The 72089-nt window shown below is 38.4% G+C and overlaps 1 protein-coding gene across 5 annotated transcripts; it reads right to left on the bottom strand.

The window, feature by feature from the left end:
• Window positions 1-11893: 11893 nt before the first annotated feature.
• On the bottom strand, window positions 11894-66103 carry ZDHHC13 (zinc finger DHHC-type palmitoyltransferase 13). Of its 5 annotated transcripts, none has more exons than XM_032240958.1 (17): window positions 65950-66103; window positions 44845-44990; window positions 41628-41750; window positions 40274-40351; window positions 38926-39070; window positions 37479-37543; window positions 35952-36114; window positions 35588-35713; window positions 32655-32788; window positions 29505-29605; window positions 24529-24653; window positions 23618-23680; window positions 22842-22935; window positions 21612-21695; window positions 17397-17554; window positions 15186-15283; window positions 11894-12488 (listed from the first exon to the last, which is right to left on the bottom strand). In XM_032240958.1, exons 1-17 carry the CDS (start codon window positions 65974-65976, stop codon window positions 12350-12352), a joined length of 1869 nt encoding a protein of 622 aa, XP_032096849.1. In that variant the 5' UTR covers window positions 65977-66103; the 3' UTR covers window positions 11894-12349. The 5 variants fall into 5 exon arrangements, with proteins under 5 accessions (XP_032096849.1, XP_032096850.1, XP_032096852.1 ...); XM_032240959.1 differs by having other exon boundaries at window positions 21612-21644; XM_032240961.1 differs by having other exon boundaries at window positions 44845-44985; window positions 65950-66102.
• Between the last annotated feature and the right edge of the window lie 5986 nt (window positions 66104-72089).

The raw sequence follows: 72089 nt of genomic DNA, 5'->3' as shown, positions 1-72089 counted from the left end.
TTTAGGATGTGTAATAGTCTGCTAGAGTTGCCATAACAAAGTACCACAGACTGAGTGACTTTATAGAAAGGTATTGTCTCACATTTCTGAAGGTGAGACAAGGTGAAGTCTGAAAGGCTGAAGTCAGATCAAGGTGTCAGCAGTGTTAGTTTCTTCTGAGACCTCTCTCCTTGGCTTGGAGATGGCTGTCTTCTCCCTGTGTTTTCACATGGTTTTTGCTCTGCGGTGTGTGTCCTAATCTCTACTTCTTAGAAGGACACCAGTCATATTGGATTAGGGACCACCTGAATGACCTCATTGTAACTTAATGACCTCTTTCAAGGCCCTATCTACAAATGCAGCAATCACATTCTGAGGTACTAGCGGTTTACGACTTCAACAAATAAATTTTACAGAGACACGATTCAGCCCATAACAGTGTATCACATAAAGACTTTCACAAATTGGCCTCGGCCTTACCCCTTCAATTTAGCTTTAGACTATCTCTTCCAGACAAGTTCCAGCTACAAAGACTTGGGGCTTTCCAAATATGCCCAGAACCCTTACCCCATCATGCCTTTGCCAATGTTGTTCCTTCTGCCTAGATTTCCTGGAAGATGGGAACCTCCCCCCATCTCTACTGCCTAATCCAACTTCTTAGTGTGGTGAACTCCTGTTAAGCAAGTCACAGGTCAAATGCCATCTCTTCTACAAATTGTTCCTGAACTACCCGAGCAGAAATAATCCACCTCTGTACCCCTATAGCCAGTATATAATTAACATAGCAGTTATCTCATTGTATTGAAATTCTGAATTCCCATTTGCCTCCTTGTTAGAATGTGATATGTCAAGCCATTCACAGTGCTTGACAAATAGTAGACACCTAATAAACATTTGTTAAGTGAATGAAATAGGAGAGAGTACAGGCCAGGTTAAATGCAAATTCTGCTAGAATCTAAAAGTTTATTACATATTAGAGTGAGTGAGTTTAGAAAAGAAAAAACAAAACAAAGGAAGAAGCTTACTGTGGTTCAGCAATCGTTGTATTTCCCCTCCGCTTCTTGGGTAAGCTATTTCACTACATTTCGCAGGCTCCCTTACTGTTGACTGAGACACACGACTGCGTTTGGCCAATGAAGTTCTGGCCTCCATGACCTTTCAGGAAAGTCTCCATTCTTTCCATATGTCTGGATGCAGAAGTCCAGTGGATACTGAGGCCCGAGGAAATGGTAGAGCCACTAGGTAGGAAGCAGCTTGAGTCACTGCAGGAAGAACACCTGCAGCTAAACAGACCATGACATGAGAAAGAAATATTGTGTGGAGTCACTGAGATTGGGAGGACATTTACTATTGCATGAGCTCTCATGACTACTACATACCTGAAACATACAACATCCAAATTATTCCACCCTCATGGCTCCAGCGTCCATCCTAAGTCACAGGGTCCGGGAAGACCAAGATTTTGCCTGATATTTTCGAAAGGAATTTGAATTTGTTGTCTCCAATGTGACTATAAAGACATTTGAAGAAAGGAATGAAGTTATGGCAAAATAGCATAACAGTCATGTTCCCCTGGCCCTGACAAACATGATTGGGTTTGTCTTGGCTTTAAAATAAAACAAAGACTAAACCTTGCTATTCTGCCACAAGCTATTGCCTTCTCTCTCCTTTCAGAGCCAAGTTGTAAGACTAGATTCCACTTAGTCCTTAGTCTTTTAGACTCTTTAGTCTTCCTTGCCCCTAATCTTCATCCTCATCCGCAACTAGTAACTGAGACCACTAATAACCTCTTTTTTTTCCTTTTTTTTTTTTTTTTTTTTTTTTGAGGCAGAGTTCTCGCTCTGTTGTCCAGGCTGGAGTGCAATGGCACTATCTCAGCTCACTGCAACCTCTGCCACCCAAGTTCAAGTGATTCTCTTGCCTCAGCCTCCTGAGTAGCTGGGATTACAGGTGTGTGCCACAGCGCCCAGCTAATTTTTATATTTTTAGTAGAGATGGGGTTTCACCATGTTGGCCAGGCTGGTTCCAAACTCCTGGCCTCAAGTGATTCACCAATCACTACCGTGCCTCGCCCCACTCATAACCTCTTAATCACAAACTCTTTTGTCTTTTGTCAGCTGTTCCCAACTTCTGCTCAATTAAGCTGCTCCTTAGCTCCTGCTGACTGCTTCCCCTCTGAAATGAATCCTTCCTGGATTCTATAACACTATTATTTTTTGAGACAGAGTTTCGCTCTTGTTGCCCAGGCTGGAGTGCCATGGTGCAATGTTGGCTCACCGCAGCCTCCACCTCCCAGGTTGAAGCGATTCTCCTGCCTCAGCCTCCCGAGTAGCTGGGATTACAGGCATGTACCACCACACCTGGCTAATTTTGGATTCTTAGTAGAGACGGGGTTTCTCCATGTTGGTTGGGCTGGTCTCGAACTCCTGACCTCAAGTGATCTGCCCACCTTGGGATTACAGGTGTGATCCACTGTGCCTGACTGACACTACTTTCTTGTCCTCCTACTCAATCTCCTTTTTGATACTTCCTCCTTCTCCAGCTCCCTAAATCCATATTCCATAAGCTCTTGCTCCTGCCCTTCTCTCTCATACTTTTTAGTCTGTTAGTTCAAATCAGTTGTCATCTTTGATCTCTTTTTAGCATTCATCTTTCCATTTGAGGAAGGTGACTCGCCATTTTCATCTATTTTCTACCTTTCCCCTGTGACAATCTCATCCAACTATGCAGATGATTCCCATTCATGCCCTGGCCTCTTTCCAGTTGCCTTCTAGACTTTCCCACTGGATAACCTGCAAGTACCTCAAACTCAGTAGATCTCAACCACCAAACTCAACACCTTGTCTCCCCACACTATGTTCCTTATTTCTCAGAATAGCATCTCCAACCTCTCATTCACTGGGTTCAACACTTCAAAGCCATCTTTAACTCCTCTTTTCCTCCCCACATCTAATCAGTGATCTGGGCCTACTGGGTCTCCTCTGTGCCACTGCCATTGTCTTGTTTCAGGCCTTCATTACTTCTTGCCTAGACCATCATTAACAGTTTATTTCTAACATTCTATATCTGTCAAGTCTCATCAGAAAAACAGAAACCACACTAGTTTTATTTATTTATTTATTTTGAGACGGAGTTTCGCTCTTGTTGCCTAGGATGGAGTACAATGGCACCATCTCAGCTCACAGCAACCTCTGCCTCCCAGTTCGAGTGATTCTCCTGCCTCAGCATCCCGAGTAACTGGGATTACAGTCATGCACCACCATATCTGGCTAATTTTGTATTGTTAGTAGAGACAGGGTTTCTACATGTTGGTCAGGCTGGTCTTGAACTCCTGACCTCAGGTGATCCACCCACCTCAGCCTCCCAAAGTGCTGGGATTATAGGCGTGAGCCACTGTGCCCGGCTACACACTAGTTATTTTAATAAACAGAATATAGTAGAGGGAATTAGCTAAACAGGTGCTATTATTTTTGAAAAAGTAAAAAGGGAACACACTGACTTAACACAGAGATAGTAATTGCTAGAAGTAGCTACCACTCCTGGGGCTAGGGAAACTAAGAGAAAATATAGGTTATCATAATTCAGATGCCCAGAGAAGTCTCCGAGGGCAGAAGTCAGACATCAAAGGAGAGAGCCCTGCCTGGTTATTGCTAGTGCTTCTAATGGGGCACAATGAAGTAGGTTTTGGGAAAACGGAAAGTCAGACACTGGCTCCAAATGTCATTGAGGGGCGAAGGGCCATCGTTGGAGTAACACTGAAAGGAATAGCCAGGAAGGAGAATGGTTAAATAAGTCCCTTTTCTGCTCCTCCTTGCAGTCTACTGGGAGGCTTTAATGGGAAATAATCTGGCAGGGAGACGATAGTTTGCAGAACTCTAGCCCTAGAACATACAACACAGAAGGGTGGATTTGGTGCATTCCTCTACCTCTAGCTTATCTTTCTCTGTACTCAGTTTTCTATTAGACTTCTAAATTACGAGCCAGTATTTATTGAACATTTACAATGTGCCAAGTACAATTCTAAGCACTTTTAAAAATTAACACATTTAATTCTCATGACATTTCGAAATGATTACTATTATTATCTATATAACACAAATAAGGAAACTGAGGCACTAGGGATTTAAGTCATTTGCCCAAAGGGATAAAAGTAACTTATGTAGTAATTAGTAGGTCAAAGATTCAAACCCAGGGTCCCTAGAATCTGGTCTCTTCACCACTACAATTGCATACCTGCCAAACAGTGATTCTCAAACTTAAAAAAAACTTTTCACAACGTGTAGAATGGAGAAGGTAAGGTTCCTTAAGTAATGATTCTCAAATGGTAGTGTGTATATGTAAGTATCATTAGGATTCCAGCACTCTCTCCCCAGAGACTGATTTGAAAGGTCTGAGATGGAGAACTTGAATTTCAAACTGTGAGCCCCAGACACCCACCCTGGCCGTGTGACTCTGATCTAAACAGTCTCTAGATCATTTGGGCCACAATACTAACTTGGCAGGAGTTGGTAAGAAAAGAAGGGAGAAAGAGAATACACCTTGAAAAAGCTCTTCTGTATCCGAATTGAGAATCACAATCTTCAAACACAATTCTGATCGCATCATGTCTTGCTTAAAACTCTGAAATTGAACAAATTGATTTTAATATTTTCAAAAAATATTTAATATTTTTTGAACGAATACTATGTGTCAAGTGATATTCTAGATGATTGGGACTGCAGAGCCCCATATAGTATCTCTGTGACCCTGCAGAAGATACAAACTTCTTTTTTTTTTTTTTTTTTTTCCCATTTATTTATTTTATTGCATTTTACATTTTGGGGTACATGTGAAGAACATGCAAAATTGTTGCATAGGAACACACGTGGCAGTGTGATTTGCTGCCTTCCTCCCCATCACCTACATCTGGCATTTCTCCCCTTGCTATCTCTCCCCAGCTTCCCACCCCCCACCCTCCCTCCCCTATTTCCCCCCAACTGACCCCAGTGTGTAGTGCTCCCCTCCCTGTGTCCATGTGTTCTCATTGTTCAACACCCGCCTATGAGTGAGAACATGCGGTGTTTGATCTTCTGCTCTTCTGTCAGTTTGCTGAGAATGATGGTTTCCAGGTTCATCCATGTCCCTACAAAGGACCCAAACTCATCGTTTTTGATGGCTGCATAATATTCCATGGTGTATATGTGCCACATTTTCCCTATCCAGTCTATCGTCGATGGGCATTTGGGTTGGTTCCAGGTCTTTGCTATTGTAAACAGTGCTGCAATGAACATTCGTGTACACGTGTCCTTATAGTAGAACGATTTGTAATCCTTTGGATATATACCCAGTAATGGGATTGCTGGGTCAAATGGAATTTCTATTTCTAGGTCCTTGAGGAATCGCCACACTGTCTCCCACAATGGTTGCACTAATTTACACTCCCACCAACAGTGCAAAAGTGTTCCTATTTCTCCACATCCTCTCCAGCATCTGTTGTCTCCAGATTTTTTAATGATCGCCATTCTAACCGGCGTGAGATGGTATCTCAGTGTAGTTTTGATTTGCATTTCTCTGATGACCAGTGATGATGAGCATTTTTTCATATGTTTGTTGGCCTCACGTATGTCTTCTTTTGAGAAGTGTCTGTTCATATCCTTTGCCCACTTTTGAATGGGCTTGTTAGTTTTTTTCTTGTAAATCTGCTTTAGTTCTTTGTAAATTACGGATATCAGCCCTTTGTCAGATGGGTAAACTGCAAAAATTTTTTCCCAATCTGTTGGTTGCCGATTCACTCTAATGACTGTTTCTTTTGCTGTGCAGAAGCTGTGGAGTTTGATTAGGTCCCATTTGTCTATTTTGGCTTTTGTTGTCAATGCGTTTGGCGTTTTGGTCATGAAGTCCTTGCCTACACCTACGTCCTGAATGGTTTTGCCTAAATTTTCTTCTAGGGTTTTTATGGTGTTAGGTCTTATGTTTAAGTCTTTAATCCATCTGGAGTTAATTTTAGTGTAAGGTGTCAGGAAGGGGTCCAGTTTCTGCTTTCTGCACATGGCTAGCCAGCTTTCCCAACACCATTTATTGAACAGGGAATCCTTTCCCCATTGCTTGTTTTTGTCTGGTTTGTCAAAGATCAGATGGTTGTAGATATGTTGTGTTGCCTCCGAGACCTCTGTTCTGTTCCATTGGTCTATATCTCTGTTTTGGTACCAGTACCATGCTGTTTTGATTACTGTAGCCTTGTAGTATAGTTTGAAGTCTGGTAGTGTGATGCCCCCCGCTTTGTTCTTTTTGCTTAGAATTGACTTGGCTATGCGGGCTCTCTTTTGGTTCCATATGAAGTTTAAGGTGGTTTTTTCCAGTTCTGCAAAGAAGGTCATTGGTAGCTTGATGGGGATAGCATTGAATCTGTAAATTACTTTGGGCAGTATGGCCATTTTCACGATATTGATTCTTCCTAACCATGAACATGGGATGTTTCTCCATCTGTTTGTGTCCTCTCTTATTTCGTTGAGCAGTGGCTTGTAGTTCTCCTTGAAGAGGTCCTTTACATTCCTTGTTAGTTGTATTCCTAGGTATTTTATTCTCTTTGTGGCAATTGTGAATGGAATTTTGTTCTTGATTTGGCTCTCTTTAAGTCTGTTACTGGTGTATAGGAATGCATGTGATTTTTGCACATTGATTTTGTATCCTGAGACTTTGCTGAACTTGCTTATCAGTTTCAGGAGGTTTGGGGCTGAGACGATGGGGTCTTCTAGATATACAATCATGTCGTCTGCAAATAGAGACAATTTGACTTCCTCCTTTCCTATTTGAATGCCCTTTATTTCTTTTTCTTGCCTGATTGCTCTGACTAGAACTTCTAATACTATATTGAATAGCAGTGGTGAGAGCGGGCATCCTTGTCTGGTGCCACATTTCAAGGGGAATGCTTCCAGTTTTTGCCCATTCAGTATGATATTGGCTGTTCGTTTGTCATAAATAGCTTTTATTATTTTGACATACGTTCCATTGATACCTAGCTTACTGAGTGTTTTTAGCATAAAGGGCTGTTGAATTTTGTCAAAGGCCTTCTCTGCATCAATTGAGATAATCATGTGGTTTTTGTCTTTGGTTCTGTTTATGTGGTGAATTACGTTTATAGACTTGCGTATGTTGAACCAGCCTTGCATCCCCGGGATGAAGCCTACTTGATCATGGTGGATAAGCTTTTTGATGTGCTGTTGCAATCGGCTTGTCAGTATTTTATTGAAGATTTTTGCATCTATGTTCATCATGGATATTGGCCTGAAGTTTTCTTTTCTTGTTGAGTCTCTGCCAGGTTTTGGAATCAGGATGATGTTGGTCTCATAAAATGATTTGGGAAGAATTCCCTCTTTTTGTATTGTTTGGAATAGTTTCAGAAGAAATGGTACCAGCTCCTCTTTGTATGTCTGGTAGAATTCAGCTGTGAACCCATCTGGACCTGGGCTTTTTTTGGGTGGTAAGCTCTTAATTGCTGCCTCAACTTCAGACCTTGTTATGGGTCTGTTCAGGGTTTCGGCCTCTTCCTGGTTTAGGCTTGGCAGGAGGCAAGTGTCCAGGAATTTATCCATTTCTTCCAGGTTTATTAGTTTGTGTGTATAGAGTTGTTTGTAATAATCTCTGATGATGGTTTGAATTTCTGTGGAATCTGTGGTGATATCCCCTTTATCGTTTTTATTGCATCAATTTGGTTATTCTCTCTTTTCTTTTTTATTAATCTGGCTAGTGGTCTGTCTATTTTGTTGATCTTTTCAAAAAACCAGCTCCTGGATTTATTGATTTTTTGAAGGGTTTTTTGTGTCTCTATCTCCTTCAGTTCTGCTCTGATCTTAGCTATTTCTTGTCTTCTGCTAGACTTTGAGTTTTTTTGATCTTGCTCCTCTAGCTCTTTCAGTTTTGACGATAGGGTGTCAATTTTTGATCTCTCCTTGCTTCTCATGTGGGCACTTATTGCTATATATTTTCCTCTAGAGACTGCTTTAAATGTGTCCCAGAGATTCTGGTATGTTGTGTCTTCATTCTCGTTGGTTTCGAAGAACATCTTTATTTCTGCCTTCATTTCATTGTTTATCCAGTCAACATTCAAGAGCAAGTTGTTCAGTTTCCATGAAGCTGTGCGGTTCTGAGTTAGTTTTTGAATTCTGAGTTCTAACTTGATTGCACTGTGGTCTGAGAGACTGTTTGTTACGATTTCCGTTCTTTTGCATTTGCTGAGGAGTGATTTACTCCCAATTATGTGGTCAATTTTAGAGTAGGTGTGATGTGGTGCTGAGAAGAATGTATATTCTGTGGATTTGGGGTGGGGAGTTCTGTAAATGTCTATTAGGTTTGCTTGGTCCGGGTCTGAGTTCAAGTCCTGGATATCCTTGTTAATTTTCTGTCTGGTTGATCTGTCTAATGTTGACAATGGGGTGTTAAAGTCTCCCACTATTATTGTGTGGGAGTCTAAGTCCCTTTGTAAGTCATTAAGAACTTGCCTTATGTATCTGGGTGCTCCTGTATTGGGTGCGTATATATTTAGGATCGTTAGCTCTTCTTGTTGCATTGATCCTTTTACCATTATGTAATGTCCCTCTTTGTCTCTTATGATCTTTGTTGCTTTAAAGTCTAATTTATCAGAGATGAGAATTGCAACTCCTGCTTTTTTTTGCTCTCCATTTGCTTGGTAAATCTTCCTCCATCCCTTTATTTTGAGCCTTTGTGTATCCTTGCATGTGAGATGGGTTTCCTGGATACAGCACACCGATGGGTTTTGTCTTTTTATCCAATTTGTCAGTCTGTGTCTTTTGATTGGGGCATTTAGTCCATTTACATTTAGGGTTAATATTGTTATGTGTGAATTTGATACTGCCATTTTGGTGCTAGCTGGCTGTTTTGCCCTTTAGTTGAGCTGGTACTTGTTGTTCCTTTATATGTGTAGAGCCTCTTTCAGGAGCTCTTGTAGAGCTGGCCTGGTGGTGACGAAATCTCTGAGTACTTGCATGTTCCCAAAGGATTTTATTTTTCCTTCACTTATGAAGCTTAGTTTGGCTGGATAGGAGATTCCGGGTTGAAAGTTCTTTTCTTTAAGGATGTTGAATATTGGCCCCCATTCTCTTCTGGCTTGTAGGGTTTCTGCTGAGAGATCTGCTGTGAGTCTGATGGGCTTCCCTTTGTGGGTAACCCGACCTTTCTCTCTGGCTGCCCTTAGTATTTTCTCCTTCATTTCGACCCTGGTGAATCTGACGATTATGTGCCTTGGGGTTGCTCTTCTTGACGAATATCTTTGTGGTGTTCTCTGTATTTCCTGGACTTGAATGTTTGCCTGCCTTGCTAGGTTGGGGAAGTTTTCCTGGATAATATCCTGCAGAGTATTTTCCAGCTTGGATTCATTCTCTTCGTCGCATTCGGGTACGCCTATCAAACGTAGATTAGGTCTTTTCACATAGTCCCACATTTCTTGGAGACTTTGTTCATTCCTTTTTACCCTTTTTTCTCCAGTCTTGCCTTCCCGTTTTATTTCATTGAGTTGATCTTCGACCTCTGATATCCTTTCTTCTGCTTGGTCAATTCGGCTGTTGATACTTGTGCATGCTTCACGAAGTTCTCGTGTTGCAGTTTTCAGCTCCATCAATTCACTTATATTCCTTTCTATTTTGTCCATTCTTGTTAGCATTTCGTCAAATCTTTTTTCAAGGTTCTTAGTTTCTTTGCATTTGGTTAGAACATGTTCTTTAAGTTCACAGAAGTTTCTTACTACCCACCTTCTGAATTCTGATTCTGTCATTTCATCACACTCATTCTCCATCCAACCTTGTTCCCTTGCTGGCGAGGAGTTGTGATCCCTTTTAGGAGGAGAGGTGTTCTGGTTTCGGGTGTTTTCATCCTTTTTGCGCCGGTTTCTTCCCATCCTTAAGGATTTATCCACCTGTCGACTTTGTAGTTGCTGGCTTTCAGATTGGGTCTCAAATCTTTCAGATTGACGTTGTTTGTTGATGATGAGCTTATTTCTGCTTCTTGGTTTTCCTTCTGACAGTCTGGCCCCTCTGCTGTAGGTCTGCTGAGGTTCACTCCAGGCCCTGCTTGCCTGGGGTTCACCTGCAGCAGCTGTTGAACAGCAAGGGTTGTTACCAGTTTTCTTCTTCTTCTATCTTTGTCCCAGAAGGATACCCGCCTAGTGTCAATCTGATCTCTCCTCTATGAGGTGTCTTTTTGGATATATAGGGGTCAGGGAGCTGCTTGAGGAGACGGTCTTTTCTTTATAGGAGCTCAAATGGTGAGCTGTGAGCTCTGTTGTTGTTCATTCAGAGCTGCTGGGCAGGTACTTTTAGGTCTGCTGCAGCAGAACTCATAAACTGCTTTTTGTTCCCAGGTGCTCTGTCCCAGGGATTTAGGGCTTTATTTATGAGTTTCCGTTATGCTGCTGCCTTCTTTTTTTTTTTTTTTTTTCTTTTTTTCCTTCAGACCTGCCCAGCCCAGCAAGGAGGCAGCCTAGTCACTGTCGGCCTATAGCAGCTTTGCTGAGCTGCTGTGGGCTGCGCCCCGCTGCCGAGTGAACTTCCCTGCAGTCCTGTTTATATGGGTGTAGTTAGAACTGCTTTGGCGATCGTGGCCCGCCTCTGTTGGGTCGGAGTCTCTGCTGTGGCGTGTTGCCTTGGCAACGGCGGGCTGCCTCAGCAATGGCGGGTTGCCTTGGCAACGGCGGGCTGCCTCGGTAATGGCGGACGCCCCTCCCCCACAGAGCTGGACTGTCCCGGGTTCAGCTGCGCTTGCTGTGAAACTCTCAATCCAGAGTTTCTGGTTGCTGTTCTTTTGTGGGGGTGGGGCCAGCCGAGCCTGATCGCCTGGCTCCCTGCCTCAGTGCCTTTTTTAAGTTTGTGTTCCAGTCGCCTGTTGAAGAGGCGCCGGGGTCTGTTTGTTTTCCCCTGCGGCCACTCACTGCGCTGGCTTAAACAGCGGCACTGAGGTTTGTGGCGCTTTTTTTTCTTTTTTTTTTTTGCCCTGGAATCTACTGTCCTGGTTCTCTGCTTAGTCCCCTTTTTGAACCAGCATATGGGCGACTTCCCGTGGCTCCAATCGCCAGCCAAAAGGGCACCCGGACCGGTGTATTTTGTACCGAGAACCGCGGCTCCGGGGCGCCGACAAAGCAGCCACGCGGGGCAGAGCAGCGGCGCTGGCCGGCACAGCCGCACTGGCCGAAACAGCCGCGCTGGCCGCAACAGCCGCGCTGGCCGCAACAGCCGCGCTGGCGAGCGTGGAGCACCTCTGCCCGGGAATTTCCTAGTCTGTGGGCAATAAAAATGCGGCGTCCACTCACCCTCTGCGCTTTCACTGGGAGCTGCAATCCTGAGCTGTTCCTAAACGGCCATCTTGGATCTCCCCCGATACAAACTTCTTTGCCTTTAGTTTCCTTATCTGCATCTCCTATCTCTGATAGAAGAAAGAACGGATCCTTGAAATGAAAGGCCAACATGATTAGAGTACAATGTGATCCAGTGATACTGGTAAACAAAACAGGATTATATGCTTCAAGGCCTTGTAGGTCACAATGACAATTTTACCTTTTACCCCAAGAGCAACAGGAACCCAAGGGAGGTTTTTCAGCAGGAAGGTGCAATGCCCAGAGGTATATAAATACTAACTAAGAGTTAAAGTTGAATTAACATTTCCTTCAAACAAGGGAAATTAGTAATTACAGTCATATCAGTCTAATATTTTGAGGGTATTAAGTAAAGCGGCAATTAATGTTCAAGACTTTCTATATGTTCTATTTTCTAAGATGGAAAAAACCAAATTAAATCTTGCTTGCTGGTATTAATCGTAATCTCAACTCATTCCTGGAATTCTGAACTAATTTCTTTGTGTCCTATGTACACCTTAATTTAAGACTCTAGCAGTATTAAGTGTCAGAAATCAAGTGTCAATTACAAAAAAAAAAAAAAAAAAATTTTTTTATTAAGTGTGAAAGCAAAACAGGTACATCTATTTAAATATTTTTTACATAATTATAGATACAACAAAGACAAATAACTTAGCAAAAATTACAAGTTTAAAGAATAGTACTATTTTGAAATAGCCAGCATAGTATCTGAAAATACTCCATTTCAATCATAATTAGTGAATATTATTTCCAAAAAAAGTAATTTGCATTTTCTTCTGAAAAATATGGTTTTTTTTAGATGTCTGCCAAGATTGATCAGAAAAGTCCATCTTTCTATATCTAAAAAAGTATAGTGCCTTATTGAGAACTTTTTTTTACCCAATGGCTTTAAAAAACACCAGTGTTTTCCTTTGGGCTTAGGTGAACTCTAAATCTTTACTTCATTTTCAAACTACAGGGCATCAACATATACAAAAACAAATCAGATTGAGAGTTTTGGTTTGCTTTTCTTCATACTGAGCGAAGAACCTTCTCCCTGGCTGGGTGAAAGACCATGGTGTACTGCGATGTCCAATCTACCACACAGGGCTTCACCAAGCCAAAGCAGCTGCACTGAAAGAAATCTGCCAGGTTCTGTGTGAATCCAAGGCTGCCAAGAAAAAAAAAGAGAACATGTCTTACTATAGTTCCTGTGTAGTTTGACCAACATTCATTCAAACCATAAACACTCACAGAGAATCTATAAGATACAATGTCCTTTGAAGATCTTGCACAAATCCAGGGGTAAATCAAGACAGTTCCTGGACTTCTGGGACCTTAAAACTGAAGCCTATTTCTGGACCTGAATCTGTATTTTGAGATTTCCTGGCTTCTGCTCAGCACCTTAATTGGGTTTTTCATCATCACTTCATTTTGGATTCCCCACTTAATGGACTGGCCACTGACATTAATAAGTTTCCTTCTTTCTATTCCTACTTCCCTAATTCAGACTTTGATTACCTCAAAGGCCATATGGGCCAAAACAACCGTAATCAACAAGATGGGATTTTCCCTAAACCATATAAGTAACTCTCGAAATGACTTCAGTGTCTCAATTCCTTTTAATTCATCTTACATAGTGGAGACTGTTGTCCTCCAAAAACCCTGACATAGTCATAGCCCCTCGCCTCCCAATCAAAACTCTTTAAAGATATGCCTCTGCCTAGAGGCTCAAATAAATATTCCTCGTCTTTGTATTCAAGGCCCTATACAATGTATCCCTCAAGTTCTAGCTCCCCTGTGCATCTTTATAAATCTCCAGCTCCAGGTAATCTGGCTCTGTTTTTCCCATGATCATAGCTGTGTGGGCCTGGAACGTACACTGCTCTACACTTAGCTCAGGAACCCCTTTATCCCTTTACGTTCTACCTGTTCTCAAGGCCCAGGCCAATGCCCATATTTCCACTGGAGCTTTCCAGACTTTAACAGTCTTAGGCATCATTTCTTCTCTATTAAATTTCGGAGGTACTACTATCTATTCGTTATGAGAAATGCTCATTTTTACACATATGCCCTATCTTTTAAGTGCCTTACCCAATCCCTTACACACATCAAAACACACCTATGCATGAGGATGACCGCATTGCTGTTTAAAAGACTGTGTTCTGCATGAGGATGATGGAGTTGCTGCCTATTAAGGACCAGCACTACTCAGAAGACAGCTTCCTGGGAAGAGGACTGACTTTGTGGAACTGATGGGGTGGGAGTGGGGACACATGCTAGAATTTATAGGACCTGGCTCAAAAACTAGTTAGAGTAGTGTCCCCTTACCGTTAGTTTCAGTTACCTGTGGTCAACGGCAGCCCAAAAATATTAAAATGAAAAATTCCAGAAAAAAACAATTAATAAGCTTTAAATTATATGCCGTTCTGAGGAACATGATGAAATCTGCCATCCAGCTCTGTCTGCCTGGGACATGACTCATTCTTTTGTCTGGTGTTTCCACCCTGTCTACACTACCTGCCTGCTGGGTTATCAGACTGAAATAACATGGTATATATAGAGTTCAGTACTAACTGCAGTTTCACGCATCCATTGAGGGTCTTAGAACATATCCCTCATGGAGAAAGGGTGACTACTGTAGTGAGTAAAAGTAACTTAGGAGAGGAAAACAAGCAAAATCTTTGGTTTGGGTGAGATTTTGGAAGGTGGACTCAAAGCAGCTCTGAGGTTTTACCTTCAGTTCCTCTAGGTGATATTGCCATTACTCAGCCAACACGTTCTAATGCTCTCTGTGCCCCTCTATTCAGACTCTTCTCTAGGGCTTGGAATGTCCTTCCTCCCTCCTAATGCCATTGTGCCCTGCCCCAAATCTCTCAAGGCTCAGCTTCAAATTCCAACTCTATCACAGGCTTCTGTAGTTTAGTGCAGTAAATATTTATTCCTCTGGTTAAGCCACAAAGAAAGAGACTTTATTATCACTGTCAATGTGACACAGTCATCACAAGTTTACACTACTCTCCACTCCCCACTGTTTTAGCCATCTCTTCCCAATGAAGGCAATTTCTCTCCTCTCTAAATACATATTGTAGTATATCCCAGTCTCTGATCCCCTTTTCTAACAGCCTAACAGTTCCGTCTTGTACCAAGAGTGTGCTTTAAAATAGACTGTTCGTGAGATATGCAGCAAGTGTTCAAATCCCCAGAGGGCTCTGGGTCACCTCTGCAGCACTCCCAGTTTCCAAGACCCTGCCATAAGTGGCAGGGAGATAAGCTTCAAAGCCCGATCATCCATAAGATGAAGGTCTTCCTATACATACTCTCATTTTCAACGGAAAATGTGTTTTATACAACCAAATACTCGAGGGGGAACAAATCCAAACCTGAAAAATTGGCTTCTCCCTGGGACAAGTGGTCACATTCAAAGTAGGGCTAGAAGAATTAATGGTGATAGAAAGCCAGGGTGAAAATCCTGGCAAAGCACACAAGCAAACACTTTCTACAGAGTACCTTGTGGCTGGCTCTCTCAGCCATACACCTAATTATCTCACATTAACTCCATGCCAGCAACAAACAACCTTGTGACCATGTGACATGACTGGACAGATTCCCCATCTTGGCAAAACTTCAAAGTGACTTACTATTTGTGCTGTGTCCAGTAAACTAAATCTCAAATTCTTACCACCTTGGGGCTCATGACCTTACCACTCACTCCATTACTAAGGCTTCTCTAAGAAAGGAGGAGGTCAACTGTACTAGATAACAGGTTAGAGAACAGTAGCATGGCTATGGGCAGTGGCACCAGCTTAGGAAACCAGTGACTAGGGATCTTCTACAGGACTCAATGTCCAGAACAGCTCTCACTTACTTGTATGGTGTCTTCCTAAGGGACAACGCCTGTTTCATATGCCTGCTCTGCTTCAGCAGGCTGATTCTCTCATGGGAGGTCAGGCCCAGAAAGGCAATCTGAAAAAGAAGGGTGGAAGGTACATGAAAAATACCATCTTATAGCTCCATCACTCTTAGCAGTACATCACAGGACATTGGCAAAGATTTAGCAGTCCCTCACAGACAATATCCCACAGCTTTCTAACCAAGGATCATGGTGATGCAGAGATTCAGCAGCCTTAAACTATACTCCCCTATATAAATCTAGTAACTGGCATTTTGTGTGTGTGTTTTTTAATTGTCTAATTTTTTTACTAACCTTCAAGAAAGTACTGTATATTGACTTAGAGCTGTGAAACTGCTTTATTAATTCAAGCTATGGTGTATGGTCATTTTTAATGTTCAGCACATTCAGTGTGTAACTTTTAGATAAATAAAAAAACATAAGATGACTATCAGTGCAATTATCTCAACTTGTATGTTCCTTTTAGTATCTCTTTGAAAAGGGCCAAAGAAAAAGTTAGTCAGAAGTAAAGAACATTTAATTCTATACATTTGGGGAAGACTGAAAATTAAGGTAACTTAAAAATTCTTAAATCATTAAAAACCATAACTATTCACAGAGTTATCTCATTTAAACCTCAAGTTCCATATCTGTAAAACAGCTCATCATACCATCCTCATTATATTGTTTTAAGGATTTCAGATAATCTGTTTAAAATACCTAACCCAGAGACTTAGAGAGATGAAGTAACTGATTCAAGGCCACACAGCTTAGAGTGGCAGAGCTGGGACTGACTCCTTGGTCAGAGGGAGAATAAAGCCCATGCTCCTAACCAACAGCCTAGACTCTCAGCTTGACATGCTACAATCAAAGCCACGACTACCCAGAACACTCAGGAAATGAACGTTTTCAAAGAACTGGATTGTTTTGTTCATTAAGAAAATAGCTTTGCTCTGAATTCTTCCTTTTGAAAATTATCTGAAACTTTATTTTTTACCTTATTGACTTTTTAAAAAAAATAAAGATTATCATCTCACATACTTGTACTTGTTCTAAGATTCCAGAAAAGAGTTAGAAATTATGTCTTAAAGCATTATAAATACTATATTATAAACAATAATATTAATAATTATAGATGCTAGTATCTATTCTTGCTGCCAGAGTCTATTTTGATATCAGAGTGATAGGAGATTAAGATGAATGTTCAGAAACCTCAGTTTAGTCAATATTATTAACTCAATTTCAACCTTAAACATTTTTTTCTTTTTCTTTTTTCTATTTCTTTTTCCCTTCCTTCCTCTTTCTCTTCTTGTTATTATTATCACTATTATTATTTTGAGATCGGTTACTTCCCCATAAAAGTGGAATACACTTTGCTTCGGTTGAGTAATGCTCTAATTATCTGAGGCCTTACAGTAATTGATTCAGACTGATGACCACCCGATGCCCATTCCACGTCTGCAGGACACAGCAATAATGAGAATTAGGTTAGGCTCATAGGGGATGAAGGCAGGAGGGAAGGGACTAAAGCTTTGGAGAAAGCTGAAGGTGACAACTGCCCTAGAGCTTGAACTTTCAATTGGCCATGGCCTTCTCTGAAAATGTAATTACTATGTCCAGTGGTTAGTGATGCATTTTTCATTTATTTCCACTCTCATCCACTTAAGCACTGCAGAGTAATAAGGGTAACAAACAGGGTTGGAAAAACTGAAGGAAAACAATCATCTCACGTTTGCATGATACTTTAGTTTACACTATGGTTACATACAACATATAATTTAACTGTACAATGGAAAAAGCCCTTGAATGGGACTGTCAGAAGACCTAAGTTTACAGTTCTGATTTTGCCACATATTGGGTGACCTTGAGCATTTCAATTTACCTTTCTGTACTTCTATTTATAAAATAAAGAGGTCAGATTAGGTAACTCCAAGGTCCAACTCTAATAATTTATTATGCTAACCTTTAAACCATCTTGTGATTTAATGTAGTAGACAGGCATTATTATCCTCATTTTACAGACAAAAAACCTGAAATTCAAGTGTGGTTAAATGACATGGCTAGATTCACACAGTAAGTGACAGAGGTAAAAACAGAATGCACATCTTCTGATTTTAAATTCAAGTCTATCTCACTACAAGTTTTGGAAATTTTACTCAAAGCCATTGTAAGAAGAGAAATAAATACCTGAAAGAGTTGATTTAATAATAAAAATGTTGACCATGAGAAATGGAAAGTTGCTAGCATCAAGATATATAAAACCCAAGGGGAACAGGCCACAATCTGATTGAGGTAAGTCCATAATCCATCTTCTTTGAATGTTGTGGCACAATGATTAGACCAATCTGTGAATTCACACACACACACAAAAAAAAAATCCCATTATTTAAAAAGGCAATAAACTAGTTATCAGTCTTCAAGAAGATAAAATCACTGAAGTTCTATTTAGGGAGAAGAGAAAGCAAGGCACAGATCATGATTCAACTTTAGGAATTAATCTTCCACATGACAGCTCAAAAACCAAAGATGACAAAATGGTAGCTCAATGTTAACTGAGGTTATGATAACACTGTGTAAGTAGTCGACAGTGAAGGAATAAAGAAAAAAAAAAGGTCCATAAAATCTTTACTAAAATCAGCATGCAGCATAAGATGTACCAGCCTGAAGCTAATTATTTGTTTAGAACATTCCCTACCATATTTGTGTTTATAGCAACTATGAGTCTATTACAGGACTGAATATAAACTCTTATTAAGGGTTCAGATGAACAGGCCATTGCGACGGGCACAAGACATCCAATAAGCACCTAGATGCCATCAGAATACAATCTGATAGCATACAGGGAGCTGGGCATGGGTATACTTCTGTGCTGACACTGTAACTAAACCTGCAAAGGAAGAAAGGCCAGATGAAGGGACTCACAAGACAGATACTCCCGGGAAAAGAATATAGAGCAAGATTCAGATCGTCACAGCTCAGTTTCTCCTCAGGTGTGTCAATTAAAAGAAAGGACTTTACTATGGCCTTTCATATTAACCTCCTAACCCATGTAGCTAGGAGCAGCAGTAAGGAAAAATACACACAGGACACAGCAGAAACAAAGGAACAGATCTTTAAGGTTATATAAATCCAATGACTTTTATAGGCACCCTGGCCATGCATAAAGGGTGAATTATTTTTAAATGAGAATTCTGTAGATTTGCACCTTGAGGTTTCATAAATGCCTCTGACAATTTGATAAGCAGTTTTAGACATTTTCTTAATACTGCTCTGAAGAACTCCAGGGACAGGAAGAAAATGAGTCCATGACTTTCCTGTCAACTGTCCATTCGAACCCTAGAAATCTACTTTTTTTTTCTTTTGAAGTCTCTGATTTCCAATCATCTTTCGTGAAGATATGCCAGAAGCATTCTAAGAGCAATCATCATAGAGTAGCAATCAAGGTACAAGTTAAAGAAAATTACACTCTCTCTAGAGCTTCTCATTAGGACAGCAAAGAAAGATGCATCCCATGCACCTGATATCAAAAAAAGAATATAATTTCCAACAGTAGGTGGAGAAAACAGCTGTTGACTGGGAAAGAATGTCTATTTTCTTTCAGCTTACAGATTTCTACTGCTCCCTTCTGGGAATTCTTTTGATAGCACAGCATGATCTCACACTGAAGTCTTCAGAATACTGATTTTCAGATTTAATATCAAAGAAACAATAGCAAGTTGTCATTTACATTATCTTATGCAATGTAACACTTTAATTTGTGCTAATACATTCTTATGAGGTGGCCAATGGCTAATGGTAGGGAACTCATGTCATTCCAAGTCAGTCGTTTTCATCTTTAGATAGCTCTGACAGTTACATAGTTCTTCCTGATAGTAATCTACAATCTTTCTTTCTGTAACTTATAGGATGCTAACACTTTCGGAGTCACTTACTATCCACCTTGTAACAGAGCTTACAGGAAATAGATGGAGGCTGTACAGAAGTAGCAGCTATTGGGTCACATGAGAAGGAGAGTATAGAGCAGGGCTCTAGTAATACAGTACTCATGGTAAACAAGGGAGGTGGGAATGACAGTGAAGCCTCATTAGAGAAATGGAGCACAAGTTCATGTTTTTTGTCTGTGAAATAATAATAAATGACAATGCCCTCATTCAGTGAAAATAAATATTGCTGGAATATAAATGGAATAAAGGTAACAAAATACAGTCAGCTAGCTTATACATTTGTAAGTGAATATAAGGTGGGAATGTCCTTATGAAACAAAATGCAATATGAAAATTGGTTCAGAGCCAGAGAAAAAAGACAAAGAGGAGGGAAGAATCACATGTGTAATAAAAAACTAACTTGGAAAGACTGAATGTGATGGAAAATCACTTCTGTACTTATCAATACAGTCTTATGCTGGTCATAGATGCCAAAAAAAGGTGACTATTTTTAGTGAAGAGAAAGAAGAGAGGAGAGGCAAGAGTGGTGTAAGCTCTGGCTCGTCTCCCATAGGATCTATTCCAAGAGACAAGTTGGTCCATGTGCCAACTTACAAAGGTTTTCCAGGAATATGCTTTACTGTCAGGCCTTGAAAGGCAGCTTTCTCAACAGAAACAAGCACTGTCAAAAAATCTTTTATTTTTTACACCATAAGACATAATCTAAGAGCTTTTAAAAATCTAATGCTGGCCAGGTGCAGTATTTCATGTTTGTAATCCCAGCACTTTGGGAAGCTGAGGCAGGAGAATCACTTGAGGCCTGGAGCTGGAGACCAGCCTGGGCAACATGATGAAGACGCCATCTCTACTAAAAATTTAAAAATTAACTGGGTATGGTGACACGCACCTATAGTCCCAGGTATTTGGGAGGACAAGGCAGGAGGATTACTTGAGCCCAAAAGGTTAAGGCTGCAGTGAGCCATGATCGTGCCACTGCATTCCAGTCTGGGCGACAAGGTGAGACTCTGTCCCAAAAACTGCATAAATAAATAAACAAAAAACAAATAAATAAAATTAAATTAACTAAAATAAAAACAGAATGCTCAGTGTCACTGGTGGCTTTTGACAAGAACTGAGCTCATAGATTACAACCTTCTGACTATTAGACCCATTTAAAATGGCGACAGTTACATTTAGCTACAAAAGCATTGGCTAGTGATCAAAGACACCCAAGGCATCAGGTAGGAAAGGGTCTGACAAGGTAACTGACACCCTCCATGCCTATGGCAGGGCAAAAAATAACTCATTATACATAGACACTAGTTAATAATCTCTAAAAATGAAACCCCAAACAAAACAAAATTTGTAATACTTGATATTTCCAGGGAGGGAAACTGGGAGGCTGGGGGGCAAGTGTACAAAAAATTGTCTTTTGAAAACTAACAAAAATTTTAAACTAAAGAGAGAGAGACAGAAGAGAGAAAGAGAGGAAAAAAGTATACATGTACTGGGGCTTAGGATGCTATGGGGAAAGAAACGTTCTTAATGTCTTTCAGAATTACTCCAGATTTCAGCTCAAGCAACAAACTAGTACTCTACTGGTAAAGTTAAGATTTGACCAAGAACATAACAGGAGGGTGGACGGAAACAGATTAGAAGTGAAGCCTCTGTGTTTAGAGCCCAATTCTCCCAAAGCCTTCAAAATAAATAAACAACAAAAGTTAAAGTCCAAATAAATAAACTACAAGCACTATAGGTTTTTCCAGTAAGGAAAGCTATTTCTAAGGTCTGAAAAACATAATCATGAAATTCTTAAGAGATAACCAAAATCTTTCTTGTTCAATTTAAATCCTGTCCTTCTTAGTCAACCACCTCAAAACAGCTGGCTGTCACTCCCTATGTGAGACCCTAGATACTCTTTTAAACTGCTACTTAAAGCTTTTTTCCTTTGTCAGGGCCACAGAATAAGCGATCTAATGTTTTCTTCCAAGTTACTATTTCCAACCTTTTAACTGTTAGTATTCCCATCAGTTCTCAGTTTCAACTTGATACTTACCAAATGGCATGTGCTTTCAGAGGTCTGTCCCTTAATTACTGGACAACTATCCACTATCCCCCAACCTCTCTACCACTGACCTTATTTTTTCTGTTTTATTTACTTATCATCTCCAGCTTTGTACTTGAGCAGCTGACTTTCCCTCTCCACTGGAGAACAAATCTGCACTTGCCTTAAATTAATTTCTATTTTTGACCACTTCTCAAATTTATCATGGTTTTTTTCTAAAGTACTGAGAACTAACCTTATTTTGCATTTCTTGCAGCTTTCCAATGCTGAGGGAGTCTTAGAGGCATTCACTTTGTTGTTATTAGGGGTATGGTTTATAGTCATCCAGCCAGAATGCGATATACAAGGATTTATAAGGAAAAGTAGAAATGGGTGTGGGTGTATGTGCTTGTTATAAGAAAAATTTACACTTACAGATGAAAGATCCATATATAATCCAGCCACATACTATGGAAAGGAAAAACAAGAAGAATATATAATAGTGATGGTTGCCAAAACCTAAAGAAAGAAGAAAAAATTATACTTAATATTTTCATTTCTTCTGATTTTCAACATAAGACCTCCTTAACCACTTTCCTGTCAAAAGTCCTCACCAAAGTAAAACAGAAATAAGGCTGTTGCTTTGCTTTTAAGTACCATTAAATCAAACCACACATTTCTGATATGTCACAGTCAATTGTCCATATTAACTGAACTAGTATTTATTCATTGCTTACTTAAAAGAAGATACTTTTTTTGGAATAGAATACGTAAAGTTAACTAAGCAAACATGCCTCTAGGCTGGTCTATCCTGTGATGGAAGGAAGGGAAGTAGGCAGAATTCTGGACAAATCATACCCTCTCTTTCTTCCTTCCATGTAACATGTTTATAAAAGTACAACTTTTAGAATAAAGTTAACTAAGCAAACACTGCTCTAGGCTGTCCTATCCTGTGATGGAAGGAAAGAGGTAGGCAGGATTCTGGACAAATCATACCCTGTATCTTTCCTCCTTCCATTTAATGTGTTTGTAAAAGCACAACCTCTAAATATCAAGGATTGACTTAACCAGGAGAACACAGAAAACGAATCTGAGGAGCAGCAATAAATTTACATGTTGCTACATTTACATGCAAAGAGTAGGAACCCACAGTCTGAGATACTTCTACAGAAGGGAAGAAAGCAGGAAAAGCCTGGCAATTAAGTCTTCTCTTGCACATGCTGCCTTCTCAGTGCTGGAGATAGGAGTGTTTCAATGCTAAGGACACAAATGCTCCTCAGCTTTCATCATGGTCTGACCTTCTCCTGAAGCAGCAAAACCCGGCAGAAGGTAATACTCATTGGAATCCGGAGACCTAGGTTTACATATTACTAGCTGTGTCACTGTAGGTTAAGTGTTTTAACTTCTCTGATCTAGCATTTTTACAAGTGATATGGAGATAATATCTTTTCTGTCTACTTCACAGGTCTGTGAAGGATAATGCATGTGAAAACACTATATTACTTATATTACTTATATTGTAATAATGACATATGGGCTCATTGCTATTGGAATATTGGAATACTGAAAATGGAGCCCTTGGATGCCCTTCCACTTTTTCTATGAGTCATAACTAAACATATGCTTAACTTCATACTGGTAATTGAAAAATTAAAGTCTTCTCACCTATGCACCGTCCAGTCCACAGGCAGTGTTGATCATATCGAGCCACACAGGAGTTGCACACATGGCAATGGAGTGACCTTAATGGCTTCCTTATCTAAGTGAGCAATTAAGAGAGGCCTAAGCAAAAACAAGCATCTCAAAGTGGTAACAAATCACAAGCAAAATTTTAACTTTAGGTCACAAAGGCATTGGCAGAAATCCTAAATAGACCATCAATTCACACAGAGGCTGTGGAATGCCTTATTAATATTTACTTCCATATGTCTACTTTGATTAGGACATCACTAAGGGGGATCTGAATTCCAGAGCCTGTTCACACTGGCTAAGCAGAAATGAGGCAGTACCACAGAGCAAAATAAGCACAGAACTAAGGGAAGGAAACCCAAGTTCCATTTTTAGCACCACCAATAATTTGGGAGAATTTACTTCCTCCCTTGATTCCTCAACTGCAAAATGAGAGGTTTCACTAAGTGGTTTCTAAGGTCATTATGAGCCTCTGACTTGAAGTTAGTTCTAATATATGCTTCATGACAGAGAAAAGCAAATAAAACACATGCTGGATAAGTCACAGAGAGATGTAACCAGAGACAACTTCAATAGATTACAAACATCATTCTTCCATATGACAGAAAGCTGTTCAGACAGTAATGTAAAATTATAAATGAGTAAAACAACAATGTATAAATATACCATGAAGATCTGACAAATGCTTATATGAGCAATGTTATCAAGAATTTGCTTTTGCTATGGAAAAAAATTATATAGAAAAGACTCACAAGACATGATGTACAAAATGTTCTGAAATCCAGACAGCCAGTTTCTGCAAGGGTGATGATATTCTGAAAGACATGAAATTTGACCTTATTATCACATTTTGTTGGAAAATGTATTATGCGCGGTTATGTACCATTCTTACAGCTCTCACTCCAAACTAAGCAGTCAGAAAAGCAATTGGAATACTTGCCACCAAATCATTCTGTGCTTGAAATGATGTGACTCTTCAAGGTTGCATTATCAACCAACAGCCAATAAATTAGGTTGCATGAAAATTACACCACCCCACTACTCCCATTTATCACCACATCTCTGTGAATGGCAATCATCTCCCACTTATGATCTGCTAGAGAAAAATAAATATGCACTTATGCACACCCATTAAAAAAGAAAAACCCACCAGTATACATCAAAACTGAAAGTTATAAGCACCAAGGGCTGGGTCTTTCAGGAACACTAGCTTTAGCTAACAAAGACAACACTCTCCAACTTCTAAACATTCATGAGCAATGGAAAACATGCCATGTCATCTGACGACGTCACATTTGAAGAAGAGAAGGGGCATCTCCTCAGCCAATAAGCAGAAGGGCTCTCCCTGGTCACTGACTAGTTTATTAAGTGGGAAAAAGTAAGCTAAATGACCATTATCAAAATTATAAGGAAGCAGGAGATCATATTCCTAACAGGAATCGCATCTGAAAAAGTCTTGGCGGGGTATTACTTTAACAGAAAATAAAAATACACGTTAAAACTTTCATATACATAAATGAAAAAAGTATAACGGTAGAAATCTCATTTTTGCTATACCATCCCACGTCATGCAGCCATAACAAAAACTAACACATCTGTATCTGCGACTTTCTAAAGTTTACAAACCCTCCTATTAAAAACATCAGTAATAAATAAATCTCACCACTTTTTTTTCTTCTTCAGACGCCTTAGTGAAGCCTGGATCAGTTGCCCAGGTCTTATAGAAAAAGTAGAGAAAGGCTACAATGCTGAAAATGAAACTGAAATAGAAAGGGGGTCCTGCCAAATGTTAAAGCCAAGTTAAGGAATATAACAAACTCCCTTTAAAAAGAATATAATTATGATGTAAGCAAATTTCATAACCGGCACCTGAGAACCTCACCTTCCCTATGTACACATGACCCCACCCCTAAACCTGTTCCCATTCTATGTTCTAATCCTACTGGAATTTGTTCCTACTTGGCTAATAATTAATGCTTCCTTATTAGTTGAAGCTCGTACTAAATATTGATAGTAATAGTTGCAACATACGAGGAACATCCTGAAAAGTGACACTCAAGACCAAATAAATTTCTCTCTCATGGTGTAATTGTGGCTCTCCTGTGAGTATCTAGAAAAATATTCTTTTATCATTTTAACAAAATCATTCAAAGAAACAAACCTCTTGATTCAGATATTCCAAATAAAAATATTTCCCTATATATTAGATACATGTTTGCAGAAATTTCCCACTGTAAATTTAGTAACCAATCCTTTTATTAGGCTGAGTTAATTTAGAGACAAACTGTTCTCCTTGCGAAATGATTATGTATCACATACTATTAGGGAAAGTCACATATTACAGATAAATTAAGATAAAAGTGTTTTCACAGATAAATGTTACCTGCTTTGAAATGTTTTTAAGGTGATACAAATTCTCTGTATAAGAAGTAAAATTTTGCTCCAGGGAATGACAAATGAACATGCAGCAGTGAATCAATAAAACCAGAAATAAACCAACTGTCCTTACCCAATCGAAATAATTACTGACAAAGTAACTGTCTCCACCTTTCAAGATTCTGCCATGCTCTCCTGTGCCAAACTTCAGTGTGGAAAAGTGACCACAAAATACTCTAAACCCTTTTTATTCAAAGTGTGGTCAAAGGACCTGCAGACACAACTTCACCTGGGAGCTTGTTAGAAAAGCAGAACTTCAGGCCCCACCCTAGACCTACAGAAGCAGACTCTGGGTTTTAACAAGATCCCCAGGGACTTTCAACATGCACATTAAAATATAAGAAGCCCTGCTCTAATCCACAAAGACAGCACAACCACATCTGGTTAAGGCAGGCAGGAATACATCTTGTTGGCTTAATTTATCACAGTTCATCTGCAGGTGGGCCTAGCTTTAAGAAAGAGTTGGGTCCAGGGAAGTTGTGTAAAATTCAATTTTAATAACATTTACTTAGAATTAATTAAAAAGGACACTATTAAAGGTACATAGGGCAAGACCTTTGTTAAAGAATCACATCATATTTTTTTATGAAATCCTGATCAACACATATGACTCAAAAATACATATGTTCAGTTCTCAAAAACACGTTCAGTTTAATAACGCAATGATCCTGCATGCTGAGCTGACTGAAATTTTCGGCTCCTGTTTTGATTAAGTTACAAAACAAATGGCAGGGGAATCACTGGATCCCCATTCTTCAAGTAAAGTGAATTGCACTCTATCACCTGACATAAAAGCTGAACACATTCCTTGCTTCAGTGCCCTTGGCTGTGTGGTTTGCTGACCTAAAATGTCCCCCACTTCCTCTCATTTTCTTCTGAAACTACACTTTTAGGATGTCCAAGTCCTAAATGCCATCAAAACCTAACTTATTCCTTCCTTGGAATCTTTTCTGATTCCTTAGAAAGAATGATTCTCTCCCTTCCCTGAATTTAGGAATGCTTTCTCTGTGGTACTTACACATTGGACTACAGTTTATAGATACATCAGCCTTCCCAGTAAGCTGGTAACTTTTGCGGTTAAGTCTCTCAATTCGGAGCTAAAATTTGCCTTTCTATAATTCCAACCAACTGGTTTTCATTCATTTTATCCTTTAGATCTGCATTATAGCTGTCTTTTAGATCTAACCTACATAAGCTTATCCCCACATTTGTTTAATACATTTTTACTGAGTGCCCATTCTACATACTACATTGGCTTCCAAATGACAGTGAAATTGGAAGACAGTGATCATACCTCCAAGATAAATGGCAACACTGTCCTTGTATATAAGTTTCCTGGTCATGTTCTTCTGTTCATGCTCCCATTTGTCATTCTCTCCTTTAAAAGGCTATAATTCAAACCAGAGCAAACACCAGTGCAAAGGACAGAGAAGCTGCTTTGTCTTTTGCTTGGACACTCAAATCCTTGTAATACTATGTGAGAATATACTCACTTCCCTGAAAGCTGCATCACTAGCCACATTAAACATTTAGTCAAGGCTCCTGGTTCCTTTGTACTTGACCAGAGCTATGTCATAGCTCACCATAATATGCACTTGTACAGCTGATTTTCTGAAACTCAGTATGGGACTAAATGGGTATTTATCCCTCTTAAACTTAACTCAGTTAGTTACAGCCAATATCAGAAGCGTAATATTCAGTGATTCACCATTTCTCTCCTGAGTTTGAATTTTATCCTCAAACTCATCAATAAGGTCCTATTTTCTTATACTCAATCCCCCCTCATAATAGCCAAAGACATTACTTGCTAAACTTACAAAACGTACCAAAAGAAAGTGATCATCTGAGAAGCCAACCTAGAATTGCCTTTAAAATTAGTTTCAACGTGTAGCCTTCTGCACAGATTTTATTCATAAGAATAATTAATAATGAAATATTAGGTATATTTATAGAATGCCAATTTTGCAATGGGGACTGTGGTGAGCACTTTATAGTAATCCTTGCAGCCACACCATGAGCTTGTTTCTGTTATCTCCAATTTACAGAAAAACTAAGACTTGGTGAAATTATGTACCTTGCCCCAATGGTATATAGTCTGAAAAAGAGCTAACACTCAAAATCATTTTGTCTTATTCCGTAGTGCCCTACAATGTTTTCCCCTAATAGACCAATATCTGTGGTAGCAGATGCCGTTATTCAATGCAGACAGCAGCCTGAGGCAAAGCTAGCCTAAACACAGGGAGCACCTCAGTTCATTCACAAGGCAGTTCCAACAACATTTAAAATTTAGCTTGAAGAACATTGTTCTGATGGTGAAGTATGCCACCTACTGACTTTTTTGCTCTCACAAACAGCAAGTTCATATGGTTGCCTAGAACAAATGGCTTTAGGTTGTACAAGCAAATAAAATATTCCATCTTGTTGATTTCAACATCTTAAGATTCTGTCTAGCTATGGAAATCAGTTCTTCTGATGTAACAGCATCTTCACAAATATTGAACAGTTTCTAGTTAAACTCAGCTGAATATTAACTTCTATAAACAAGGTTTTCAAACCACAGTGGAGTTACACTTTTGTTAATTTTGATTCCATAAATTTGAAATAATTCAATATAAAAGCTTTTGTGCAAAAATTGACATGTTTCTCAAATTTAAAAAATTTATCAAAAAACACATTTTCAAAACTGTTTTTTTCCACTGCCATACGGATTGGTAAACAAAAATATCAGCTATCTCTCCTTAGTATCATGTCAATTACCCTAGAATTTATGAGCTGTGGGTCTTCTGCAAGTGATTTCGTTGTATCTTGTGCTGTTATTTGATGCACTCATGATTGCTTATAAAATAATGTATTTTTCTATCATGCAATAATATCATTCAAGCCTTCATTAAGTGGTGGTAATAAGGCTACTGCTTAAAAAATTGCCACCAAATCAGTAATTATGAGACAAAGAAGAGATAATAAAATCTTCCGGAAAAAGCCAAATGGCACCCATAGTATGTTGTGCCATTCATTTAAAGATATCTGAAAAATATTAGAGAGAATGCTCAGAAATAAAAAGGAACATTAAAGCAAAAACATGCTATAATGGATGTAGACATATGTATTTTGAGAAATCATATGCCCGTCTCACTTCACATTTATCCCTATGGAAAAAATATTCTTGAATTCAGCTTATGCATGTCTCCCATAAACACTCTGTTCTTTCTTTTCAGAAATACTATTAGCAGAAATAGAATGTGGAATTTTAAAGGAATATACTAAAAGGTATATTTCCATCTACAACATTCCTTCTTCTCCTACTCCATAAGCAAAGCAAGGCTATCAGGGCTTCCCAGGGTCCTTGGAAGGGGAAAAGGGAGTCCGGCAAGAGGTGGGAAGATTGAAAATGCCTTCCACCTACCTGGAGTCATAAATGGTTAGAGCACAAGTAACTTCTCTCCCTATTTCTAGGTGACAGGACCTGGCCAACACTAAGAGAACAACATACCCCTACACTGGACTTGGGTGTAGGCCCTGATCCCCAGATAATAAACCTATTCCTTGGATGAGTTTGGTTTGTTTCTTTGTTTTTAACTTCAGGCTGCTAATCATTAGTGGGTCATGAAAAAATTAAATGGGCCATTATTAAATTTTTTAAAAAAGGAAATGAAATGAAGTAACACCATAGGGCAAAGCATACATTAGGAGTACAGTCTTTGTTTTCCATACATGTTGAGTGGCAAAGTAACTTTATTTTCACTGTAGATTGAAAATGATTGCCTTAGATTATACCACTAACACTTACCATTACTGAGGAGGCCACATTTTCCTCAATATCCCTTTCATGCAGTTTGTGTTGGTACTCAGAAAATTTATCAATCAACTGTAACTGCTAACCAAGTTAAAAGAACCATCTGACCTTGAAGGAATCTCAAGACAATCCAACAAATTATGGTACAAGTAAAACAATAATACATTCTACTGTCCCCCTCCTATGAGTAATACATACTAGATACCTACTGTTTCCATAATGTACTCTGAGATTACTTCTAGAATCAAGTAGATTTTCAACATTAAACATCTTCATCCAGCACCATTAAATAAAAGCAAATGTAAGTTGCATTCCCTGGACCCTTTCCAATACCTAAATTCCTAGCAATGACATTATTCTTTTTTAAAGGCAAAGTGAGATATGCATCAAAATTGATGCTTAAAGGATATCAGGAAAAAATAAGATGAACCAAGTCATAAATATCCAAAAAATGGAACTTAGCAGAAAGGCTGTTGGTAAGTATACAAGGTTCTTATACCCAACCAAGAACCTAAAAGAAAAAGGATAAACATAAGGTATTAGTGAAATAAGGAATTAGTATGGTTTGTATTAATTTTAGTTCTAAATTTCTCTAAATGGTGATAGTAATAACAGCAACAACAGTAACAGCTGTCACGTACTGAGTACTTACTATGTGTCACTTTCCATGTGGTAATAGAGTTATGCAACATCATCCTCCCATTTTACACAAGAAAGCTGAAGCACAACAATCTCAAGACGTGTATGTTCTAGTTCTTCTAACCAACTTATACAATATTTCATTCACAACTATTTAATATATATTTTCAATGAATCTTTTGTATTTCTATTGAGACATATCATATTTTTAGTTTTTTGGCATAAATTTTAAAATACACTAAAATGCAAAAATTGATAGAGATTCACCTTTACATTTAATATGCTTTCTTCCAGAGACTAGAATGGTATTTATTAAGTATACAGATGCACACAACCTTAAGCACATTCATCCTATAAGCAGCTTGAGAAGTAGACACTTCATATAAAGATACATAAAGGCTAAAAATGATACTAGTATTCAGAACACTAACAGTCTCACTTGGGTCACAGGCAATTTGAGGATCACATATAACTTACCCAAAATATTGCAGTTTCAAAGAAAAAATCTTTTATACTACAGTAGATTTTATACTATACTATAGTCATCTTTTGCATGAATATAGTTTACCTGAATATATTTTAAAATTTATACCAGGAAAAAATAATGGTTAACAGTAGCTATGAAGGGTTAAAAAAAATTAGCTACCAGGATTATAACCATAATTATGATAGCTCATATATGAGAAGAACTAAACAGTCCAAACCTTAGATGCTCAGCATGATGCCAAAATAAGCCCAATGAAGCCCTTGCAACCTCCAGGGTATGATCTGTTGGAGATCTTGCAGCAAAAAAATGCATTTGACCTAACTAGGTAATACAATGAACTACTAATTTACAAGCACCTGCTACCACTAACTGTCTACTCCTGACAGGTGCCAGGTTAACAGCCTGGATCAATAAGCAACTGCCCCTGTAATAAATAATAGAACTTTACAGTTGCTTTCCTCCATGAAATTGGGACCCTACAGAGGAATATGAGAAATAAAGGCAGTTTGAATAAAGTTGTCATAAACATTTGACGCACATTTGAATTGTGTCCATTTTTATAATGTAGGCTTCAACTACAATAAACGAATAACCAAACAAAATCTCAAATGTTCCTATCCTAGGCAGTAGATATTACCAGCCCTTACTTCCTCTCTGAAAAAGGAGTGATGCCTCTGATCCCTGGTGATTTGGCTTAAAATTTATTTAGAGCCCCAGTTAATCCAATTTGTGGAAAATGAATAAATATCTCTAAGTTACAAGTTTTCCGAATAGCAGACTATTTTAGGCATTTTGCTACTTTTCAGAAATTTATGCTTTCACATTACATTTAAATTCTAATTCATTTCCAGCCAATTGTCCTGCTCTGGGGTGATACAGTAGTAAGTTTCCTCTAACACTTCATTTGCTCTTATGACAAAAGCACTGCAGGCTTATGCCAGAGAATGCTGGCAAGCAACAGAAAGACAGAGGAATACTCATGATCATAACCTGCAAAGAGCAACCCTGTATTTCCTTTTAGATACTTTTCTATGGATCATCATCATTACATTTTTCCTTGCATTCAGTGAATGCAAATATTTAACAGCAGAGACAAGTTTCCTGCTTTTATGGGTTTTACATTGCAGGAAAGTGATCAAGTGCTAGAATAAAATAAAACAGGGATGCAGCAGTCAGTCAGGGATGGCCTCACTAAGTAGGTGACAGCTGAACGACATATCCAGCTATGAAAAAATATGATGTCAGAACACTTCAGACAAAGACCCAAGCAAGGGCCAAGGCCCCAGGTGGGAATGAGCCTGATGTGTGAGAAAGAAGGTACAGTGCACTGAGGAGAAGGGGAAGAGAGGAAGTCACTGGGGAGGGAATGAATCACGTAATATCCCATAGGCAAAGAGTCTGGATTTTGTTCTGAGTACAAGAAAAAGTTACTAGAGGGCTTTAAGCAGGGAGAAAAGAAATAACTGATCTGCTTTTTAAAAAGACTCCCTTGATTGCTAAGTGGGGATGAACTCTATGGGGATAAGAGCTGAAGTCAGGAGACTAGTGAGGAGACTTGGTCTTAGGGTGGGAGTTGTGGACCTGGAGAGAAGCAGGGCAGGGAACACTTGGTAATGAACTGGATGTGGGAGGTGAGGAGAGGATGACAGCAATCCAAGCATGACACTCATATTCGTCTGAGGAACTGGATGTCATTTTCTTGAGAAAGAAAAGAGAGAAGAAGAGATGGGGTATGATATGATTACTGAGTACTATGTGTCAGCTATAGTTCTATGCATTTACATGTGTTAACCGAGAGGCAGGCATTATCACAACAGTTAATCCTCATTTTATAGATGAAGAAATTTAGGCACACAGAAGTAAAGCAACTTGTTCAAGGTCAGACTATCATGTGGTAAAGCTTAATTTGAATTCAAGCAGTCTGACTCTTAACCATTAAAAATCATGTATAAATATTGTCCTAAAAATGAAAACATACTATATTTACTATTTTATAACCTCCCACAATTTAATTAGGTTGTTACAACTAAAAATCAGTAACAGCAAAAATGACTAGATCAAAATACATTTAGATTTAGAAAACAAAATTTTTCAAAAATGAGCAAAAATGCTTCAAGATAATTACAAAATCTTGAATAATTATGAAATGGCTATAAAATTCTCCCCATTATTCAAGAAAAATAACAATTAAAACATGACCCAAGATATTTATTTTCCATCAATTGTCTCCACCAAGTTACTAGGTTGAGCAATTTGCTTTCAGCCAAATCATATACTACCAAAGCCCTTTCCTCCCATCCATCCCCAGGACGCTGTTATATGGTAAGTAATATTTATAGCTTGAAATAATCTGTGACTCCAGCTAACCAACAACAGAAATAAGAAATAAAATTGAAAACACAATAACCAGCCTTGCAAAGATTAACATACACACCTTGGAAACAAAGATGTCAGAAAAAACAATGTTACTAGAAGACATCCTTTTAAAAGCCAAGAATCTGAATTGAAGTCCAGTATGTATCCAACAGCCCACATGGTAATCACAGAAAGCATCAGCAGCAGGAAGAGCTATTAAGAGATTCAGAATTTTAGAACTTTATGGACTTCACCTCTTAAGTATCTAATAATAATGCAATACAAGAACTACTTCATAAGCATATAATAACAATACAACAGCAGAACTAACAGTTTTCCTCCAAAATTGCTGATTGATAAACTTGAGGCTTGAGAGACTGTACATCTTAGAAACAATTTTTAAAAGCCCTACATTTTATAAAATGTTGCTTAAACATATTTTGTTTTGCTTTTCTTCTTTACAAGAAATAGTGGTCTTTTAGAAAACTGTTAATGAAAGCTAAAATTTTCAAAATAACTTCTTGCAAACAAAATTATATCTTGGAAAGCATAAAGCAAGCTCAAGGGACTGCACAGAAATCAATATACAAGACTCAATGAGGAAACTATAAAGAGCTCCAACATGGACAATGCATCATACCGTCCCTAATACAGAAGGTTAAATGCAATAGGTCTGCAGAAAAGATGAGCTATGTTTGGAGAACGTAGAATTTTAAATGTCTATGGACATCTAGGAGACATCCAGCAGGCAGTCAAAAGCAGGTCTAGCATTTCAGAAGACTTGAAATGTATCAGTATGTAGGTGGTAAAGCCATGAGTGAATAACATCCCAAAGACTGTGCCAGTAGAAAGGGGGCAGAATCTTAGCCAAAACAAACACTTAAGGGGAAAGAAGCAAAGTCACCAAAAGTAACCAAGAACAACTGACCAGAAAGGCAGGATAAGAACCGGCAGAAACAAAGGCTTCAGGAAATCCAGGGAAGAGAGTTTCGAGAAGGGGGGTATTCTCAGTGTCAAATGTCACATGGAAATCAAAGATTGAAATATGTCCTCAGGATGCTAATAATTCAGGTTTATTTTGGCAAAGTTAAAAGAATGAAACTTCTATGAAACAACAGTCTGGCTGAATTGAAGCTGGGCCCCATGTCTGTGCAATGCATTCTTTAATGACAAAATATGAGAACTTGAAAGCAAGCAGGGCTTCTTTTTTTCTTCTTCCATTTTCACTTCTCTAATTCATATCTAGGAGTGGATAATTTCAAATGACATTAAATCTTTAAAATGTTTCCAATTCCAATTGGCATGATGACACAAAATGAGCTAGTTTACATTTTTTAAAATGTAAATTTAGAATATCCTAGCAACATAATCTCATAACAGAGATAAGAATTAAATATGGATCTTAAAATTCTAAATCCTAGATATAACACTCTTACAGACAAGCTGCACTATTCATTCAACAAATACTTGAGGGCATATTATATGCAACGTACTATTCTAGGGACTTGGGACACATCAATGAATTTAAGATCTTTTTCTCACTTAAATTCTAGGTGGGGAAGACAGACAAATAAAAATACTAAGTGAATTTTATAGTATATAAAAACCCGGATCACAAAGGGCTTTATGGGCCATCATAAAGACTTTGCTCTTACTCTGGAAGAAATAAGGAGACATCACAGAAATGTGAACTGATGAGTGACATGACCTGACTTACATTTTAGAAGATTCATCTGCTGAACCAACATGGCATTGGTAGAGTGGTAAGAAGGGGTCAGATTCTGGATATAAACTGAAGGGTGAACTAGTCAACATGTTGTTCTAATAGACTGCATATGTGGTATGACAAAAAAAAAAAAAAAGGCAAACACCAGAGGAATGCTGGAATTACCAGCTACTGAGGTGGGGAAGGCTTAGTCAGGGGAAGGGTTGGGAGGGTATCAGGAGAAGTCTATTGAGCATCAAAGTGGATGAGTCAAGTAGGTAATTGGATATATGAGTATGGAAAGGTCTAGACTAGAGAGACAAATATGGGAGTTAGCAACATATAGATGGCATTTAGGGAATGAATAGACAGCAAAGTGCAAGAACAAAATCCTGGGGTACCCTACCAATAACAGATGCAGAAGAAGTGGAGCTGGCAAAGGAGAAAGAAACCAATATTTCTTTCACTCCCCACTCCACATGCCTAATGCAAAAGAAGTGTAGCATTCATGGTGATCCTCTACATAGAAATATGGTGTCTGTTAATTTAGAATCACTCTGAAAGTATAATGCTAATTATCATTAAAAAGATGATGGTATCATATCTGAAAACACTAGAAACAGTGGAATCAGTCCACTATTCCATTTTAACAATTTAAATAGTATTCACTTCAATAACTTAGATTTTGTTAGCCATTCATGAGAACAGGCTGAAGTTTCTAACATTTTCCCTATTCAGTTCATTTTAAAGTTTAGAGGAACACCACTGAGAATTGCTAAACTAAAAAAATGAATAAAATTTGGGTTTAATCTCTCAAAATTCCAGTGTTTTATGAAGTGATATCATATGCCTAAAGTCTGCAACACTGTCATTTTTAAAGTCCTCATGATTCTAATGAAACATTTTTAAATGTTACTATTTTCCTTTCAAGAAAAATTTAGTAAAGAAGATCTTTCTAAAAGCTTCTATAAGACTCCTCGCAACAAGGTGTTTTTAACATTGTATCTCTAAAAATCAAAACCTTTTGCATTTCAATACATTCATTAAATAAGTGTGGAAGTATACAATAACATTTATTCATAAGGTAACATGCAATTTTAGAACATCAAGCTGAGGACCAACAACAAATAGCCAATGAAAATGCCGAATTTCCAAATTTAAGTAAAAGGATGCATGGGAAAGATAGAGTCAGCAGATATAATGCAGCAAAAAGCCGACTCTCTGGTTTCCTCTGATGCCTTAATAAACAAAACGAAATGAACAAAAAAGTCATTCAATCCCATAGAAAAGACCCCATATGAAAATACCTCGCATTTCTGCAGCCACCTCCAAAGTCTGAACTTTTGGTTGGCTCTCATTTTGGCTTCTGTTTTTAGCATATGAATAATGAGCTGATTTTTGTTTTGTAGAGCCATATCAAGAGGTGTTTCTCCCTTAAAAAAGAGTGGGGTAGAAAGTTTAATAACTTTTTTAATATATTATGAGTGCTAAACATTTTTTAAACTCACCAGAACCATAGACTCAACACATTATTCCAAGAATAGCCAGCTATTATCATTTATATCTATCTTGGAGTAACTGAAAACAAATATATAGCTTATCTTTAGATTAATTTATCAATCTTCTAACTCAAGATATAATAAACTAAGGGAGATAAATACCTGGCCATACCTTAGCATTCTGGATATCCAGGCTAGAACCAGCTTCCAAAAGCTTATCAACTGCATTAACGTTTCCTGCTGCAACTGCCCAGTGAAGTGGAGTGTTTTGGTATATTTTATCAACCACATTGAGAGAAGGATTAAACTTTAAAAGAAATCCAGTTGGTTCTGGCCTGTCTCAAAATAATAAAATATTAAGGGGCATTAACACAGATGACGACTTAAGGAGTAAATGCAAAATATAAATTTTTCAGACAATGGCATCAATTAATCATTCAGTTAAATATTCAGAACTAAGAAACTTCTTTGTACTGAGTTCTATTCTAGGTACTAATAGGAGATTTAAAAAAAGATATCTATTAAATGATGACCTGCTATATAGAAAATTTTAACAATACAGTAGAATAACTGATTTTGTTTTTGAAACTTTTGCTTTCATATTGTTGTTCTATTAGCTAACACTTTTCTTTGAATATAGATTTAACTTTAGCCAATATTAAATCCCATGCTATTTATTCAATTAAAGACTAAATGTATGTTTTAGTTGAGTAGCTAACTTCATACTCTCCATCAAATCAACTATTAAAGAAAGCAGGTATAAATTATATCCTAAAATATTTGTATATCTTAGAAAGTTACAGATTAGAAGACAGAATTCAGTAAAATATTTTCACTTTATCAATACCTTTCCTTCCTTCATGACTACTGAAGAGATTCTTTTAATAAAACAACATACATTCTACTTTATTTATTCCATCAACATCTTTATAGAGATTATACCTGACTTTAGATTTATCAGCAAAGAAGAGAAAATGCTATTTAATAAAATTCTACCTCCAGCCCTACCATTCCATGAACAAAAAGGAAATAGTATTAGAACACAGTTCTTGGAAGAGAAGTCCTAAGCACAAGCAAAATCAGAAATTCAATACAACACAGATACAAACTGATAAAGTGAAAACTACAGTATGTATTTAGATAAATACCAGAAGTTGAGCTATACAGTGGTAATTATGTATTTATAAAAATAAATACACAGAAAAACTTAAATATGCAAGTACCTAATCTGAACATATAGACTATTTTCAGTTAAGATTAATATTTTCAAAGCAGTCAAGAATGATGTCAGAGAATTTCAAAATTTAATATTTTCCAGAAAGCAGATTTATCACTTAGATTTCAAATTATAAGAACATTTAAAATTACAGCCATTTTATTAAAGGCAAAGGAAGAAATACAAGTCATGTTAACAGGTATATGTCAACGTTATCTCACCATTCCGTAAGAAAATTCTTTTCTAATTAGTAGCTTTCAAACTTTTTGCCAAAGCTATCAGAAAAGAGAAAATATATTTCAATGGTGCTTTTCCAATTATAACCTACCTTAAAAGTCCATTATCACAGCCTCAGTGTGGAAAATCTTATTTTCTTCAGAATGTACTATCATCACACATAGACTGAGATACGTAAAAATCACATACGCAGAAAAGACATTGTTGGAACCAAGAATCAGATTGAGGCGATTAAATTAAACTCACCCAATTACTTTGTGAGCTGATAACATGAGAGGTGTCTGCCCATTTACATCTGTCATATTCACACTCTATTCAAAAATAAGACAATTCACATAACTGTAAATACACTCAAAAGTCTATTTCTTCTCTTAATAGAAATAGGTCTTTAATACATTCAGTACTACCATTGTTTCTACATGAACGGCTCAAATATCATTTGATAAAAAGAATGTTCTACTCCACTTCCATAGGGTAAAAATCCACAGATTTCTACAAAATATTTTTAAAGAGAAAAATCTGAATATATAAAGTGTTACATGATGTGAACACAAACAGCTAAGGGAAAGAGTAAAATGTTGATAGCTACCATCAAATACAAGAGATAGTAGAGACTTTAAAAGTCATCTAGTTCAGACCTTAGTTGACACATTAATTCACGTTATCATTTCTTACACAAAGCATTCAGTATCTACTCAAAAACCTCCAGTAAACAGTGAACTCCCTATCTTCTGAGGCAACTTGTCTTTCTGGACTTATTAAGTTTTAAGTAGTAAAACATGAAAATTTCTTTTCTATTTTCTGGAATACAGAAAAAAAGAGATATCATATCTCCACGAGGATATATTCCTTTTAATGAGACAGGTCTAGGTTTAAAGTATACAATAATGGTTTCAGCTAAGCCAACCAAAGAGTTTCAGCTACTGAAGATTCTTATGGGCCTTGGAGGAACAGAACTTGGGAAAGGGCCCAAAGAGAAACAGACAGAACTCCTCCTCATATGTTTATATTTTTCCAACAATGAAACCTAGGAGATTATAATTCTAATTCAATCAGCTAAGTCTGAGAGAAGGTGCTTATTTAAAGGGAGCAAAATCATTCCATCAGCATTTGTGCAAGCATATTTTCATGCCTTTTACAGGCAAGTCTGCTAATACATAAACTATTTTGCTACCAGAAAACATATTCCAAGCAAGTATAATTGACAGTGAAACTGACAATAACCTATAATTTAACCTATGCCTCTCAAGGCAAATCATTTTTCATGAAATTACTTGAGAGAACAATAAGAAACATATAATCAAATTGGCCTCCCATTTGGGCTCAAATAATGAAAGCAAATGATGGGTTAGTGATTTGACTACCATTTTTATATTCAACTAGAAGAAAAATACAGGCTTTGAAGTCATGTTTTTGAAAAACTCTGCAAATTACTGACTTGATAAGAAAAACTATTAACAGCTTACAAGTTTCAGAAACATCTATTATATGTTACTGAGCTAAATGACCTTTCCTTTTCCCTCCAATGAAGCTGAAAAGCAGTATTCAATAGCTAAGCGTACTGAGGCTAATATCTGAATATCTTGATATCCATTAACCTCCACTTTAACAGTGAGGAGAGACTACTACTACTAATTTTCCCAACCTCTTCAGATTATAAAAGCTGGAGTATAAGACACATTTCAGAACATACCTGTCCCTTTGAGATGAGATATGCGATAATTGGCATGTGTTGAAACAATACTGCCAGGTGGATGCTGCTGAATCCCTCTCCATCAACAAGAGTGGCGTCTGCACCATGCTGGAGTAATAATATGACCATAGGTAAATGTCCTTGTCTGCAAACAGAAGACAAAAAGCCATTCTGTAGCATGCAGGAAAAGCATAAAGTTGGGGAGAAACTGATATTCCTAAGACATGAGGGATTTTGGTTACAAATAAAAAGTACTTCCTAACAGTAAGATTTTGAAACAATGGCAATGGTCCAAATGTTTTTTGCTTAGATGCCCCAAACTTAGAGCTATATGGATAATCATTCCTGAGTGCAAATGATAAGCTTCATAACTTCCCAATCTACCTTAAACCTTACATTACCATGTGTAAATAATATTTTTTATGACATGCTAACAATGAAGACTCTAAGACCACTTAGACTTCACTGCTGTTATTTTAAAATCAAAAAAATAAAAAATAAAAATAAAATAAATCATAAGTCAGATATACAGAAATATAATATTCATAAACGATGAGTATACTGTGATTATATTAAGAATTATATATTCGTATGCTTGAATATGGTTCATTTTTCATGTAAAGTACTATACCTTAGTAGCCTAAAGGGCATGAGTTAACCCTAGAGCTTCAAAACTCTTGGCTATGGAGAAATGATTCAACCCCTTGCCTCACATGAGCAATTACTCACTTCAGTTTCAGATTCCTGTCAACCCTACCAACCACTGAAAATGGAGTTTAAATTAAAAAAAGAAACTGGTAAGTATTCAAGACTTATTAACTTAGTTTCAATGGCCAATATACATCAGAGAAGAGAGGAGAGTGACCACACAATATAAATGTTCTAAGTTGACCTACTCAAAATTTCTTGTTAACTCTGCAACAATTTTTAAAAGAGTTGACTCATTTTACCCTAAGATAGAGAAATATACTTTACACTTACTTGAAGAGGAAACTCACCTATTTGAAATAAAACTGTAAGTTTCTGAATAGACATCTGTCATAAGCCTGAACTGACTGAGTTTGCAGTTCACTGAACTACTACTTTTATTTGTTACTAAGTATGAAAATTATTAATTTTAATTAGAAAAAAGAAAGTATAATACACATATTTGAGTTGATAATCATAGTTAAGCCCTGAATTAAATATCAAACACATCCTTTCTGCAAACTCTTTAAAGCTGTAACTTTGTTAAATAAAGGGGAAGAAAAAGAAAAGATAGCCTTTCAAATGGTCTATAACTGATTTTCAATATCGCGACCACTAGCCACATGTGGCTATTTAATTTCAGTGCTCAAAGAAACCTTACCGGATGGCCCAGTGAAGAGGAGTTGAATTTAAATCTCCACCCAATTGATCTACAACAGCACCTTTTGAAATATAAAACCTGTTAAAAGCAGACACAAATGAAAATAAGATTTGAAACTTAAGCTTCATATTGAGAAAGAAAATACTAATTTTTTCTTAGTAATAAATGTGTTGGAAAACAAATTATGATAGTAATACTCCCTAAAACACCCAGAGCTATAGAAATCTGAAAGATTCACACGGCAGAATCAGACAAATCCCTGATGAAACATTCTTAGGATGTAAGTAATTACTCCTACTGTAATTAGCATTCCATTATAACTTACATATCAAACACATCATAACTACTCTCTGCATAGTCTAACTACCACAGCACTCTTGAAATGGTTTACATTCAAAAGGTTTAGGATCAGATACTCTTACTTGACTGCAAGGAGAAAGGTAAAATTACGTCACTTTCAACAGTTTAAAATTAGAATTACTATATGAGAATGAATTATAAAAGTAAGTAGTAAAGATTAACTTAAAATTCTATTGGCAAAGTTAGACATTTGGGCATTTTGCTCTGTATTTGGGGGACAGAAAGGAGAGGCACTCTATAAGGTGGACAAGACAGATTTTCTTCTATCATTTATAGGAATTAGTCTCATTACTTCAAAGTTGTACTTCATACATCATATTATCTAAATACAATGCCAGTTTATTTCCACAGAAAAGGAGTTTGCCTATGAGTATTAATGTGTATTAGAATATTTTAAACTTTGATAAATTTCTTAAACTTTAAGGATTTTAAATATCTAATCCTATAACCCAAAATATATACACATTCACATACACATGCACATTTTACATGTCAAGATGTTTTAAAAAAAAACAGTGAGTAGGCAGTAGTGCTTTATGAAGGGGAAATATTTTATACAATCCAATACATGCCCACTTAAAACTATATTCCAGATTTATTTTTTTAAAAAAGGTTAAATTTCCTACCTATCTATTCTTCCTGGTATTATAGTGTAAAATATTTTAATGTTTTTTCTAAACTAGATGAGACTTCCTATTCTATTCTGAAAAAGTTTGTTATGCTTTTCCTTTATTAAAAAAATGTTCACTTTTACTTCCTAAACTTTATGATTGGCCCCTTGGCTTTATTTCTAATTTTCCTTTTTGGATCAACCAGGGATCATCTCTAAGGTCCTTTTCAACTTTATAACAACCATGTGTGGCAGAAAAAGTTTCAGGGGTTCTTTTACAAGAGGATTACACATGGTTCAATACTTGTACTTAAATAAAAAGATAAATGAAGGCAAGGTCCAAAATTATAAACACACTATTAACACACATATATCCCATCTTACTTTACAAGATCCAGCCTGTTGTTAATAGCAGCCCAATGAAGAAGTGACACATTTTCTTTATCTGGTTGTCTGACATCATATCCTGCTTCTACCAACTCTTTACATCGTTCAAAAATCCCATATCTCAAATAAGAAAAAAAAAGCATAATTGATATCATTAAAATCATTTCATATGTCAAAATTTCTTCATTTTACTGTATCTTTCATCATTCAAACTATCTTTCAGTCAACACAGAAATATAATAATTAACAAAAACATGCACAGAGAGGACACAGTATAAAGTCAAACAACAAGAGGAAACCTGGTTTACTTATTGATCAGATTAATCTCTTTGGAGTTTAACTTGATTTTCTTAAGTAAACTTTAAATTTACACTGCCCTTCTTCAATAAGTTTCATTTGATCTCCACTATGTGCCAGAAACACCTGGTGCCGATTCCTGGCAATAATCTTATCCCTGAATCAAACCAAGCCCATGCAAAAATCTCACAATAAGGGGTAAAGAATAAGCGAACTTGGAATGGGATAAATTCAGCAACAAAATATGGAAAGATTATAGGTATAGCAGAGGAAAAAATGATTAGCTCTTCCTGAAGGAGCTGAAACTCAGCTATATATTATAGGCTGACAAAAGGCATTTCAGGCAGAGGAAGCAGCCTGTAAAATCAGCCTAAAAATCAGAAATGTGAAACTACATGGATGTTCAGAGACATAAAAGCAATTGAACATTGCTAAAGCATAAAGCATGAGAGGGGATGATGAGATATGAGGTTAGAAGCAATAGGCAAAGACCACATGGGCCTTCTGTGCTACACTATGAAGTTTAGACTTTATCTATAGATCAATGGGAAACCAATAAAGGGTTTTAAAGAGGAAAGCACTTAGACTTTGAGTTTTAAGAAAGATCACATTGGAGGCAGTAAGGAAGCTGCTTAGAGCAGGGTGAGGACAGAGACTGAAATACCAGTTTAGAGAGTATTGCAATAAACACAGGTAAGACACAATGAGAGCCTAAAGTAAGAGAGAAGTAATAAGAATGGAAAAGGATGGGCTTGGGAGAAATTTAACTATTACTCAATCAGTTAAATAGTATAATGTTAAAAAGGCATTTCATAGAAAAATTATTATAGCATTAAAAAGAGTTATTTCGTAGAGAATAAAGGGGTAAATCATTAGTGATATTCCTTTTTTCATTTTGTTTTTGAGATGGAGTCTCACTCTGTCACCCAGGCTGGAGTGCAGTGGCACGATCTCGGCTCACCACAACCTCTGTCTCCCAGGTTGAAATGATTCTCCTGCCTCAGCCTCCCGAATAGCTGGGATTACAGGCATGTGCCACCACATCTGGCTAATTATTGTATTTTTAGTAGAAATGGGGTTTTGACATTTTGGCCAGGCTGGTCTCAAACTCCTGACCTCAGGTAAACCTGCCTGCCTCAGCCTCCCAAAGTGCTGGGATTACAGATGTGAGCCACCGCGCCCAGCCTATTAGCAATATTTTTATGAAGTTTCAACCTACCCTTTAGCACTTTCTTTAAAACTTACTTCCATTTAGAAATACCTGAAAGTTTCAACAAGCCCTCAAGGATCAAAAATCAAACCAAATAGCAGAATGGTCTGTTTCTCACACTGTAAATTAGAATAATTTCTGCCTTACCAAAATATGCATATGCAAGAATGTGTGTGTGTGTGTGTGTGTGTGTGTGTGTGTGTGTGTGTGTGTCTTTTTGGCATTTTTAAAAGAGTAAATTTTTGAAAATGACACACATATTTATACTCGTCATCTTTTAAGTGTCAACTTAAACATTTCACTGGAAAAGAAATATTCTCTTTATTTGAGAAACAATATACATTAAGATTTTGCTGGTTTAGAAAACACACACACACACACACACACACACACACACACACACACCCCCTAGCTCTCTTTTGCCCTTCCCAAATACTACCTACAGATCTCCCCACAACCACTTGAGAAGGTCTAGGATCTAAAGAAAACTTTGGGAAAGATATAAAATGCAAGTTTTTACTGAGATTCCCTCTAAAAATAGCCTAATTTCTGACATTTATCATAAGGGTTTTATGGGCAACAGGGAAAGATTTAAATGTTTCCATCCTAATTAAAGCAAATATTTACCTTAAGAATACTACTATGTTTATATAAATAAAATATAAACAATATCAAATAATATTCACCTAAAATACTGGTTCCCAAGGCCTCTAGAGTTCATATAAATTGCTAATTAGAATACTCAAATAATCATCAATATATTTTTTAATTAACATAGATAATACATTAGCCTACATTAAGGCCAAATAGGCTAATTAATCTCCAAACATCATTGCTTCTGATAGAAATTATATCGCTAGTATGGTAATATTAGTTCCCCTCAGGCTGATTAGATAGGCATGATTCATATTTGATGGGCAATCTGCTAGGAAGATTTATGTTTGATTACTACGAAAATAGATTACTACTTGATATAGTCTGATGGACAAAATACTCAAAATATGCTCAATGGCAAGAGGTGTGATAAATGTTAATAATCAACAAGGTCCATGAAGGTGAAAATGTTGGAAATAATTGACTTAATGCAAATATCCACATATGGAGATCTTAAGGGGAAACTTTCAAAATGAACTTCATATCCAGTGCAAGCAAAACAACACACAATGTGTTTCAAGTGGTCAGAGAACATATTTCCACCTTACCTTACTGTTTGTCTTCTAGTTAATCCAGCACAACAAGCACATGGACAGTACTCAAGAAATAAATGCTTAAAATATCTATAAATGTGTAAGTCGGTATTTTTCATTCCATCTAACTATTCAGGTTGTAGTATATTTTAAAAGACTTAGGTTTGTGTTTCAAATAAAGAGTTTGGCTTAGTGTCATTTAAAATCATCCATTCATTCAAAGAACATTTACTGGGTACCTCATATAAGAAGGAACTGTGCAAAAGCACTGGAGCTACAAAGATGAAGACATGCTTTTGCTAAGAAGCTGCCTACAATCTAATGGGACAGCCTGGTATGTAAACAGCTCAGGAACATTGTACTAAGCACTCTGGTGTTGGTATGACAAAAATACTTGGTGCTGGTGTGAACTACCATTACAAAGTAAGAGAGGTAAACATATGAAGCGCCATGAACCGCATATACATTACTATTAATTCAAGAAAACATAAGAATAAACCAAAGCATCTGGAAGACTTACTGAGTAGCTTTTACAATGTCACAGTTACTAGAGTCCTCTATAAGAGGAAGAGCTTCTCTTGCATTGGCAAGTTCTTTGTTTTCATGTGCACAGATGCCATATCGACCAAATCCTGGAGGGTGGGGGCCATGGCTGTGATTCCTGCACTGAAGAGTAAGAGTCATTTGACAAAGCATGAGAGAATTAATGTCACATTCAATTACAAAATGAAGCATTTGCTACTATCAACAATACCTACATTAATAACTTAGATATTTTTAAGTCTTAGAAGTGTATCCTGAGAATCACTTGAACCCAGGAGGCACAGGTTGCAGTGAGCTGAGATCACGTCACTGCATTCCAGCCTAGGTAACAGTGAGACTCTGTCACAAAAAAAAAAAAAAAAAAAAAAAAGGTGTATCCTAAGGAAGGTTTTCTTTATGTTAATTCTGTTCACTAGAAAAGATACTATTACAAAAATCCAAATTACATATTTTGTTCATAAAACAAAGGTCATCTAAAAAGGCACGGATGGACCTTTTTACTTGTAGTGGGTAAAGAACCATTTCTACTGACTTGGTAGGAGGTTTGCCAGGCCTCTATGTGGTGGACATACCCTAAGAATATCCCCCAACCCACCAATTAATCAGGTTGTCTTCCTCTTGAACACAGGCAGAACTTGTGACTTGTTTCTAGGCAATGGAATATGGCAAAGGTGATGAGACAATTACTCCCATGATTATGTTAAATAAGACTCTGTCTTAGCCAACTAAAGCAAGAGATTCTTCTGCTGGCCTTGAAAAAGTAAGCTGCCATGATATGAGAGGGCCTGTGAGAGGGCCACATTTGTCAAGGAACTGTGGGCAGTCTTCAGGAATAAAAGCAGTCCCCACTGACAACCAGTAAGAAAATCAGACTTTGATCATACAACTGCAAGAAACTGAATTCTGCTAATAACCACGTGAACTTGAAAGAGGACCCCAAGCTCAGCCTTGATGTCAACTGCATGAGACCCTGAGCAGACAATCCAACTAAGCCATGCCTAGACTCCTGACAAACAGAAACTACAGGATAATAAATAAGTGTCACATTGGTGGCCTGGTAGCTCAGTTGGTTAAAGCACAGTGCTAATAGTAAGTACATGTTGTTTTAACCTACTAAATGTGTGGTAATTTGTTATGCAGTAATAGGTAACTAATAAAGAAGTGACTGCAGAATTTGGTGAGAGTAAAAAGTATGATTGCCAACGACTATTCCCATTAGCTGAATCATCAAATGTTACATTCAGATCACCCATTAGAAGCAGCAGCAAATGGCAAGCCAAAAAATTTTTCTTCAAACAATTATCTTAGATTTGTCATTCAAACTAGTAGAGTATTTCTAATCTCTAATGCTGAGCTTAGACCTTAGCAGAAAACCAGTATTCACTAATATTTTTAAAAAAACAACAACCAAAAAAAAAAAAAATCCACAAAAATCTGAGATCAATTACCCATTCTGTGGATTATGAATGTATTTTATTTCTCCTTTCCATTACTATGGCCTTTTGGATTCATTATCACCTCTAGGGCAGATGGGTAGGTAATCAACTTAGATTAGTAATTTTGACACTGGTTGACAACTTTGGCAAAATATTTGGTGAACAATCAGGCAGGCAGAGGGGGTTAAAATCTTTAGCACAAATGAGGCTCACTTTAATATCCCCCAAATACTTAGTTTTATTTGAGAAAAGGACTCCTTCAGCTAAAGATGTGGGATGCTCAAAGTTTGTTTCCTAAAAGAACAAATATATCAAATGTACATATTATTTGCATATATTCTAAATACATTTTAAAAAGACTCTACAGTGTGACCCTGATCACTGATATCTTTGACTACGGATTTACATAAAAACTAATCTTCTAATCTCATAGGCTCTTCAGATTTCCAAGTAGAAATAGATTCATGTCAAAGTACTCAACTTTAATAAAACATACTATATTGCATTCTCTAAAGCAATGATACCTTAAAGAGAAACCTCCCTGAATCAGTACATCTTTTAAAAATGTATTTATTTATTGGGAAGTGGGTCTTGCTCAGGCTGGAGTACAGCAGTGTGAGCATAGCTCACTGCAGCCTCCAATTCCTGGGCTCAAGCAATCCTCCTGCCTCAGCCTCCTGAGTAGCTGGTACTACAGGCACATGCCACCATGCCCAGCTAATTTTTTTTTTTTTTTGAGATGGAACCTAGCTCTACCACCCATGCTGGAACACAGTGGCATGATCTCGGCTCACTGCAACCCCTGCCTCCTGGGTTCAAGCGATTCTCCTGCCTCAGCCTCTCGAGTAGCCGGGATTACAGGCGCCCACGACCCAGCTAAGTTTTGTATTTTTAGTAGAGATGTGGTTTCACTGTGTTGGCCAGGCTGGTCTCAAACTCCTGACCTCATGATCCGCCTGCCTTGGCCTCCCAAAGTGCTGGGACTAAAAGTGTGAGCCACTGTGCACAGCTTTTAATTTTTTTTACTATACTTTAAGTTCTGGGATACATGTGCAGAATGTGCAGGTTACATAGGTATACATGTGCCATGGTGGTTTGCTGCACCCATCAACCCGTCATCTACATTACGTATTTCTCTTAAGCTATTCCTCCCCTTGCCCCCCACCCCCAACAAGCCCCGGTATGTGAGGTTCCCCTCCCTGTGTTCATATGTTCTCATTGTTCAGCTCCCGAGTGAGAACATGTGGCGTTTGGTTTTCTGTTCCTGTGTTAGTTTGCTGAAAGTGATAGTTTCCAGCTTCATCCATATCCCTGCAAAGGACAGGAACTCATTCTTTTTTATGGCTGCACAGTATTCTGTGGTGCATATGTGCCACATTTTCTTTATCCAGTCTATCATTCATAAGCATGTGAGTTGGTTCCAAGTCTTTGCTATTGTGAATAGTGCTGCAATAAACATATGTGCGCATGTGTCTTTATAATAGAATGATTTATAATTCTTTGGCATACCCAGCTAATTTTTTAGTTTTTATTTTTGTAGAGACAGGGTCTCACTATGCTGCCCAGACTGTCTTGAACTCCTGGCCTCAAGCAATACTCTTGCTTCTGCTTCCCAAAGTGCTAGGATTACAGGTGTAAGCCACCACATCTAACCTGAATTAATCCTTAATAAGCAAAATTAGGTACCTATTTACAATTTTTAAAAAGCTGATTTTTAAATAAATGCATCAGAAATTACATCCTGAAAATAGTCTCCTCGAGAGACTATTTGTTATTCTAATAGCATTACCTTGAATGTTTTCAGAATTTCCTTTCTGAAACTGTCCTCAGAGCCATGTAAAAGAGACTCGTATTTTTAAACTCTGAAAATATTATCATTTATTATATAAAGTATGTAAAACATATATGTATATACATGGACTTCTTCTTTTGTAAATAGTAAAGAATAAATACAAAATGAACCTCCATGAAACCATTACTTAAGTCAAGATATAGACTGACCCAGCACCTTAAAAGACTGCCTGAACATGTGCTATTCTCCATCACATCCCCACACTAAATAAAGTTTCCTGACTTCAGTTATAACGTTTTGCTTTCCTTTATAGTTTTATCTCTAATGTATGCAACCCTAAAAAGTACAGTTTGGCTTTACATTTTTTAATCTTTATAAAAATGGAATCTATCATATGTATTCATTATCATTTGTTTTGGTTAACATTAGACTTAGAAGCTTCATCCATGTTGTTGTGAAAGCTACAACAGGTTCATTTTCATTGCTGTGTAACACGCCAACACAGTAAGATACAATGATTAATTTCTCTGTTTTACTATGGCTAGATATATGAATTGTTCCCCGTTTGGGGCTATTATAAAAAATATATTGCTCTGGGCATTCTCGTACATGTCTCTAGGCATATATATGTAAACAATTCTCAAAAGCATATATCTAGAAGTGGAACCGTTGGCTTTGAAGATATGTTTAACTCATCTTCAAAATGGTTGTAGCAGTTAAACTTCCCCCTGCTAGGGATGAGTGTTTCCGTTGCTGCAGGGGATGAGTGTTTCTGTTGCTCTAATCCTTACCAACACTTGGTATCATCAGACTCAACTTTTGCCAATCTGATGAATATGTAAACATATCCTGTAGTGATAATAATTTGTATTTCCCTAGAATTGTCAAGTTAGATATTTCTTCATGTTTATTGGCCATTTTGAGTTCTTCTTTTATAAAGTACATGTTTAAGCAATTTGTCCATTTTTGTCTTTATACTGGGTTTCTGTCTTCTTGAATGGTAGCCCTTATACATTCTGGATAGTCTTTCTTGGCCATATGTTAGTTAAAAATAAGTAGAGCCTTCTACTTCTGTGCATGATGGGATAAAAAGGATTGGACTTAACCTCTGGCTTTCTTGCTATAATAAAGAAATCTAGAAAAGTGAACAAAATATATGAAGTAAACTGTATTCAGACTTTACACAACGGGAACAGTAAAACTGTGAATGCCAAGATATGAGGAGAGAAAAAAAAAAAAAGGTTAGCCCCACTATCATCCCAGAAATTTCGCAATCATGGGCACCGAGAGGAAAACACTTTATTTTAGAGCCCAGCAGCCTTGCTAAATTGAGGAGATAGAAATTTGAGATCAGAGAGGCTGAGATGGCTGGCAGTTATGGGGACATTCTGAAAAAGAAGTGAGCCAACCAGAAAAAAAGGGGCTCCAAAAAATCTGTATAGGAGACCCATTGAGTCTTTGCAGAATACTAGGGCAAGCAATGTATAGAGTGAAACTCAACAAGGAGAGGCAAAAAATGACTGGGAATTTGTAAGCTGAACAATTACTGGAGTTTATACACAGCAGGAAGATGTTCAAACTCTGATCAGCCAAAGCGGAGAGTCTTTGATGATCCCTTGGGTTATTCAGTGGAAATATCTGAGGGCCACACCTTAGAAGTGTAGGGCCAAACTGTATCTGGGATAAAAGCTACCCCAGAACCACTCTAGAGAAGCCTAAAATCAGACTTCAAAGGACTCAAACTGAGCAATATTAACTTTACTGCCTGCCAAAACAATATCCAATACTCTCTGAAGAGAGGCAACAAATACCAGATACTCATCAATATGCATTCACAAAGTCCACTATCAAATAAAAACACATTAAGCATGCCAAGAAGCAAGAAAAATGTGACCTACAGCCAGAATAAAAGAACCAGACCTTGAAGCTATAAAGATAACAAAATTAGCTGAAAAAAGACATTAAAACAGTTAAGTATGTATTAGTATTTAAAAGAAAATATTAACATGAGCAAAGAAATTGAAGATGTGACAAAAGATCTGTTTAGAATATCTGCAGATAAAAATCAATCTCCCTGTAATCCCAGCACTTTGGGAGTCTGAGGCAGGCAGATCATCTGAGGTAAGGAGTTCAAGACCGACCTGACCAATATGGCAAAACCCCATCTCTGCTAAAAATACAAAAATTAGCTGGGCGTGGTGGCGCATACCTGCAATCTCAGCTACTTGGGAGACTGAGGCAGGAGAATCGCTTGAACCCTGGAGGCAGAGGTTGCAGTGAGCCAAGATCATGCCACTGCACTTCAGCCTGGGCAAGAGTGAGGCTGTCACACACACAAAAAATCAATCTGTAAAGTACAAATTACAACAGATGAGACTGACAGCAGATTAAACGGTATAGAAGAAAAGAATATTTACTTTGAAGAAACCACAGTGGAAAGTATCCAAAATGTAGCACAGAGAGAAAATGGCTGAAGATGTATAATCGGAGTTCCAGAAGGGAAAAATTTTTTAATATTTGAAGAGATAATAGTCAAAAATCTTCCAAATTTGGTAAAAATTATAAACTCACAATAACTAGAAGTTCAATTGATCCCAAGTAGGATAAGCCCCCCAAATCCTACACCCAAGACATATCATAATCAAATCACTAAAAACCAATAATAAAGAAATAATGTCTCAAAAAAACAGACTCATATGTTCAAAGAAGCAAAGATAAGAATGCATTAAGACTTCTCATCACACACAATGCAAGCCAGAAGACAATAGCAAACAGTTTTAAAGAGCTTAGTAAAGGGGTTGCTGGGTCAAATGACACAAGAACAGAAAATTAAACACATGTTCTCACTCATAAGTGGGTGTTGAACAAATGAGAACACGTGGACACGGGAGGGGAACATCACACACCAGGGTCTGTCAGGGGGTAGGGGGCTAGAGGAGGAACAGCATAGTGGGGCAGGGGGGTTTGGGGAGGGATAGCATTAGGAAAAATACCTAATGTATACAATGGGTGATGGATGCAGCAAACCACTATGGCACGTGTATACCTATGTAACAAACCTGCATGTACCTCACATGTACCCCAGAACTTAAAGTATAATAAATTTTTTTTAAAAAGAATTTTAAAAAAAAGAGCTTAGTATGCAGCCTAAGCAGTGTTTACAGGGAATTTTAGCTTAAAATGCTTATATTAGGAAAAAAAGAGCCCAGAGTAAATTATCTAAGCTTTCACCTTAATAATCTAGAGAAGGAAAATTAAACTCGAAGTAGATACATGGGAAGAATATAAAAATAGAAGGAATTCATGAACTATAAAACAGAAACAATATAGAAAATCACTGAAGCCAAAATCTGGTTCTCTGGAAAGAATAAATCAATAAAAGTGATAAAACTGTGATCAAATGGATCAAGAAAAATGAAAAGATATCAATGACAAGTATCAGATTTTAAAAAGAGACATTACTACAAGAGCCTACAAATTCTGAAAGGATAATAAGGGAATATTTTGACAACTCTACGCCAATAAAAGGGCAACTTAAGTGAAATAAACAAATGCCTCAGGGACACACATTATGGATGTTAAAAGTAATAAATAACATAATATCTATTAAATAAATTTGATTCATAATGAAAACCTTTCTCATAAAAAATTCTAGGTCCATATAACTTAACTGGTTAACCCTATCAAATATCTAAGGAAGAAATAATATTAACCTCTTCAGAAAACAGAAGAGAGAATCCTTCCCAGCTCATTTTATGAAGCGGCATCACTCCATACCAAAACCAACAAAGACATTACAAGTAAAGAAAAACACAGGCCCAGTATCCCTCATGAACACAGATACAAAAATCCTAAACAAAATGTTAGGTAAGATGAATCCAGTAATACATAAAAAAGAGACTATACATCACAACTCAGCTTAAACATTTCAAAATAAATCAATGCAATCCACCATAAGATGAATATTCATATTAACAGAATAAAGTAAAAAATATATAATTATCATAGAATAAAGCATTTGTCAAAATTCTTCATATGAAAATTCTTTATGCAAAGCATATGATAAAATTTGATAAAGTCTTTCAACACAAGTGAAAGAAGAGAACTTCCTCAATTTGATAAAGAACACTTACAAGAAATCTACAGCTACCATCACACTGAATGGTGCAAGACCATTTTTACACCAAGACTGGAAGCAAAGCAAGGATGCCCATTATCACCACTTCTAATTAACACTGTACTAAAGTACCAGACAGCATAATAGAGTAGAAAAAAGAATAAAAATGCATACAGATTAGAAAAGAAGTAAATCCATTTTTACTTGCCAAAACATGACCATATGCATAGAAAATCCTAAGAAATCTTTTAAAAAATTTTTACTCTAGCATCAAAAACGTAAAATACTTTAAATGCTTTATACTGTACCCTGCAGTTTTTGATGTGTTCAGTGGGAGGGTCACATCAAATATAGTCATGCTTTCATTATCAATGAGGATACATTCTGAGAAACATATCATTAGGCTATTTCATTGTTGTTCAAACATCACAATGTGTACTTACACAAACCTAAACAATATATCCTATTACAGACTTCGGCCACATGGTGTAAACCATTGCTCTGACCAACGTCGTATGTGTGGTCTGACACTGATCAAAACATTATGAGATGCTATGACTGTACCTAGAAAATTCCTATAAATGAACGATGGATTATTTTATAATCTCATCCTGCTTTTTACCATAAATAATGTTATCTAGCTTTCACCTACCTTATCATCAAACCTATTTCTGTGAACTTTTCAGTTTAAAAAAGAAAATCACTCTCTTAAGGATAAATACACAATTAAGAATTAAAAAATTGAAGACATTTGATATAATGTGTCAAAGTCAATTCTCTTAAGAGTTCCAAAAAGTTTAAGAATGAAAGTTTCTTAAATTTCATTTTTATAAGACAGTTTTTAAAATTCTTTTAGGAATTTTTAATTTTGAAGAAAGTTTTTACAAGACAAGGATGCCTGCTCTCACCACTTCTATTCAACACAGTATTGGCAGTCCTGTCCAGAGCAATCAGGCAAGAGAAATAAAGGGCATCCAAATAGGAAGAAGAGAGGAAGTCAAACTATTCCTGTTCACAGATGACACGATTCTATATCTAGAAAACCCCATGGTCTTGACCCGAAAGCTCCTTCAGCTGACAAACAACTTCAGCAAAGTTTCAGGATACAAAGTCAATGTACAAAAATCACTGGCATTCCTATACAACAATTATCAAGCCGAGAACCAAATCAGGAAGGCAATCCCATTCACAACTGCCATAGGAAGAATAAAATACCTAGGAATACAGCTAACCAGGGAGGTGAAAGACTTCTACAATAAGAATTACAAAACGCTGCTCAAAGAAATCAGAGAAGACACAAGCAAATGAAAAGACATCCCATGCTCACAGATAGAAAGACTCAGTATCATGAAAATGGCCATACTGCCCAAAGCAAATTACAGATTCAATGCTATCCCTATCAAATTACCAAAGACATTCTTCACAGAACTAGGAAAGAGCTATTTTAAAATTTATATGGAACCAAATAAGAGCCAAATAAGAATAGTCAAGGCAATCCTAAGAAAAAAAGAACAAAGCAGTAGGAATCACATTATCTGACTTCAAATGATACTACAGTGTTATAGTAACCGAAACAGCATGATACTGGTAAAAAAAAACAGGCACATAGACCGATGGAATAGAATAGGAAGCCCAGAAACAAGGCCACACACCTATGACCATCAGATCTTTGACAAAGCCGATAAAAACAAGCAATGGGGAAAAGACTCCTTATTCAATAAATGGTGCTGGGATTTTTGGCTAGCCATTTGCAGAAAATCAAAGCTGGACCCCTTCCTTACACCATACACAAAAATCAACTCAAGATGGGTCAAAGACTTAAATATAAAACCCAAAACTATAAAAACCCTAGGAGAAAACCTAGAACATGCCACCCTGGACACAGGAATGGGCAAAAATTTCATAACAAAAACACCAAAAGCAATCATAACAAAACCAAAAATTGATAAGTGGGATCTAATTAAACTAAAGAACTTCGGCACAGCAAAAGAAACTATCAACAGAGTAAACACACATCCTACAAAATGGGAGACAATGTTTGCAAACTATGCATCCAACAAAGGTCTAACATCCAGCATCTGTAAAGAACTTAAATTTACAAGAGAAAAACAAACCCCATTAAAAAGTAGGTAAAGAACATGAACAGATGCTTTTCAACAGAAGACATAAATGCAGCCACCAAGCACATGAAAAAAAAAGCTTAACATCACCGATCATTAGAGAAATGCTAATCAAAACCACAATGAGATACCATTTCACACTAGTCAGAATGCTATTATTAAAAAGTCAAAATATAAGAGATGCTGACAAGGTTACAGAGACAAAGGAATGCTTATACACCGTAGGTGGGAGTGTAAATTAGTTCAACCATTGTGGAAAGCAGTATGACAATTCCTCAAAGAGCTAAAAGCAAGAACTACCAGCAATTCAACCCAGCAATCCCATTACTGGGTATATACCCAGAGGACTATGAATCATTTTACCATAAAGACACATGTATGTGAATGTTCACTGTAGCACTATTCACAATAGCAAAGGCATGGAATCAACCTAAATGTCCATCACTGACAAACTGGGTAAAGAAAATGTAGTACATATATACCATTCATTACTATGCGGCCACAAAAAATTATGAGATCGTGTCTTTTGCAGAAACACGAATGGAGCTGGAGGCTATTATCCTTAGGAAACTAATGCAGAAACAAAACCAAATACGGCATGTTCTCATTTATAAGTGGGAGCTAAATGATGACAACTCATGAACACAAAGAAGGGAACAACAGGCTGGGTGTGGTGGCTCACGCCTAAAATTTCAGCACTTTGGTAAGCCAAGACAGGTGGATCACTTGATGTCAGGAGTTCAAAAACAGCCTTGTCAATATAGTGATACCCCATCACAAAAAAAAAAAAAAAAAAAATTAGCCAGTGGTGGTTTGTGTCTGCAGTCCCAGTTACCTGGAAGGCTGAGGCAGGAGAATTGCTTGAATCTGGGAGGCAGAGGTTGCAGTGAGCCAAGATCACACCACTGCACTCCAGCCTGGGTAACAGAGCAAGACTCCATCTCAAAAAAAAAAAAAAAAAAAAAAAAAGGGAACAACAGACACTACAGTATACTTGAGAGTGGAGGGTGGGAGGAGGGAGAGGAGCAGAAAAAATAACAAGTGGGTACTAGGCTTAATACCTGGGTAATGAAATAATCTACATAACAAACCTCCATGACATAAGTTTGCCTATATAACAAACCCTCACATGTACCCCCAAACCTAAAACAAAGTTTTTAAAAGAAAGTTTTAAATTTTTCAGTTTTACTTAAATGAGTCCATAACCCCTCAGGGGTTATACTGAAGGGGTACTGTTTTTAAAAAGTTAATTTACAGTAAAATTAACTTTGGTATACAGCTCTATGAATTTTAACACATGTATGGAATCCTGTAACCATCACCATCATCCTTTGTAGTCACACCCTCCTGTAACCCCAACCAACTCCTGGCAACCACAGATCTGTTCTTTGTCATTAATTCTGTCTTTCCCAGAATGTCATACAACGGAATCATACAGTACACAACCTTTTAGGAGGGGCTTCTTTCACTCAGCACAATGGTGTTGCATGTTATAAATAATTCCTTTTTATTGTTGTATAGTATCCTACTATATGGGTGCATCCCAGTTAATCTATCCAAACAATCTGCGTGGGTTGTTTTCCAGCTTTTGACGATTATAAATAGAGCTGCTAAAAATATTCATGGACAAACTTGCGTGAACTTGCTTTCATTTCTCTAAGAGTAAGATTGTTTGGCCATATGTTAGCTATATTTAAATTTATGAGAAACTGCTAAACTGTTTTCCAGACTGTTTATACCACCTTGCATTGCCACTAACAACTATGAGAGTTACAATTGTTCTGCATTCTCACTGGCATGGGGATTGTGAGTCTAATAGATGTATAGGGGCAACTCAGCGCGGTCTTAATTTACATATCCTTAACGGCTAATAAAGTTGATCATCTTTTCATGTGCGTATTTGCCATCTGTATATCTTCTCTGGTGAAGTGTCCAAGTCTTTTGTCCATTTTTAATTGAGCTGTTTGTTTTCGTACTGTTAAGTTTTGAGAGTTCTTTATATTACATATTCTAGATACAAGTCTTTTGTCAAATACGTGATTTGCAGATATTTTCTCCTGGTCTGTAGCTTATCTTCCCATCTCTTAAAAGTCTGTTTCATAGAGCAGAAGTTTGTAATTTTAAAAAAGTCAAATTTACCAATTTGTTATTTTATGGATCATACTTTTCGTGTCACATTTAAAAACTACTGTCTTGGGGTCACAATTCCTCTGTTCGGAGAAGAAAGTTCTCCCTCAGCGTTTCTGGTATCTGTGCTGCCAGGAAATCCCTTTGTGGCTCCTTGAGCCTTAACTAGATAGCATCTCATGAAGCACTTGCTGTCTGCACTGATGCTTATTTCCAGGGATCAAGACAAGCTAGGGGCAAACCAGAGAGAAAAAAGGTAAATCAGCTACTGATTTGGTGGTTTTTAAATTCCAATCTTTTTCTTCTTCAGTCCACCTGCTTTCCTGACTAGGTAAATTCTGATTTATCTGGTAAAAAAGTCAATTACCCCCAACACACAGAATCACACACAGCTAAAAATAAACATGTGATAGTTAGATTAAAATGTAAATAAAAACATTAGGATTCTTTTCATGAAGAAGGCACAGGGTCCAGGAAAAGAGCTGAAATACACTCAAAATTTCTAGAATGACAATAAGTAAAAGATGTAATAAAAAGTACAGCTAAGATTTACAAAAAAATCAGTGTATTTTTATATAAAATAAATTTTTACTAGAATTTTAAAACTATAGAATGACACATCTTAATTTTAAAGATCTAGCAATACAGAAGTGAATACGGGATTAACAATCTAGACTCTTTCCAATACCGTACCACCAGAGAAAACCATTATAACAGTTGGGTGCATCCTCCCTCATTATGTACATATATTTTAATGTATATAATATTGTGCTGTATACATACATATACACATATTTTTAATCATTTTCTCATACTTACTGAACAAAGAATAGGATCACATTATATACATTATTCCTCAACTTGCTTTTCTCACCTAACAATATAGTATGTACAGTCCTACAGTTCAGTAATATTTGACTATTATTCCATTGTATACAGATCTAGCATAATTCATGCAAAAATTCCCTTCGGTTAGAGACACAGGTTGATTTCAGCCTTTCACGTCTATAAACAATCCAATCAACACACTGCGTATTCTAATTCTATTATAGGAATTATAGGATTGATTCCCCAAAGTAGGACAACTGAGTCAAAAAATGTGCATTTTAATGACCAAATACTCTCCCCAATTCACAGTCCTAACAACAAAGTATATACATGTTCTTTCTCTCTACAAACTTTCCCAAAACTGGATATTATCAATCTTTTTACAACCTTGACGATCTGATGGCTAAAAAATGGCATCCTGTTTTTCATTTGTACTCCCCTAGTTGCTGATGAGTCTGAGTGTTTTGTTTTGTTGTTGTCAGGTATATTGGCTCTCCATATTTTCTCTTTTGTGGATTGCCTTTTCATAGTCTACTTGTATTTCTGGTAAATTGCACATATCTGTTTCTCTTTGTAGGTTAGAAAAATCAACCCTTTATTGTTTGTTGTTTTGTTTTTGAGATGGAGTATTACTCTGTCGCCCAGGCTGGAGTGCAGTAGCACCATCAAAGCTCACTAAAGTCCAATTTCCTGGGCTTAAGAGATCCTCCCGCCTGACCCACCCTAGAAACTAGGACTACAGGCAAGTGCCACCACACACCCTGCTGATTTTTTTATTTTTCTATAGACAGATCTCGTTATGTTGCCCAGACTGGTCTTAACCTCCTGACCTCAAGTTATCCTTCCACCTTGGCCTCCCAAAGCACTGGGGTTACAGGCATGAGCCACCACACCCGGCCCTGACTCTTTGTTTATGTACAGATTTTTCATCACGGAAAATTGACTCATTCAATAGATACAGATTTGTGGCTTCTTATACTGTGTTAAGGCATTAAGGACAACAGCTTTATTTGTCATGTATAAAGTTGAAGAGGTTTACATATTTCAGTATGAAGAATATCCACAATTAAGAGCATTTGTTTAGTCAACAATTAATTTCTGTATATTTATGATGTACAATTATGCTAAGGGCATAGAAGACATGGGTGTCTATTCTCCAGGAATTTAAGTCTAATAAGGGAGATATGTCAGAGACAAAGTAAAATAATAATAGAAGGCAATATGTGATTATATATGATTAAATGGCAATAAGAAACTAGAAAACAGGAGATATCTTCTGTTCATGTCATGATTGTTTACCCAAATCTAGATCAAAGTAAAACCTAAAAATGACTATTTGTCTTCACAGCCTGTGTTTGAAGTCAATCATCTACAAAGTAAGGAAAGTGCACTCAAGGCCATACATGTAGTAACCCACTAGGTAATATGAGAAAATGTTAAAGTTTCTATTATAATAACTTTTCATCTTTTTACTTAAAAACGAAAAATAAAATTTACAAATTTGAGTTTTTAAAGCTTTACCAATTTTATTTTTTCTTGTTAGCATACCCCTGCTGGCAGGAAAGTTTTACTAATTTTTAACCACAGCAGTCTCATTTATCGGTATGTAATCAGGTCACTCCTTATACTCTCTTTACAAGGTAACCTGGGGGTAAAGAAACCTTCCACAACCAGAGAGTTGACAGTAGTACCTTCAACATATTACAATATTCATTAGATTTATTTTCAAATTATATTGTCAAATTTTAATTAAATTACCTCTCCCAAAATGAGCAAGTAGCTTACACTAATTTCTGCAAAGAATCTATGAATTGAGGTAATAATAATAAGCACAAGCAAATAAGAAAAAAGCAGCTTAGGATTCCAGCAAACACATGAAGTATAAACAAAGATGATCTAATCCAATCTGACATGTCAGTACCTCCTCTGAAAAAATTCAAAATTGTCAAAAGGCTAAATTGAGGCAGACTTACAACCTCTATCTTTAATTCACATCTTGCCATGGGCATATACTGAGCTATGAGTTAATGAATATAATTTAGAAATATGTTGTCAAATCTTACAATAACATGACCCATGACAATATGAAATTGGCAACCAGCTCCCATCCCCATGTTCAAACAGAAGAGTGCTGAAATATTTATTTTCAGTGTGAAGTTTTCTGTAAAGCAAGGTCAGGAAAAGGGGGCAAGGACATGGCAGAGAAGAAGACAGGTAACCCTCAGTCTCAAAAGATAGGGAAGAAGACACATTGAGTCCCTGCTTCCACAGTATTCTCTCAGTCTAATCTCTCCTGCTTGCATTGATGACACAGGCCAAACAACCAGATTCCTAGTACTGCCACATTGGCTGTATGTTAGTGGCGAACCATCTACTCAATTTTTGGCTCATTTTTACATTTGTAAAATGAAAGGGACAGATCAACATACCCATAAAGCTCCTTCTAGGTCTCATGTTGCATGGTCCTAAGCGGAGCTGTTAACAATAGTCACTACTGACTTGTGTACTGGTAAAGACTTTACTGCATGAACAAACATGCTATATGGATAAAGATGCTTAACTGCTACATGGTTGCCTACAGTATTAAGGTAACAGAACAGAAGCAAATTCTCACGATCCCAGCCAACTCCCAAGAGTTTTCATTAATCATCCATTCAGGGAAATAAAAAGAAGACCTATACAAATCACAAAAGTAGGTAATCAGGGATAAAAGATGAATAAGACACAATTCCTTCTAGAATTTATTCATTCTAGAAATTTACTGAATGCCTACTATGTGCTGGGCACTATGGTAGACACAGCAATATGGCAATGAACAACAGACAAGGTCCCTGGTTTTCAAGGAATTTATATTCTGGTTAGGGACATAGTCCCTTCCTCATTTCCTGAACAGAATAAAATACAGACGACTCCTCAGACCTTGGACTAAAGAGTGGGTGAACTCCAAGAGGCAGCAAACAATCAAACAAGATCATATCAAGACTGGATCACCTGAGTAGCAATGAAAATGCACTCAACAGGAGCCCTGACACAGGGCTCTGCTAACTTGCTATATAAATCTTTGGAAAATAAGTTATTATTTTTGAGTCTTGAATTCATGGAAAAAGTTAAAGGGTTACACTAGATAAATGGTTCTCGAAACTTCCTAACATTGTGGCCCTTTTTGAAAATTTTACCAAAATTAAGTCCTCTCTACTTAAGAGAAATGCACAACTGCACATACAAACTAACTTTTCAAGATGTTCACTAATTTCAAGGTATTCACCATTGCCCTGAAGCTTATCCCATATGCCAGTTTAAGAATCTCTGAACCAGGTAATTCACTGAAAAGCCTTCCAGCTCCAAGTTTTCTATGATTCTATTCCATTTTACTTCCTCTACTCTTCCTAGGATTCCAGTCTACAACTGCCTCAAGATACCAGGGTAACATGTTTTGTTGTTGTTGTTGTTTAAGATACACAGGGAAAAAAAAAATTAAACGGGGAAACCAAGAAAAAGACATATAACTAGCTGACTGTCCTCCACAGAAGAGCAAAGCGTAACAAGATATTATGAAAATTATCTAACAGACATAGGGATACATGTGTGGTAATTTTTACAACATAGCCTCAAAATTATTTGCTACTTTTTCATCAAGAGGTAAAGGTCTATGTCTCTTCCTCTTTTTTTTTTTTTTTTTTTTTTTTTTTTTTTTGAGACGCAGTTTCACTCATGTTACCCAGGCTGGAGTGCAATGGCGCTATCTCGGCTCACCGCAACCTCCACCTCCTGGGTTCAGGCAATTCTCCTGCCTCAGCCTCCTGAGTAGCTGGGATTACAGGCACGCACCACCATGCCCAGCTAATTTTTTGTATTTTTAGTAGAGACGGGGTTTCACCATGGTGACCAGGATGGTCTCGATCTCTTGACCTCGTGATCCACCCGCCTCGGCCTCCCAAAGTGCTGGGATTACAGGCTTGAGCCACCGCGCCCAGCCGTCCCTTCCTCTTGACTCTGAGCTCAAAGTGGATCTCTGGAGCCTTGGAGTTCTTTGCTATGAATTTTTACTTGGGAAGCCCCCTTTTGAGGCAAGCGCATACCAAGAGACCAACAAAAGAATATCACGGGTTGAATTCACATTCCCTGACTTTGTAACAGAGGGAGCCAGGGACTTCATTTCAAGACTGTTGAAGCATAATCCCAGCCAGAGGCCAATGCTCAGAGAAGTGCTTGAACACCCCTGGATCACAGCAAATTCATCAAAACCATCACATTGCCAAAACAAAGAATCAGCTAGCAAACAGTCTTAGGAATCGTGCAGGAGGAGAAATCCTTGAGCCCAGGGCTGCTGTACAACCTGTCAGGAACATGCCACTGACATTTATCTTACTGTTCACCGCTGCCCTCAGTTTAGGACGCTACAAGAAATACTTGTTTTACTAAGCAGGTGTGCCTTAACCTCCCTATTCAGAGAGCTCCACATCAATAAATATGACACTCTGAAGTGAAAGTAGCCACAAGAATTGTGCTACTTACACTGGTTTGTAATCCGGAAGGCAAGGTTTGACTGCAGCCGCTCCCTCAGCCTGTGCCAGGCATGGTGTCCTCACAGGAGACAAATCCAGATTCTGGCTGTGGGGAAAGTGACCACTTTGCCCTGACTCGATCAGTAAAGGAGCTGTGCAATAACCTTCCATGTACCTGAGTGAGTGTGTAACTTACTGGGTTGGCCAAGCCTGGTAAAGCTGTTAGAATGAGTATGTGATTCTTTTTAAGTGTGAAAATAAAGATATTTGTACAGACTTGTAAAAGTGAGACTACCTCACTAATAATATATTTCAGAAGTGATGCTGTGTCACTTTGCAGGTCCAGGCTTAAGAAACTGGCAGCTTCTTCTTCTTGGCTCTTCCATTAGATATTCACTAATGGAACTCAGCCTCCATACTGTCCAATGCCCAGGCCACATGTAAGTGTCTCTACTGAAAGTCAACTGCCAGATATAAGTGAAGATACTCGTAGATACCGGCCCCAGCTATCAAGTCACCTCCAGCTTATGAGTCTTTGCAGCTGAGGCTCTAGACATGGTGGAACAGAAACAAACAAACCCTGTTGCAGTTTGTCCAAGTCCCTGACATACAGAGTCCACGGGCATGACAAAGGCTGTTTTATACCACTATGTTTTGGGGTGGTTTCTTACACCACAATAGGTTACCAGGGCATCTTTAAGCTCTGAGGGATCGTGTAATACTTCTCACACAGAGATGTCATGAATGAGATTATTTTTCTAAATTGTATATTGTTAAAGTTACAGTGGGCATTAATTTAAGCCAAAACCAAGATCTAGAAAACCACACTCAAACTCTGATAAGAGTCACTATCCTGCCATATTATCAAATAAAAAGAGAGTGAAGAGAAACAGCAAGTGAGAGATAGAAAGATGTGACAGTCATTAAAAGTTCTCATGTCATTAAAGTTCTCATTAACAGAAGTACCAGAGTTTAGTTTCTAAGTTCATTCATTGCACAAGTATTTACAGAGTACTCACCAGTGCTAGGCATTGTTCTAGATGCCAGGCACACGGCAGCGAACATAACAGATAAAAATCACTGCCCTTCGATTCCTCAAGGACATAGAAATAGAAATTCCATTTGACCCAGCAATCCCACTACTGGGTATATATCCAAAGGATTACAAATCGTTCTACTATAAGGACACGTGCACACGAATGTTCATTGCAGCACTGTTTACAATAGCAAAGACCTGGAACCAACCCAAATGCCCATCGACGATAGACTGGATAGGGAAAATGTGGTACATATACACCATGGAATATTATGCAGCCATCAAAAACGATGAGTTTGTGTCCTTTGTAGGGACATGGATGAACCTGGAAACCATCATTCTCAGCAAACTGACAGAAGAGCAGAAGATCAAACATCGCATGTTCTCACTCATAGGCGGGTGTTGAACAATGAGAACACATGGACACAGGGAGGGGAGCACTACACACTGGGGTCAGTTGGGGGGAAATAGGGGAGGGACGGTGGGGGGTGGGAAGCTGGGGAGAGATAGCAAGCGGAGAAATGCCAGATGTAGGTGATGGGGAGGAAGCCAGCAAATCACACTGCCACATGTGTTCCTATGCAACAATTTTGCATGTTCTTCACATGTACCCCAAAACCTAAAATGCAATAAAATAAATAAATGGGAAAAAAAAAATCACTGCCCTTATAGCAGTAACATTCAGTGGAGGGGAAGGAAACAATAAACAAGACCAATAAGTATGTTAAATGGTGTTAAATGCTGAGGAGAAATCTAAAGCAAGGAAGGAGCCCAGGTAGTGTTGCTGGTAGTGCCAATGATGGAAAAGGCTTGCAATTTTAAACACAGGGGTCACAGAAGGCCATAGAGAGGTGACATTTGTGTCAAGACTTCCAGGTGGGGGAATAAGCCAAGTGGGCACACAAGGAAAGAGCATTCCAGGTAGAGCAAATAGTAAGTACAAAGACGCTGAGGCTGGTGTGGCTGGGGATGACTGGGCAAGCAAAAAAGTAGTAAAAGATGAGGTGAGAAAGGAAACTGGAGACCTGATCATACAGGCAAATCCTGGTAAATCCTCCAACAGTACCGATCTTGGAATAAAAAGAACCAGGCTGGGCACAGTGGCTCACGTCTGTAATCCTAGCACTTTGAGAGGCCAAGGCAGACAGATTACCTGAGGTCACGAATTCAAAACCAGCATGGCCAACATGGTGAAACCCCGTCTATACTAAAAATACAAAAAAATGAGCCAGGCATGGTGGCGGGCACCTGTAATCCCAGCTACTCGGGAGGCTGAGTCAAGAGAAAGAATTGCTTGAACTTGGGAGGCAGAGGTTGCAGCGGGCAGAGGTCGTGCCACTGCACTCCAGCCTGGGCAACAAAGCAAGACTCCATCTCAAAAAAAAAAAAAAAAATTCAATGAGAGCAGTAATGTTTTGGTCTGTTTTGTTCACTAATTTGTTATCAGCACCTAAAGGTGCCTACCAGATATTCAAAACACGTTTGCTGAATGAACGACTGAAGTCTTGGCTCTATCACTTAGCAGCTATTTGACTTATAGCAAGTGATTCCAATTTTCTGAGCCTCTGTTCTCATCTTTAAGATCAGAATAATCACTTCTCCCTGCCTCATAGGATTACAGTAAGAATAAAAAATGGGGAAGTATTTTGCAAACTGCGAAGCAGTATCTATAGGTACGATCTTCACATTATTATCGAAAAAGTTAACAAGAGCAGTTATTATTAACAATGACAATTCTCTCTCTCTTTCCCTACTAAATTCAACCACTGAATCATTCTCTCTCTCTCTGTGGGCCATGGAACTGGGACAAGGCTAATCTTCCCTTCAGCACGAGGGAGTGAACTTTAAGCACTTGAAGGCTTTTGTAAATGAGTGCCAGTAATTAAGACATAATAGTCACTCCGACCAACTTTTCTTTGAGCCTCTCTGAGAAAAAGAACGAGGCGCAGTTTCCATGTGAAGATTCAACACCCCTTAGTAAAATCCAGTCTGCCAGACATTTTTTTTTCTGTCAAAATGCAAAAACAACCAATAAGAACACCTTGACATTTCCCCAGACATCTTGTTCCTCACTTAAACCTACACAAGACTCTGCTGAAAGAAGGTAAAGGGGGAGCATGAGGCACTCTCGGGACTGGAAAAACGTTTTTAGAGATCTACTAATCCAATCATCCCAAACTGAGAATCTACCACCTAACTCGGTTCCAACTGAAGACAGCTTCAGTGTTCTCATCTGCATAGGGGGATAACATCTTCTTAAGGATGTTTCAATTCCGGAATAAAATAATGCAAATGAAGGCATCTGGCATGTGCTAAGCACTCACTAAAACTGGCTGAATCTGGAAATTCTGCATTTATTCAATAAATGTTAAGTAAACGTCTACAATATGCCAGTCAGTACTCTAGGCATTAGGAAAGGGCCACAAACAAAAATCTCGTTCTCTTGGAGCCAACATCTACCTCCTTTAACTTCCCCAACAGGCCCGCTTCGCTTCTTTGGAACTCCGTCTGGCTTTTTTATAACCCCTCCTCCACAGAATATTGTCCTTTGAGATTTTGCAGATCGCTGTGGTGTGCCTCCCCCTCCACGCCCCTTTCCTCCATCCTAAACAAGCAACCTTACTTCCTTCAAGGAGTAAGCAAGGATGCGGGAATAAGAGCGAAAACTGGACTGGGTGGGGTGAAGGCGGGTACCAGGGCGTCAGGGGTGAAAAAGAAATCACCAGAACCGCTCCGGCTCCAGCCCAACGTCAAGACGGGCGGGTCCGACTCAGGTGTGTCATCTGACACCTCTCTCGGGAAGGGCCTCCCTGCCCTCCCCAGCCCCACAGAGGTCCCCGCCGGGCTCCGGGTAACCGGCCCCAGGGGGCGCCCTGGCCAGGGATGGAGGCTGAATGGGCCAGCTCTGGCCGTCACCCTTCAGTCCTCGCCTTTTCTTCCCGGTCACCTCAGAGAGAATTTCCAGCATCGTTCTTGGCGTTTCCAGGCTACCGCTTCCCAGACCCAGGCCCCGCCGCCCCCGAAAACCCCTCACCGAGCGGCCTCACCCACACAGTCCTTCTCTCCACAGCGGTATCCGCTCTCCCCACCCCCTAGGCAGCCACTGCCCGGTAGCACTCACCTGCGAGCCCAGCCCCGGCCCCTCCATCTCCCCAAGCACCCACGGCGGCTGAGGCTACTAGCAAGAGGCGACTACCGCCACCCCGCCAGCGCGCCTAGAGCCGCCTCTTCTCCCACTTCCTGCTGGCGCCCTTACCTCCGCCGCTGCGGTCTCCGCTCGTGCCCTGAGCCGTCAATCGGTCCCGGACAACCAATCACAGCCCTCCCTCGGCTAGGGGCGGGACTTTCTCGCCTCCAGGGAAGCCCGCTGTGAACAGCTCTCCAGAGGCTCCACCCACGGCCCGCCCTTGCCGGTCGTTCCCCCAGCCCCAGCCCGGGACCTAGCGCCCCTGCCCCGGCTGCCAAGGGGCCCAGATGTGTGTCCAGGGTCAGGATCAGACTGTTATTCCAACGTCAACCAACATCTATTCAGAGCAAACCTGAACTTGGCTACTTAATTGCTAGATGACCTTGTGAAAGTCTGTTATTTTACCTCAATTTTTTCGTCTGTGAAATGAGGAAAATAAGGGTACCCACTTCGTGGAATTATCGGGAGGATTAAATAAGAAAACTCAGGTAAAACCCTTCAGCCAATGCGTCACATATAAAAAGGAATCAATAGATGTTAGCTATTTAAATATTTTCCACTCCATTTGTGTGATCCTGGACAAGTCTCCTCCACCGCCTGGGGTTCTGTTTCCTTATACAAAACAAAACATGAGCTCTACAGCGCAGGCTAGAGGGGGAGTGGGCGAGAGCCTCCCACTTGAACCGCATCTCCCTCCTGTCCCCCACGACCCTTTGTGGAGGGCACTGGAAGAGCTGGCATCTAACCCCTGTCCAGCTTGAAGGTCTATGAAGCAAGCATTAAGGATGGCTCCTTCCCTTGGGGAAGTGGGGCTCTCCTACCTCAGCCCCCAGAAAACACTGGAGTTTTTCTAGCCCAGCACTTAACACAGTTCTTTGTAATGATTCCTTAGACTATCTGTTGCCAAGTGGAACCAGATTAAGACCTTTAGAAGTTAATTTAAAAGCGATCTGAAAACATTATGACTCCTTTATTTTATAAAAATAATATTAAATCATAAAATAAGTATCTAGAAATCCAACAAAGTGCTGGGTTTGCCTATTAAAAAAAAATACTGCTATGATACAATAACATCATAGTAACATCGTAGATGTATTATTATTACTTTAGTGTCTGGGTCCTTTGGGCAAATCAGCCCTGGCTTGTCCCCAAAAGCCCAAGCCCTTTGAGGACAGGAACCATGTCAGATCCATCTCTGAACTCCCAGTGTCTAACACAGCACTGGGACATGGAAAATGCTCAGCACAATTTTAATGAATGGATGGATGTATGGATGTACAGGTGTGTCATCAATGCAAGGACAAATGGGGTGACAAATAGAAGTGCAAGCAACTTCCACTGAAAGCCAGAGGAAAAAGCAATTAATTCCGACAGGTTAGGATGAGGCATTGGGTGAGGATTTATAGAGGAAAGAACATTTGGGTTTGGTCATTTTGCTTAACTAATCAGAGTTTTCTTTACTCATCACCTACTATGTGTTGGCACTGTGCTATAGTGTTTTCATACATTATGTCTCTTCCATGAGGTGGGTGTTATTTTCCCCATCTCCTGGGAGGAGAAAGTGAGGTTCAGACTATTCCACAAACCCCAAGCCACTCAGCAAGTAAGTAGTAAAGAGAGTATTCAAAATCAGGTTTCTTACTACAACTGTTTTGGCTGAAGTAGTTTGGTTCTTTCATTTTCAAAGACTAATTTAGAAGATGTTGTTGAACTCGAGGGAGGCTTAAAATCTGTTTCAATGCTTTTGCACTGATATCCTAACACATTGGAAGATTTTGAAGCAACTAAATCCAAACACCCCACTCTTTAGCCCGGCTCCTGGCTTCCCTCTGCTCATGTTTTATGCTTCCAGTGAGCTATTTCAGATCAAGCATATCCATGTCTAATGGCTATATGAAACCAAACCCAATGATAGCCTCTAACTGCCACCATTACCTCTCATCTTTGAAAATAGCTTTGCTGGACCCCACTAATATAGTATGACGTTAGAAGCAGGCTCCTGGAGCCGACTGCCTGAGCCGGAATCCCAGCTCCAGCACTTAGTACCTGCATACCTGTGGGCAAGTTACGAAGTCATTTGTGCTTCAGTTTCCTCCTCTGTAAAAATGAGATAATGACAGTATACTATTTACTTCACAGTGCTGTCAAGAGAATTAAATGAGCTAATATATGTAAAATACTTAGAGGAAGGTCTGGTACATACTAGGCACTATGTATAGGTTAGCTATTATCACCATTGCCATCGTCATCCTCGGGAGTGGGTGTTGGGGTGGGCACTGACTATACCAGATGGGTGCTGTCATGCCAAAGGCTAAGGATAGAGAGATTCAGCAGGCCTGACTTCTAATTCAAGATTTGCCATCACTTCCTGTGTGGATTAGTTTCCTAGCACTGCCATGACAAAGTACCACAGACGGAGTGGCTTAAACAAAAGAAATTTGTTCCGCAGCTCTGGAGACTAAAAATCTGAGATTAAGGTGTTGACAAGGTTGGTTTTTTCTGAGGCTGCACTCCTTGGCTTGTAGCTGGCCATCTTCTCCCTGTGTCTTCCTCCTTTGGGTATAGCCACACCTCAACTTCCTCTTTTTATAAGGACACCAGTTGTATTGGATATGAGCCCACCCTGATGACCCATTTTAAACTATTACCTCTTTAAAGACTCTATTTCCAAACAAAGTTACATTCTGAGGTACTAAGGGTTAGGACTTCAACATATGAATTTAAGGGGGACAAATTTCAGCTCATAACACTGTAAGCCCTTGGGCAAATCACTTCCCCTCTCTAATGACAGTTTATTTGTTTGTAAAATAGAGCTGAGAACAGAGGCTGGAAGCACTAACCTCTACAGCTCCTCTCAGATCTGATCATGTCATTTCCCAGCTAAGACTAAGCTCTACCTTTCCAGTCCCCCCAGCACTTTTAGGTCTCTTTTAGGTGACACTATTTCCCTCAATCTACAAACATATATTGAGTTCCTGCTGTGGACCAGGCACCATTCAGCACTGGGGATTCAGTATTGAGCAAGACAGAGAAAACTGTTTTGTGGCTTCCTGGGGCTTACTCTACTGTCTAGCAGTAAGAGACAGACTTTAACAAATGGGCTCACAAATACTTACTTTTTATAGTCAGCCTTGTAGTTCTTAAGTAGATCCTCTTTCCTCCACTCAGCCACCTCTTTCCTTCGCTCAGCTGCTGGTGCACATTCATTTGTCCCCATCATGTTTTCCACAAGGTCCGGCACATGGTAAAGCCTAAAAAGAAGTGTTGTTGAAATAAATGAAAAAACAAATGAGTCCAATTGAAAAAAATGGTTTATAAGATGACATTAAAGGCAGCTCAACTCCATAAATCATTCTAAGATGTGCTGATTTCACAATGTTTGACTGCTATTGGACTTCAAAAATTCCATATTAAGGTTTGTTAATCCTCATTGTTACAATATGAGCAGGAACTGACTTTGTTCTGACTAAACGTTTGATTCTGACCTCGCTTCTTCCATACCCGTGGAAAGAACAGGGATGGTTTTTGAACCAGGGACTTGTGGGTGCAACCATTTTGATGGCGGCAACAAAATACCCTTTGGAATGTCCAAAAACCCCACACATCTGTCAGCAAAGGGCTTCTCACAAACACCATGTAGGAAATCCTGATGCTCTGTGGTACCAAGCCACAGGGGCTGGGTGGGGTGAGTGCTTGCTAGCCTTCAGGCAGTGAATGTTCGTTGAGCTCTGAAGTACACCAGGTACAGGCTAAACAATATGAGTAAAGTGGTGGACAGCACAGCCTCTGCTCTTCTGGAGTTCAGTCTGGGACAGACAAATACTGACAGACAGATAATTAGATAAAAAGAAATAAAGATGATGGCAAGAGCTTAAAAGGAAAAGTGCCAAGGATATAATACAGGAATTCATTTTAGCCTGGGGGAATAGGTAGGTTAGAGTCCTCTTCAGAAAGTCATAAAACCAGCTCAAAGGACTTTCCCAACTTCATTCATCCATGGAGAAACTGAGGGTCAGGGAGGGAAAATGACTTGAACAATGCACCCTCCAAAGTAGCGGTGAAGATAAGGCTAGGACAACATTTTTTATTTTTTTTTATGACGAAGTCTCACTCTGCTGCCCAGGCTGGAGTGCAGCGGTGCAATCTCAGCTGACTGCAACCTCCGCCTCCCGGGTTCAGGTGCCTGCATCAGCCTCCCGAGTAGCTGGGACTACAGGCACATGCCACCACGCCCAGCTAATTTTTGTATTTTTAGTAGATACCGGGTTTCACCGTGTTGGGCAGGATGGTCTTTATCTCTTGACCTTGTGATCCACCCTCCTCGGCCTCCCAAAGTGCTGGGATTACAGGCATGAGCCACCGTACCTGACCTTAGGACAACTCTTCTGACCCCCTATGGCTCTCGCCAGCCCTTGGGCAGCCTCAGCTTTCTAACTGTAACCCAACTCACAGATGCTCAGGGATGGGGATTGGAAGATGAATGGGGATTACTTAAGAGTCTTGCTCAATCTCTTGTCTTCTACTCATGAAAAAGCTTCAACAACGAAAAGTTAAAAACTCATTTTATATACAGATCACCAAAATCTAGTAATGAGATATTTTAAGAACCATAGGTACTGTCTGGATTAGGAGACCATGGTGTGCATTTTATATTTTACTTGCCAGATTAACCAGATTTATATGTTGGGGTGTGTGTGTGTGCATGTGTGTATGCACGTGCATGTGTGTGTATGCAAGAAAGGTGGAGAGGGAGGGAGAAGGTGAAGCAGGAAGTATTCCTACTACTTTCAGTAGTTAGTATTGTGAGTCTTAGTCATCTCCTTGCAGTGACATATTTAAATATCTTTGGAAATTTTTTATGGATATTTCCAAATTGTGACAGCAACACTCAGAATTGGGCAATAAATCTACCTTGATTCTAATACAGATGTGGCAAGACTCCCTTCTCCACCTTTGATATCCCTCTGCCATAGTTGTGTATTTATTTGTTTATTTACCCAACTCCCCATAGTCTCTGTGCTCATAGCAGACATTTCTCCAGAAAGGCCTCCCTGGACTCCTAAGCCAGGTTAGGGTGTCCTGTTAGGTGCCCCCATAGCACTTTGAAATGCTGCTATTACAGCACCTGTGGAACATTATTACTTTGCTGCATTCAGGTTGAAAACATTTATCTTCTCTTCATACCATAAGCCGTGAGCACAGAACCTGGGCCTGTCTCAGACACAGATGCATTGCCAGTGTGTAGCATGGTACATGGCCCATGGGAGCTGCTCAATATTGGGTTGTTGAATGCGTAAACAACCATATGTCATTCATTTTTATTTGTATTCCTAGCACCTAGCACCTGTGTTCCTAACACAGCCTAAGTGCTCAAAAATGTTGATTTGCATTAAACAATCTCATTTCTGTCTCTACACAGTTTGCAAAACACTTTTGCCTCCACTGAGATTGAGATGTATAACAGCCTTGTGAAGTAGTCAGAACAGGGATTAGCAGCCCTCTTTGTAGACATGGCTCAGGAAGCTTAAGCAATTGACTGAGGGTATCAGGCCAGAGAATACTGAACAGCTAAAGCCAATAATATTCAATGACAAGGGCAGTGATGTTTCCTTGTCAATATTGCTACTGACAAAAATTGAATTCAGAGCCCAGGAACTAGCCACAGGTTCAGGGCCTTTCAAAACTTCATACAGCTACTTTTTCAAAGATATGTTCAAATACACTCCCTTGGGAAAATCAAGGTGGGTCATGAGTTTTAGAGGCTCACTTTCTGCATTGTCCTAGAAAAAGACTTACCATTTGGAGCTTCCATGTTCTCATCTATAAAATGGGAAGAATAATAATACCCGCTTCATAGAGGATTCAATAAAACAATTAAATGAAAAAAATGTATATGATGTGTAGTACAGTAAGTGCTCTACAAATGTTGGCTATTATAAAGGCAGCTGAGAAAAACTGAAATCTTAGGGAAGACTTGGCCTTAACATTGATCCTCATGATCAATGTAACCCAGAGCCTAGCTCTGGAATATTCATGACTTTACAGGAAATATAATGACCAAGGGTCTACTTGCC

This window comes from Sapajus apella, unplaced genomic scaffold (genome assembly GCF_009761245.1).
Source record: "Sapajus apella isolate SASKATOON/1434 unplaced genomic scaffold, GSC_monkey_1.0 scaffold47, whole genome shotgun sequence".
NCBI lineage: Eukaryota > Metazoa > Chordata > Mammalia > Primates > Cebidae > Sapajus > Sapajus apella.
This window is presented reverse-complemented; position numbering and strand designations above follow the sequence as displayed.

Excerpts from the sequence above, each read along its gene's own strand:
- ZDHHC13 (XM_032240958.1), bottom strand. The coding sequence starts at position 65,976 with ATGGAGGGGCCGGGGCTGGGCTCGCAG. Across the intron at positions 39,071-40,273 it reads CCTCTTCACTGGGCCATCCG|ACAAGGACATTTACCTATGG; the intron begins GTAAGGTTTCTT and ends TTCTGTTTGCAG. Across the intron at positions 29,606-32,654 it reads CTGACATCTTTGTTTCCAAG|GTTCTTGGTTGGGTATAAGA; the intron begins GTGTGTATGTTA and ends TTTTTCTTTTAG.